The sequence below is a fragment of the Choloepus didactylus genome, chromosome 24 (genome assembly GCF_015220235.1).
Source record: "Choloepus didactylus isolate mChoDid1 chromosome 24, mChoDid1.pri, whole genome shotgun sequence".
Lineage (NCBI taxonomy): Eukaryota > Metazoa > Chordata > Mammalia > Pilosa > Megalonychidae > Choloepus > Choloepus didactylus.
In genome coordinates, this window is record NC_051330.1 from 25,628,741 (window position 1) to 25,700,829 (window position 72,089).

Genomic DNA, 72,089 nt, shown 5'->3' on the forward strand with positions numbered 1-72,089 from the left:
CTGACAGAGGTTTTCCAGACACCACTGGCCATCCTCCAGTAAAGGTACCTAATTGTTGATGTGTTACCTTGAACACTTTATGGCCTTAAGACTGTGACTGTGTAACCAAATAAACCCCATTTTATAAGAGCCAATCCATCTCTGGTGTTTTGCATTCTGGCAGCATTCGCAAACTAGAACACATCATGTTCAAAGGAAGCTTGATAAGACTGTGCAGCTTTCTGAGTAGAAACTATGGAGGTGACAAGAAAATGGTATGACATATTTAAGATACTGAAAGGGAAAGACTGTCAATCAACAATTCGATATCCAGCAAAACTCTCCTTCAAAAATGAGGGAGAGTTTAAATACTTTCAGACAAACAGATACTGAGAGAGTTTGTGAACAAGATACCTGCACTAAAAAAAATACTAAAGGGAGCACTACAGGCAGACAGGAAAATACGAGAGAGAGGTTTGGAGAAAAACATAGAAATGAAGACTGTCAGTAAAGGCAGAAAGAGTGAAGGAAAATGAAAAGAAAAATGATATGAAATGTAAAATCCAAAAGATAAAATGGTAGACAGTAGATTTTACACTGAGTGAAATTAGACAGAAACAAAAGGAAGGACACTGTATGGTCTCACAAATAAGGACTAGCATTGATGAGCAAAATTTGAGAGTTGAGAACACAGGCTATTAGGAGATACAGGATAGAGACTGGGCATTTGATGCTGAAGGAGTACAGAAAGTTCAACAGGATTGATTGTATAGATCCAGAAATGGAATTGACAGCATAATAGTGTGTGATGGTAACACATTGAAAGAACTCTGAACAAAATGAGTTCAAGGACATCTGAAAGATGAAGACTAAGGGCTGGTTTGATTCCATAAAGAAAGAAGATAAAGGCTTGGATTGTATAACTTGGTGAAAGCTACAGTGGTCAAGATGGTGACTAAATGTACAAATATAAGAAAGTTTTTAAATGAGGGACAAGAGAATGTCAACATTGCAAGGTGTTGAAAATTGGATGATACAGGGGAAAATACAGTCAATGCAGACTAGAGTCCATAGTTGATGGTAACATTGTAAAATGCTTCCATTAATTGTAACAAGGCAATATACCAAAAACAAATGTCTATAAGAGGGAAATACAAGGGAGTGATATGGGATTCTTGGTGGTGGTGTTGTCTGACCTTTGAATGATATTTTATTTTTCTTCTATCTTTTCTTATTCTTCATTTTTTTCTAATTTTCTTCTTTGTGTAACAGATGGAAATATCCTCATATAGATTGTGGTAGTGATTGAAAATCATTGATTGTTTACTTATGGTATATTGTATGTTGTGGGAATAAAACTGTTGAAAATGAACAGAGGGATACATCTGCTGGAGAAAATGTGGAGAGAGGAATATACCTGTTCCCTGTTGGAAGAGAGGTAGAATGATGCAGCCAAGCTGTAGGGCAGAGTGGTGGTTCCACAAGAAAGTATAGGATTGCCATATTGTCCTCCAACTCCATTACTGGGTATATACCATGGTAGAAGTGAGAGCAGGGATATGAGTGGACATGCAAACTAGTGTTCATGGCAGACATATTCATGATTTGCAATGGATGTAGGTGGCCTAATAGTACATTGGCTGATAAACAGAATGGTGAACTGTGGTATATACATATACTGGAATACTGAGTGACTGCAAGAAGAAATGAATTTGTGAGGTATGCTCCTAGGTGACTGGACTTTGAGGACAGTATGTTGAGTGAAATAAGCCAGAATCAAAAAAACAAACATTATAACACCTCACTTGTATGGACTAAGTATAATGTGCAAACTCTGAGAATTTAATCCGAGTACATAAGTTATCAGAGGAATGCTTATGGTAAACATTCTTGATTGTAGGCTATTACAGCAGTCACATCTTTTCATGAGTTGTAATGGTTATCTCTAAATTCTGAGATGCTGAGCTGGTCAGTCCCTGTAACTTTGTGTATCTGTGTGACACCTGAGACTCAGAGCCAGAATTCAGCAGCTATGTATGTCAGCATTACCCTGTACCACAAATGTTAAAACAGCTGAAAAAGATCAGATTTCAATTAGAGTTGTGAATGAAATGGACTTGATTAGAACAAAGGGAATCCAGACTAAAGGGGAAAAGATAACATATTGACTGTGTTTTAAATCCTCAATTTCTGTGTGAGACTAAAGAAGAGATGCATATTTGGTGCAAAATCTATACTTTCTGTAGCACAGTATATAATTTAATTTGTATGGTCAATTTTATCAAACATAATAATTACACAGAACCTTGAATAGACAGTGAGATCTGGTTGGTTTGTACAGGGTAGTATGTAACCCCAATACATCCCTGAGTAATTTGGGCAGAGAATAAAAGTATTTGCAGAGACCCCTTGAGGGCCTGGAAAAAAAATGTGGAAACTTTATGCTTCCCCACCTGGGGAATTATGGATATTCTCACAAGCACTGTGGACTACTATTGTAGTAGACCAAGTCCTTGATCTTGGGGCTTGCCCTTATGTAGCTTGTTACTGCAAAGGAGAGGCAAAGTCTACTTATATTTTCCCCTAAGTGTAACCACCAGAGTATTTCTTTTGTTGCTCAGATGTGGCCTGTCTCTCTCTAAGCCCAGTCAGCTAGTAAACTCACACCCTCCTATGTGGGACATGACTCCCAGGGTTGCAAATCTCCCTGGCAATGTGGGATATGACTCCTGGGGATGAGTAATGACCTGGCATCATGGGATTGGGAAAACCTTCCTGACCAAAAGAGGGAACAGAAATTAAACAGAATAAAATTTCAGTGGCTGGGAGATCTCAAATGGAGCCAAGTAGTCATTCTGGTGGTTATTCTTATGCAATATGTGGATAGCCCTTTTTTAGTTTTCAGTGTACTCAAGTATCTAGAAGGAAATACCTGAAACTGTTGAACTTCAATCCAGTATCCCTGATTCTTGAAGATGGTCATATAAGTACATAGCTTATATGGTTTGACTGTGTCATTGTGAAAACCTTGTAGCTCACACTCCCTTTATCCAGTGTATGGACAAATGAGTAGAAAAAGTGGGAAAAAATAAATGAATAATTGGGGAAAAGGAGTATGAAATGCTTTGGGTGTTTTTAATTTTTTTAATTTTTATCCTTATTCTTATTTTTTGGAGTAATGAAAATGTTCAAAAAATGGATTGTGGTGATGAATGCACAGCTATGTGTTGATACTATGAACAATTTATTGTACACTATGGAAGAGTGTATGGTATGTGAATATACCTCAATAAAATTGTATTAAATATTAGGGTGAGGTTAAAATATTTTCAGACAGACACTGAGAGTGTTTGTGAATAAGACACCTGCTCTACAAGAAAGGGAGCACTATATGCAGATAGGAAAAGACAGGAGAGAGAGGTTAAGAGAAGAAAAGAAACTTAGAACAAGTTATCTCCTTCCAATATACAAAGGAGGGAGAGTCAAAGAGTATACATTTCCATTGTCATAGGGAGACACTGGGAGGAAAGCTGGAGTCAGAAGACCCAAAGAGTTCTTAAAACCTGCTTGGAATACTTCATTTGTTTTCCAGGTTGAAATGATGTTTTATCAACAGGGCTTGACAGAGAAGCAGCTTCACACTCTCCAAGGGTTTACTCAGTGTCTCTGCTCTCTCCAGCACTGAGGGATGATGGCTTCAATATCTCCAAGCATTGGGGATATGCCATTCTCTCAGTTCCAACCACTTCAAGAGTCAGGATGACAGCCAAACTCCAGACCCCACCCTTCTTAGGATCAGTGGGCAGCTGGACTCCACCATCTCTGAGGCACTGGTTTATCCTGCTCAGAACATTGGGATGGCAGTCAGACTCTCCCCAATCTCTAAGGAATGTGCTCCACTGTCTCTGAAGCCTGGGGCAGAAGTAAAATTCTTGAACAGTGGGGCAGAAGGACCACCCTCTGCAAACATTTGGACAAATTCACCCTTTTCATGACCATGGGTTGGTCCACTCTCTTGACCCAAGATTTCTGGGCTCTAGACCTTGGCTTACATGGTTCTGTCTTTGAAGTAATTTTTCCTCCCATCTGTTCCTTTTCCACCCTTTTAAGTCCAGGCTGTCAGTGGTTCCATTCATACAAAACTCACAAAAATCTCAGTTTCACATGCAGCACATTGGGGTCCCACCGTCAGACAATAGGAATTTCCAAAAAGCCTTTCTGGATAATTGCATTTCCAATACTGACTCATACTGGTTCAATGTTTGATTAAAACCTTAAATGGGGCACTATCTTCTGGGGACTCATTTTCTGAAAGCTCAAAATTTTCCAAAATATGAAATTCTGGTTTATTTGTACCCAAGAGCTCAGTTTTCTTATTCTGTTCCTCTCACATTTTACTATAAGCAGCAAGGATAAGCCAGTCTGCACTTTCCACATTTAATTTGGAAATCTTTGTAGCTCATCACTTTCAAATTCTGCCTTCCATCCAACATCAGGACTCAAATCTTCCAATTTCTCTGCCACTTTAACACAAGGGTCACCTTTCTTCCAGTTTGCAGTGACACATTCATCATTTCTATCTAATTCCTCATCAAATGTACCTGTAGCTTCCATATTCTACCAACACTGTCTTCAAAACAATATAGGCTTTTTCTAGAAAACATCTCACAATTCTTCCATAATCTTCCCCTTATCCATTTATAAAGCCATTTGAGTATTACTGGTATTTGAAAACTCAGCACCCCACTCCTGGTACCAAAATCTGTTTCAGTTTGCTAAAGCTGCCAGAATAACATATATCCAAAATGTGTTGGCTTTTGCGATGGAAATTTATTAGCTTACAAATTGACAGTTCTAAGGTCATGAAAATTTCCAAATTAAGGTGTCAAGAGGATGATACCTTCTCTGAAGAAAGGCTGCTGGTATCTAGGACACCTCTGCCACATGGGAAGTCACATGGCTGGTATCTGCTTATCTGTCTCTCCTGGTATTCATTACTTTAAGCTTCTGGATTTAGTGGCTTCCTCCCTCAGGTCCTCCAGGAGTTTTGTCACTGTAAGCTTCTGAGCTTTTTCTGTCATTTTTCCTCATATGCCAGTAAAAGGATTAAGACTCACCTTGAATGGGGTGGGTAAGATCTGAATTGAAATAACCTAACCAAAAGATCCCAAACAGCAACAGGTGTGCATCCACAGGAATAGATTAAAAGAACATGCCATGTTGGGGAAAAATGCAATCAATACAAAGTAGAGACTATAGTTAACAGTAACATTGTAGTATGCTTCCATTAATTGTAACAAAGGCAACATTTCAAAGCTATATTTCTATGAGACAGGAATATAAGGGAGGGCTATGGGATTCTTGGTGGTGTATATATTTAATAGAATATTGAGTGGCACTAAGAAGGAAGGAAATTGTGATGTATGTGATTAGGTAATTGGACCTTGAGGAGAGTATATTGGGTGAAATAAGCCAGAAATGAAATGACAAATATTATATCACCTCACTAATACTTACTAACTATAGTGTGCAAACTCTGAAAATTGAACCTGAGAGCATAGGCTATCCAGGGAAGGATTATTGTAAAGGTTACTATATTGTAAGCTCTTACAGCACTTACATCTATTCCTGAGTTGTAACTGCTATTTACAAATTCTGAGCTGCTGAATTCTTTGTTTATAACCTGGTCAGTCCCTGGAACTTTGAGTATCTGTGTGACACCTGAGAATCAGAGCCAGAGTTTGCCAGCTGTGAATGTCAGCATTCCCCCCATACAGCAACTGTTGAAGAAGATGAAAAAGAGGTCAGAATTCAATTAGAGGTATGGAAAAAATGAACTTGGTTAGGATTAAGGTAAATCAGACTAAAGGTTAAAGGATGATACTGACTGTGTTTTAAAACTTCAACTGCTGTGTTAGACCAAAGAAAGAGATGTTGATTTGGTGAAAAATCTTTATTTTCTGTAGCACACTATATAATTTAACTTGTATGGTAAGTTCATTCAAATACTATAATTACATGGAACCTTGAACAAGGAATGAGATATGCTTGGTTTGTACAGGTTAGTGTGAAGCCACTGTACATCCCAGAGTAATTTGGGCAGAGAATATAAAAGTATTTGCAAAGCCCCCTTGAGGCACTGGGGGAAAATATTGAACTTCCCCACCTGGGGAACCTGATATTCTTTCAATCATTGGGTACTACCTACTTAGTAGGCTGAGCCCAAGATTTTGGGGCTTGCCCTTATGAAACTTGTTACTGTAAAGGAGAGGCTTAGCCTACTTATAATTGTGACTAAGAGTCATCCCCAGATAACCTCTTTTGTTGCTCAGATTTGGCTTCTCTCTCTATGCCAACACTGTGGGTGGACTCTGTGCCATCTCCCCTATATGGGACATGACTTTCTGGGGCATAAGTCTCCCTGGCAATGTGAGACATGATTCCCAGGGATAAGCTTGTTCCTGGCATCATGGGATTGAGAAAGCATTCTTGACCAAAATAGGGAAGGGAAATGAAATGAAATAAAATTTCAGTGGCTGAGAGATTTCAAATGGAGTCAAAATGTCATTCTGTAGGCTATTTTTGTGCATTATATAGATATCCCTTTTTAGTTTCTAACGAATTAGAATAGCTAGAAAGAAATACCTGAAATGTTTGAACTGCAATCTAGTGGCCTTGATTCTTGAAGATGATTATATAATTATATAGTTTATATGATGTGACTCTGTGGTTGTGGAACCTTGTGGCTCACACTCCTTCATCCAGTGTGTGGACAGATGACAAGAAAAATTGAGACAAAATGTAAATGAATAATAGGGGGTATGAAAGTATAGGAGGTTTTGTGTGTTCTTTTCCACTTTCATTTTTCTTTTTATTCTCATTTTTATTTTATTGTTTTCAAGTAATGAAAATGTACAAAAATTGATTGTGGTGATAAATGCACAACTCTATGATGACACTTTGTACACCTGATCGTACCCTTTGGATGATTTATAGTATGTGAATATATCTCAATAAAATTGCAGGGACAAGAACATGGCCACCTCTGGGGTACATAACAGCTTAAAAACAAAGCAAACACTAAGTTAAATATGTTAATCACAATTATATTAAAGAAAGCTTCATTTCAAGAGTGTTTAGTAATCCAAGATAAATGCTGGTGTGAGTGAACTATTCATTTCACTCAGTTTCCAATACTAAGTAACTTAAGTGGGTCACAACATTCTAAGGAAAATTTTCACTAAAAAAGGGTTTGGTTAGGGAAGATTGGTGAAAAGAAATGAGGTAAATATACTTTTCAATCAGTATCCAAAACTGAGTTACACATCTTCACAGATTTCTAAGAGAAAGTTTCCCTGAAGCAATGTTAGTACATGAAAATAAGTGCATAGAAGTGAAGGAAAGCTATGTTACACTTATTTGCTAAAATTAAGTAACATAAGTGATTCAAAGTTTTCCAAAAAAATTTCACTAAAAATGCATAGTTAATCAAGGTAGATGCGAAAATTGAGTGAAACTTATCCATGAATCAGTGTCCAAGACTGGGTTACATCTGTGATTCACAGCTAAAAGAAAATTTCATTGGAACAATATTTGCAGCTCAAGGTAAGTGCATAGAAATGAGTGAAGCATGAATTTCACTTAGTTTACCAAATTAAGTAACATAAATTATTCCCAGATTTCTTACAAAAAGTTTCATTTAAGCACTGTTTAGGAAGTGAAGATAAATGAGTAGAAGTGAGAGAAACATTTGTTTCACTCAGTTTATGAAGCTAAATTACATGTGTTTCACCACTTTACAATGAAAGCTTCATTTAAAAAGTTTTTAGTAAATCAAGATAAGTACACAGAAGTGAGTGAAACGTGTGCCGCTAATTTTCTAAAACTAGGTTTCATATATAATTCATATGTTACTGTGAGAAAGTTGCATTTAAACAGTGTTTGGAAAGTTAAGATAAATGGATAGAATGATGAAACTTGTTACACTTAGGTTCTATAACTAAGTTACATATGCAATTCTCATCTCTCAAAGAGAAATTTTCAAATTAACAGTGTAAAATAACTCAATATATCTGCAAACAAGTGACTGAAATGTGGATTTCACTCAGTTTCTGAAACTAAGTATCCTATGTGATGTACAGTTCTGAAAGAGAAAGTTTCATTTAAACAGTGTTTAGTAAATCAACATAAGTCCAAAAAGAGAGCAATATTCATTTCACTCAGGAATTTAAACTAATTTATGTAGGTATTCACAGTTTTTTAAAATAAAGTTTCATCAAAACTCAAGATAAATTTCATCAAAACTCAAGATAAGTGCATAGTATTGACTGAAATATGCATTTCACTCAGGTTCAGTAACTAAGTTACATATGTGATTCACTGCCTTTGATGAGGGTTAACAATGTGTAGTCCAGAAGCTAAGTTTTATATTAAATTGAAAGCTTTCACTGAGAAACTTTGATTTAAAAATTTTAGTAAGTCAATAAAAAATCATACAAGTGAGTGAAACTTGTGTTTCAGTCAATTTCCAAAATCAAATTTGACTCACATCTTTCTAAGGGAAAATTTCATTTGAAGAGTGTATAGTAAGTTATGATAAGTGCATAGAAATGAGCAAATCATTTGTTTCACTCAGCTCCAAAACTAAATGGCATATGTGAGTCACTGCTTTCTCAGAGAAAAGTTCATTTAAACAGTATTTAACAAGTGAAGATAAGTGCATGGATATAGTATAATGTGTTTCACTCAGTTATCTTAACTCCATTACATATGTGATTCCCAGCTAAATAAGAAAGCTCCATTGAACCAGTCTTTACTGAGTGTATGTAGGTGCAACCACATACAGACTCTTTCTTTAAACCACATAAACTCTTTCTTTAAAACCCCAATGTCTCATGATTGATCACTGAGGACATCACGAAGTTTAAATGGGTTTTTCTGTCACCAAAACAACTATTAAACATTCAGGAACTGTCTCAAATGACTACTGTGAAACTCCAGAGGCCAGTACAACAGTGTACAGCATCCAGGGAAGAGCAGAAGGAAGAGGCAAATAAATCATAGTAAAGATAGCAAATTACTCTCCCAATGTGGTGGTTATTGGTGTGTCCATACCCCACTCTTGTGGCAGGGCACTGTAGAGTTCAGCTGCTGGCTAACTGCTGGTGACAGAAAATGACAATAAAAATCCTCTTCATCAAGAACAGGGATGGGAGTCATATCATCAACATGGTGATGTAAACAGCTGCTGAAATTCTCTCCCCAGAGTATCAATGAACAAAAAAAGGACAATTCTGAATCGTTCAGAACTCTGGAGGAAGATATATAATTAAGAGGACTCTAAAAAATGCCAAATTGAAGATAGAGATAAATATCAGTTAGGAAAATCCTGTCCTGGACTGGCCAGTGCTCTCCCTGTCCCCTCACTTGGTCTCACACAGCTTAGGAAGGGCACAGAAATAGCAGCTTAGGTCCTTTCCACTTGGGACACAGAATATAAATTCTTTCACAGCAGTGAGGAAGAGTCCAACTGTCTGGAGACCCAGGGGACAGGGGAAGACATTTCAAGGCCCAGATCAGTGAGAGACAAAGAATCTGAGAAAACATGGACAGAAATTATTTTTCCATCCCTGGGTCCAAAAGCCCTTTCCCTGCCCCTGAGGGAAACAGCAACCAGTGGCCAGATCATTCCCTGTGGGATTGCTGAAAACTGGAAGAGCTGGGTGATTCCTCTCTCACAAATAAAGGAAGAATACTGCCCCACATTGAGCCAGATTTTGGCTGGCAAAATCAGGGCACAGAAAACCCAGTTTCCGCCCACCCAGTCAAAGGCAGCCTGGACTCAGGCAAACTGCTTCTGAGGATGATTAAGTTACCAAACAGGAACATCTACTGGGCAGACCAGAGAGTGCAAGGGAATTAAAGGGCTCTTCATAGACTATCCAGATGGTATTTCTGTCCCACTGGAGTTGGTCTAGGCCCCCTGCATGGGAACCCACCCCTGTTATGGCTTGGAAATATGGCAAAATAACTCTTAAAGCAATGCCATAAAACAAACCCACATCTTGCTGGCTGGTGAAAAATAGAGTACCATTGAGAGCTAGCAGAGTTTTTACCCACACACAGATTCTGGCTGATGTGCCCTGTGCTGACTCCCATCCATGAGGCAGTCTTCTGTGGGGGCCTGATTTGGGGGTGAGATCAGAGGGCAGTGTGACAACTGGCTGGTAACACAAAGAACAGATAAAGAACAAAGCCAACCAACAAGAAAACCCTAGGCAAAAGAGAGAAACAGACATCCAGAATAATCAAAGAAAGCTTATCAGATTAGAAGAGACTATGGCAAAAACTCATGACTCATAAGGCCAGGAAGAATGAAGATATGGCCCATACGAATGAACAAACTAACACCTCATCTGAGATACAGGAGTTGAAACAACTGAAGATGTTCAAACAAATATTCTAAATAAAATCCATGAGGTGAAAGAGAACAAGGCAAAAGACACAAAGGATATAAAGAAGAAAAAGGGTGTCCACACAAAAGAATTTGAAAGCTTGAAAAAACAAATGGCAGAAACTATGACAAAGGAAAGTCACAACAGAGTGATGAAAAACCCAAGGGAGACATAATAGCAGAGTTGAAAAAGCAGAACTCAGGATATGTGAACTAGAAGACAGGACATCAGAAGACCTACATACTAAAAACATATGGGTAAAATATTGGCAAAATAAGAGCAGGGTCTCAGGGAAAGAATGACAACATGAAGCACATGAATATACATGTTATGGGTGCCCCCAAAGGAGAAGAGAAGAGAAAAGTGGCAGAAAGTATAATGGGGGAAATAATTAAAATTTTCAAACTCTTATAAAAGGCATAAAATTAGAAGTCAAAGAAGCACAGCATACCCCAAACAGAATACATCAAAGCAGACTATTGCAAGAGACTTACTAATCAGAAAATCAAGTGTCAAAGACAAAGAACTCTGAGAACAGGAAGATAAAAGCAATCCGTCACATATAAGGGAAGCTTGATAAGACTAAGTGCATATCTCTCATCAGAAACCATGGAGGTAAGAAGGCAGTGGCATAATATATTTAAGATCCTGAGATAGAAAAAATGCCAACCAAGAATTCTATATCTGGCCAAACTCTTCTTCAAATATGAGGGATAGTTTAAAATACTTACAGATAAACAGACACAGAGAGAGTTCATGATTTGCTCTACAGGAAATAGTAAAGGGACCTCTACAGATAGGAAAAAAGCAAGAGAGAGCTTTGGAGAAGAGTGTGCAAATGAACAGTATCAGTAAGTGTAACTAATAGGGTAAAAACAGAGAATTACTTAAGATATGAGAAAGATAACATACAAAAGACAAAATGGTTGAAGAAAGTAGTGCCTTTACAATAATCCCATTAAATAATAATGGATTAAACCAATGGAATTGAATTGAGAGTTTAGAGGTGGACCCTCTTATCTATAGACAGTTGATCTTTGGTAAGGCAGTCAAGTTGATTCAACTGGGACAGGGCAACCTCTTCAACAAATGATTCTTGGAGAACTGGATATCTGTATCCAAAAGAATGAAAGAGGATTCCCTATCTCACACCTCATAAAAAACTAACTCAAAATATATCAAATACTTAAAATATGAGCTAAGACCATAAAACTTTTGGAAGAAAATGTAAGGAAATAATTAAAGATCTTGCAGTAGGAGGTGGTTTCCTAGACCTTACATCCAAAGTGAAAGTAATGAAAGAAAAAATATATAAATGGTATCTCCTCAATTTTGATTATTTTCTGCATCAAAAAACTTTGTCAGGAAAGTAAAAAGGCAGCTGATGCAATGGAAGACAATATTTGGAAACAATATATCAGATAAGGGTTTATATTCAGATTGTATAAAGAGATACTAAAACTCAACAAGGAAAAGGCAAAGAACCCAATTAAAAATAGGCAAAAGACAGGGCAGACACTTTTTCAAAGAGGAAATACAAATGGATCAAAAACATATGAAAAGATTCTCAACTTCACTAGCCATATGAGATGCAATCTCACAAATACTAGAATGGCCATTATCAAAAAAGAAAACTACAAGGGTTGGACAGGATGTGGAGAAATAGGTATACTCATTCGCATTTTTTAATTGAGATTGTTCACATACCATACAACTGTCTAAAGATCCAAAGTGTACAATCAATTGCCCCTGGTACCATCATACAGATGTGCATCCATTACCAAAATTAAATATTTATTCAATTTTTAGAACATTTTCATTACTCCAGAAAATAAATAAAGACAGAAAAGGAAACTCAAATCCTCCCACATCCCTAACCAACACCCTCCATTATTGACTCATAGTATTGGTGTAGTGTATTTGTTATGGTTAATGAAAGAACATTGAAATAGTAACTTAGTATATAGTTTGCAATAGATATATTTTTCCCTATATGTCCCTCTATTATTAACTTCTAGTTACAGTGTCATACATTTGTTCTGGTTCATGAAAGAGATTTCTAATACTTGTACAGTTATTCATGGACATTGCCAACCACAAGGTTCACTGTTTTATACATGTCTAGCTTTTAACCTCCAACTTTTCTTCTAGTGATATATGTGACCCTGAGCTTCCCCTTTCCACCACATTCATGCACCATTCGGCACTGTTAGTTTTTATCACGACATGCTACCATCATCTCTGTCCATTTTCAAACATTTAAGTTCAACCTAGTTGAACATTCTACTCATAATAAGCAACTGCTCCCCATTCTTTAGCCTCATTCTATATCCTGGTAACTTATATTTTGTGTCTATCAGTTTACATATTATAATTAGTTCATATCAGTGATACCCTGCAATATTTGTCCTTATGTGTCTGACTTATTTCCCCCAATATAGTGCCCTTAAGGCTTCTTCATCAACCCATTTTATAAGACAGTTTTGTTCACACACCATACATTCCATCCAGAGTAAACAATCGATGGTTCCCTGTATAGTCACATATTTATATATTCACCATCATCACCACTATTTATATAAGGACATCTCCATTTTTTCCACAAAGCAGGAGGAAGAACCAAAGAAGGTAGAGAGACAAAAGAAAAAGAAAAAAGAAAGAGGAAAAACCCGTAACAGCTGGGAATCAACAAAAGAAAAGATAGTATTAAACTAAAGCAGAAGAAAGAGTCAGATAACATTACCAATGCCAAGAGTCCCATACCCCTCCCTTATGTCTCCCTCTTATATGCATTTAGCTTTGGTATATTGCCTTTGTTACATTAAAGGAAGCATAATATAATGTCTCTGTTAACTATAGTTTCTAGTTTGCATTGAGTGAATCTTTTCCCCAATACCATCTTATTTTTAACAACTTCCAAGGTTGGCATTCATTTGCTTTCCCTTATGTAAAAACATATTTATACATATTATCACAATTGTTGAGCACTGTAGGTTTCATTGAGTTACACAGTCCCAGTCTTTATCTTTCCTCTTTCCTTCTGGGGTCCCTTATGCTCCTAACCTTTCTCTTTCAACCATACTCACAGTCATCTTTGTTCAATGTACTTACATTGCTGTGCTACCATCACCTAAAATTGTTTTCCAAATCTCTCACTTCTGTCTTTTCCTATCTGTCTGTAGTGCTCCCTTTAGTATTTCCTATAGTGGAGGTATCTTGTTCACAAACTCTGTCATTGTCTGTTTGTCAGAAAATATTTTAAATTCTCCCTCATATTTGAAGAACAGTTTTGCCAGGTATGGGATTCTTGGTTGGCAGTTTTTCTCTTTCAGTATCTTAAATATATCACAACACTTCCCTTTTATGTCCATGGTTTCTGCTGAAAAATCCACACATAATCTTTTCAAACTTCCTTTGTATATGATGGATGACTTCTCTCTTGCTACTTTCAGGATTCTCTATTTTTCTTTGATGTTTGAAAATCTGATTAAGTGTCTTGGCATAGGCCCCAGATCTGTTCACTTCGGGGTATGCTGCATTTCTTGGATCTGTAATTTTGTGTCTTTCATAAGAGATGGGAAATTTTCTTTGATTATTTCCTCTAATATTGCTTTTGTACCTATTCCCTTCTCTTCTCCCTCTTGGACACCCATGACACATACATTCAAGATTTTCATGTTGTCATTCAGTTCCCTGAGATGTTGCTTATATTTTTCCATTCATTTCCCTATGTGTTCTTCCATGTGTAGGATTTCAAGTATCTTGTTCTCCAGTTCCTGAGTGTTTCCTTCTGCCTCTTGAGATCTGCTGTTCTATGTTTCCATTTTGTCTTTCATTTCTTGTGTTGTGTCTTTCATTTCCATAGATTCTGCCAGTTGTTTTCTTTTTTGAACTTTCAATTTCCACCTTATGTACATCCAGTGTTTTCATTATAAGCTTTATCTCTTTCGCCATATCTTCCCTATACTTTTGAATTGATTTAGCATTAGTTGTTTCAATTCCTGTATCTCAGTTGAAGTGTAAGTTTGTTCCTTTGACTGGGCCATACCTTCATTTTTCTTAAGGTAAGTTGTAGTTTTCTGTTGTATAAGCATCTGGTTTCCTTGGGTACATCAATCAGGTTTTCCCAGAACAGAAATGGCTCAGGTCCCAGAAGGAGGAAATATCCAGCACCAGGTTTTCCTGAGGGAGTGTCTTAGATGACCAACACACTCTGTGAGATCTGAAGATGCTGTGCTTTTCCTAACCTGCCCAGCAGATGGCACCTGTAAGCCTGTCACTCCCAACTCATGTAAGGAGTTGTGATCCCCCTAATTCTCAGCTTAAGGTGTTTCTGGTTTGATTGTTTTCTCCCAGGCCCTGGGGTCTGGTTCTGAATGGAAGGCAGGTAGTAGAATTAGGCACCAGTTCTTTCCTCTTAGGGAACATACACACCCTAGGGAATATTCATTTGCATTTAAATTGGCTCTTTTTCTCTCTGATTCTGCTATCTCTGCCCTTGTCTTGGTCAGAGTGCCGTGAATTAAAAATGGCTGAGTCTTTCTCCACTGAGCTCCTCAGGTTGAGAGAGAAAAAAGGGATCATAAGTCCCCTTTCAAGGTGAGTCCATGGCACCCAGTATCACCCATCAGCCAGATATAGCATCCAGTCTTCTGGACTCCCCCTCCCAAGATAGAGAAGTCCTCTGGTTCTACAAGGTCAGTTACCACTAAAAGCCTCTGTCTGCTTATTGGGGATTTGCAGCTTGCACTGAGCTGTCCATGTTTGCATTTAAAGTCCCAGTTAGAGCTGGCCTGAGTTATATATGTTTGTTCAGAGAGTGCTGCTCTTTATCACAGTGAGGCTTTGAAGTTGGTATTGAATTGGGGGAGGGGACTCTCAGTTCATGTCTGCAGTTTCTACTCATAGATTCCATGCTCTGTTCTCAGGCATTCCTCCTGTACTGGTTTGCATATATTATGTCCCCCAGAAAAAGCCATGTTTTTTGATGCAGTCCTGTATGGGCAGATGTATTAGTGCTGATTACATTGTAGTTCCTTGATTGAGTGTTTCCATGGAGATGTGACCCACCCAACCATAGGTGATGTCTCTAATTGGATAATTTCCATGGAGTTGCGGCCCCACCCATTCCGGCCTTGATTCATTTACTAGAGCACTATATATGCTCAGACAGAAGAAGCAAGCTTGCTACAGACAAGAGGGACACTTTGAAGAATGCATGGAAGCTGAGAGAGGAGCTGAAGTTTACAGAGACATTTTGGAGACAGCCTTTGAAAGCAGAGTTTTGCTCCAGAGAAGCTAAGAGATGATAGATGCCCCAAGAGCAGCTGAGAGTGTCATTTTGGAGAGAAGCTGAGGCCTAGAGAGGAATGTCCTGGGAGAAAGCCATTTTGAAACCAGAACTCCAGAACAGATGCCAGCCACGTGCCTTCCTAGCTAACAGAGGTTTTCCAGACACCATTGGCCATCCTCCAGTGAAGGTACCCAATTCTTGAAGCATTAGCTTGGATGTAAAGTGGCCTGAAGGCTGTGACTGTGTAACCAAATAAACTCCCTTTTATAAAAGCCAATCAGTTTCTGGTGTTTTGCATTCCAGCAGCATTAGCAAACTAGAACAGATTTTGGTACCAGGAGTGAGGTGCTGCTGAGATTGCAAATACCAAACATGTTGGAACAGATTTTTAAATGGATAATGGAAAGATTCTGGAAGAATTGTGAGGAGCTTGATAGAAAAGGTCTAAACTGCTTTGAAGAGACTGTGGAAATATGGACTCTAAAGATACTTCAGATGAGGATTTGAGCAGACATGGTGAATGTGTTGTTGCAAACTGGAAGAAAAGTGATCTTTGTTTTAAAGTGGCGGAGAATTTGGCAAAATTTAGTCCTGGTGCTGGGTGTCAGGCAGAATTTGAAAGCAATGACCTGGAATATTTAGTTGATGAGATCTCCAAGCAAAATATAGAAGTGGCCTGGCTTTTACTTCCAGCTTATACTAAAATTCAAGAGGACAGAGATAAGCTGAGAAATGAACCCTTGGTTTCAAAGAGACCAGAAATTAATGGCCTGAAAAACTCTGGGTTTCCAGGGAGTGGAACACCAGAAGCTACAGCCCAATGTGAGGATGTATTCAAACATGGAACCCAGCCACCATTTCAGTACAAGCCAAGATTGGAGAAGGAGTTAAGCAGAAAGGATTTGTGGAAAGTCCTATTTTCTGATGTCTTTGACCCCTGTGTGCTTCATGTGAAGCCTACAGAATTTTTCTGAGCTCCTTGTAGGCAGAGCCACTGTCAGTTGTGACTGGAGGAGACAGACAGGGGACAAATTGAAGAAAACATTTCTTCAAAGACAGAGCCATGGAGGTTGAGGTCTGGAGTCAAGAGGTCTCAGGCTGGGAGAACAGAGTGGCCCACATGCATGGAAAGAGTGAGTTTGTCCAGGAGGTCGAGGGTGGGCCTGTGACCTCAATGTTCAAGAAATGTGTTGCCACCTCAGGCCTCAAAGAGAGTAGAGCACATTCCCAGGGAACTATGGAGAGCCTGACCACCACCCCACTGTTCTGAAGAGGTTGAGCATGTGCCCTGGAGATGGAAGAGAATCCAGGTGCTGTCCCAATGTTTGAGGATGGTGGGGCTGAGAAGGTGGTCTCCCCAATGTGTGGATATGTTGCATCACTCACCCCAGCATTTGGAGAGGAAAGGGCTGCTGCAAAGGCCCTTAGGAAGGGTTAGACTCCCACTTTCTCAAGCCCCAAGGATACAACATCATTCTGTTAATGACTCTCAGACTTTGAAATCTAATGGAGTTTGCCCTGTGGGTTTTAGGAACTGTTTTGGTCCCATAAACCCTGATTTCCTTACTGTTTCTCCTCATTGCAATGGGAATGTTTACTGTATGACTGTCTCTTCTTTGTATATTGGAACGAGATAACTTGTTCTAAGTTTCACAGGTACAGAGCCTGAGGGGAATTTAGCTTTTGGACAGATCATGCCTGTAACTGATTTTGATGGGATCTTGTACTTAAAGATTGTTACTGAAATGATTTAAGTTTCTGTGATATTGTGATGGGATGAATGTATTTTGTGCATGGAAAATCATGTTTTTTCTGGGGTCCAGGTGGTGGAATGTAGCAGTTTGTATATATTATGTCCCCCAGAAAAAGCCATGTTCTTTGATGCAGTCTTGTGTGGGCAGATGTGATAGTGTTGGTTACATTGTAATTCTTTTATTGTTTCCATGGAGATGTGACCAACACAACCATAGGTGATGTCTCTAATTGGATAATTTCCATGGAATTGTGGCCCCACCCATTCCCCATGGGCCTTGATTCATTTACTAGAGCACTATATATGCTCAGACAGAAGAAGCAAGCTTGCTACAGCCAAGAGGGACACTTTGAAGAATGCATGGAAGCTGAGAGAGGAGCTGAAGCTTAGAGAGACATTTTGGAGACAGCCTTTGAAAGCAGAGTTTTGCTCCAGAGAAGCTAAGGGGAGATAAATGCCCCAAGAGCAACTGAGAATGACATTTTGGAGAAAAGTTGAGGCCTAGAGAGGAATGTCCTGGGAGGAAGCCATTTTGAAACCAGAATTCTGGAGAAGATGCCAGCCACATGCCTTCCCAGCTAACAGAGGTTTTCCAGACACCATTAGCCATCCTCCAGTGAAGGTACCCAATTCTTGAAGCATTACCTTGGACACTTTATGGCCTTAAAACTGTAACTGTGTAACCAAATAAACCCCCCTTTATAAGAACCAATCCATTTCTGGTGTTTTGCATTCCAGCAGCATTAGCAAACTCAAACACCTCCCAATCCAAGTTGGTGCATAATGTGTGGACAGTCATGGTTGTCCCCCAGCAGTTATTCCAGATAATTTGCTAGTTGTTCCTGGTTATTTATTAGTTGCTCCAGTGGTACTAACTTCCATTCCTCTCTATGCCACCATCTTCTTCCATCTCTCACACTCATTCACTTTTGATGGGGATTTAGAATACTGCAACATCCCTGGGAGACAGTTTGGTGGTTCATCAGGAAGCTAAGTAGAGAATTGACATATGATCTAGCAATCCCATTATTAGGCATATACCCAGAGGAATTGAGAGCAGGGAACTGAGAGGACATTTACACACTGATGTTTATAATGGCATTATTCAAGATTACCAAGAGATAGAAACTGCCCAGATGTCCTTCAATGGATGAATGGATAAGCAAACTGTGGTATATACAGAGAATGGAATATTATGCTTCTAAAGCAGTAAATTCATGAAGCATACAAGAATGTGGATGAACCTTGAGGACATTATTTTGAGCAACATAAGGCATTAACTAAAGAACGAATACTGTATGGTTTCACTAATATGAACAAACTATAATTAGCAAACGCTGAGAGTTAATCTTGGGGACACAGGTTATCAGGACATAGAAAGAGTATAGTGTTTGGACACTTGATGCTGAAGGAGTACAGAACTTTTGACAGGATTGATTATAAAGATCCACAAATGTGATGACTGCACAAAATTGTAAGTATAATGAACAAAGCTGAGTGTGAGTATGGTTGAAAGAGGAAAGCTAGTGACATGTGTGACACCAGAAGGAAAGATAGAGGATTAAAACTAGGATGTAGAACATAGCAAAACCTAGAGTGAACAATCATGGTTATTTAGTGTACATGAATAAGAAAAATTTGACTTGAGGGAGAACAATTTAATGTCATCATTGCGACATGTTAAAAATGAAACTTACTGTTGAAGATTTGGAGAAAGAGAGAGATTTCTGCTTTGAAAAACTAAGAAATATTGAATTGATTTGTCAGGAGAATGAGGGTGAAATGATCCTGTATTGCTGAGGATTATGGCCATTCTCTATGCCATAGATGAAGGCAATGTGGTACCTGATGAAGGGGGCCCACAGGAGGAACAAGAAGATTATTAACAACCTGGACCAGCAGAACAACATCTGAATTCTTCACTCCAAATAATGGAACAAAGAGGCTGACCCTGGGACTCACTGTGTGGTTGCTGGAAATGCTGACTGCTGCAGAAGCTGTTTTTATGTAATACATTGAAGTGAAGACCTCAGTAGAGAAATGGAAAGACTAAATTGAATTTTAAGCTAATGTGAAATCTTGGCAAAGAATGTTTTGATACATAAATGCCTTAAAAGTATTTAAAAGATGCTTAAAAATAAAAAAATTAAAAAATGGGATGAGCACTCAAGTGTTCCACTTTGAAATGTAACATGACTTAGGGAGTCTCCTGCTGTCCTCAATGGTGCAGGTAAAACTAGTCTCTGTGGGTTTCCAGAATGCCAAGGAATTCCTGGAGGTGAAACTCTCTGAGGTCAGCAAAGAAGTTGGGATATCTAAAATGAAGCCTTAGAAACTCTACAGTTTATAAGAAGAGAACATCTCTTAAATATACCAAGACATGCTGGTACATGTCAATCAGTCAAGAAGTGTACAGCACTGGAACTTCTTGAGAAGGAGCATACTCAGGGCTTCATAGTTACCTTCTGTTCAGCACTAGGTAATATTCTTGGGGGTGGAGTATGCTTAAAAAAACAACAGAAATCTGTTTTGCACATGGTGTTGGAAAAGCACCATTATATATGCAATTGGTAGTAGATGTACAGATACCAGAATATTTTGGAGGAGTGGCAGGTGAAGCAGTTTTTATTGATACAGAGGGAAGTTTTATGGTTGATAGAGTGGTAGACCTTGCTACCACCTGCATTCAGCACCTTCATCTTATAGCAGGAACACACAAAGGAGAGGAGCACCAGAAATCTTTGGAGGACTTCACTCTTGAAAATGTTCTTTCTCATATTTATTATTTCATTGTCATGATTACACAGAACTTTTGGCACAAGTTTGTCTCCTTCCAGACTTCCTTTCAGAACACTCAAAGATTCAATTAGTGATAGTGGATGGTATTGTTTTGCCTTTTTATCATCACCTAGGTGACCTGTCACTTCATACTTGGTTACTAAATGGCTTAGCCCAGCAAATGATCAGTCTTGCAAATAGCCACAGATTAGCTGTAATTTTATCCAATCAGATGACAACAAATTTGATAGAAATCTGGCCTCACTGGTTCCTGCTTTAGGGGAGATTTGGGGATATGCTGCTACAATACATTTAATCTTTCACTGGGACTGAAGGCAGATGTTGGCAACATTGTATAAATCACCAAGCCAGAAGGAGTCCACAGCACTGTTTCAAATCACATCTCAGGGATTTTATAGATGCTCTTGCTGCTACTCCATGTTCATTGCCAGCAGAAGCTTCCTTAGTTCCTGGAAATGGTCACAAAAATCAGAATAAGAAGAGTAATCCAAAGACTAATTCTCAAGTATACAAATGTATTGATGTCTTGGGATTCAATGTGCATCACTAGTAGACTCGTTACTTTTGAATATAAACACATACTATGGCATGAATGAATCAGAAATATACTGTGGTGAATGGGAAAAATAATTAAGGAATATGATTCTCTGAAAAAATTCTTTTAAAGCACTCCTACGATTATATTTTGCTCTGTTTTCATTTTCTGTAGCATTTAGTAGAGATGATATCAGTATTGTGTTTCACCAATATGGAAAGCTGATCTCATGTGCCAATCTGAATTTATCACCCAGAGTGTCCCCTGTCCCGGCCCGTGGGACGATCAACCGAGGCTCCAGCTCCTGCGAGGGAAGAATGGTATGGGACAAGAGACACGAGGAACAAGAAGAAGACAGGTTTCTGATCAAGCTGCAAAACTTTATTGAAGAGGCAGGGTATATATACCCTAAGGTAGAGGGAGTGGCTAGTACCAACGGGTGGCGGCCTAGGATTGGTGGCTGCAAAGGTGGGTGGCGGTCTAGGATTGGCTGCTGCTGTTGCTAGGGCGGATGGCAGATGTAAGGCTAGCACAGGATTGGTGGCTACTGTTGCTGGGGTAGAAGGCAGGTATTAAAGCTAGCACTCTAGGCGCTAATCTTAGGCACGAACGGCTATCGCTTCCGTAGAAGGCTGAGGGCAACTTAAGCCGCTATTGCATCAGCCTAGTGGTCATGTTGCATATCTCCGGCATCGCTGAGGGTGGATTTTATACATGCTACCTTAATCGTCCCCAACAGTCCCCTGCCTTTCTTGGACAATTATCAAAAACCTTTTGTTCGCTATTTTAAATATAACTTTGATAACTCTTAAAATTGCAGATTTTATTGTTTTAAAGAAGATGTAGCACCATGAATCAATATATCATTATGTACTAGAGAAGATATAAATCTAAACTGACCAAACTGATTTTAGTAAACTCTATCCTAAAATCTAAGCTATTTGTTTAATTTTATATGTTGTGTTATAATTTTACAGGAAGGACTTCGAAGGTATTATCTAAACTAGAAATTGCCTAGAACGTATATCTTCCAGAACAGGTTGATAAACCCATTATTTTTTTCTATATTTCTGAAGCCTGGTATGATCCATTCTAGAATGCTATTTCTTTTGAATAACCTTGACCCAATTTAAAAAGATTAAAAGTTTTCATTCTTAAGTGTTTTCAAAATCATCTAAAGTTATGACTTACAGAACACTTGGTTGTTCTTGGTACTCTCAATTCATTAACAAAATTTACTTTGATTCCCAGTAGAAGAAAATTATCTAAATAATGGAATGTTTTATACTGTGACAGTCACATTTTCTAGATTTTAGTGACAATTGATATTTACTGTGCTAGAATGTACATCAAATTTATGAAATTTATTCAACATAACTATTCTGCAATTGACTACATAGAACAACAATAATTAACCAGGGCTTTGAGAGTGAAAGTGTGCACAGCTAACAATTAATGCCAGGACAATGGGCATAACCTAGAATTGCCCAAGACAGATCAGAGTTATAGCCATACTAATTATATAAGACTAATTTCAAAGGACTACTTTAGTGTAGGACAACTGATTGTAACCATCTTACTTTTGAAGAATTTAAAGCATGTATTATTACATTGCTGCTGTAATTAAAATGTTACCTATTTTATACTCTATCTACTCCAATCATAAAATCAAGAGACGTGAGGGGGTTGTAAGTAATAAATATGTGTTACCAGGCATCAGATAATGTAGAATCTCTTTTTAAAACATCATAATACACTACCTTAGAAGAATTATAGGGCTCTGAATGTAGCCAAAACCAAGTGCATTTCTTCTTCTTTGCAACTTTTTTAAAAATAAAATTTTATATCATAAAAAAGGGATGGTATATGGAAAAATACAATGAATGCAAACTATGTTCTATGGTTAATAGTAACCTTGTAGTATTCTTTCACTAATTGAAAGAAGGCAATTTACCAAATCTAAGTTTAAATTAGAGGGAGAATTAAGAGAGGGATATGAGATTCTTCTTGTTTATCTTTTTTCTTTTCTCTTCTTTCTTTGTGGAAGAAATGGAAATTTCTCCTATAGGTTGTTGTTGTGAAACCATAACTTTGTAATTATACTGGGAACCATTGATTGTACACTTAGGATGGATTGCATAGTGTGTGAATAAAACTGCTTAAGGATAAACAAATGAATACAAGTGTTGAAGAAGATGTGAAGAGAGATATATTCTCACTCACTTTTGGGTAAGCAAAATGGTGCAGCCCCTCTGAAAGGCAGTGTAGCTTTTCACAGGAGAATAAGTATAGGGTTACCATGTGATCCTGCAACCCCATTATTAGACAAAGACTTCAAAGAACCAAAAGCAGGGACATGAATAGGCATTTGCACACTGACATTTATAGTTCTATTATTCATGATTTTCAATGGAAAGAGGTGGCCTAAGGCTACATTGACTGATGAATGAAAGGGCAAATCTTCATGTATACATACGATAGAACAACTGAGTGACTACAGGAAAGAATGAAGTCATGTGGTATGCAACTATGTTAATGAAACTTGAAGATATTTGTTGAGTGAAATAAGCCAGAAATGAAAGAACAAATAATATATGGTCTCAGTAGTATAACCTGACTATAATGAGCAAACACTGAGAATTGAATTCTACTGTACAGGTTATCATGGGATAGAAAGTAGGCAGTTATTGGGCAATCAATGATTAATGAGTACAGAATGCTCAAATAAGGCTCATCATAAAGGTCCATAGATTGTAATCTCTTACAGCAGTAATATTTATTCCTGAGTTTTAACTTTTACTTTTAAATTCTGAGATGCCTTGCTCTTTGTGTACAAACTTGTAGTTCCCTGAAAAATTGAGTATCTTTGTGACACCTGAGACCAGAGTTGAATTCTGTAGAACTGAAAGTCAGCATTATTCCATACACCAACTCTTAAGAAGCTGAATAAAAGATCAGACTTCAATTAGAGATATGAATGAAATGGACCTGGTTATTACTAATGTAAATCAGCATACAGAATAAAGGATGGTATTGCCTGTATTTTAAAACTTCAACTTCTGTGTAAGACCAAAGCAAAAGATGTTCATTTGCTCCAAAATTTAAAATTTCTCTGTCATGCTATCTAATTTAACCTGTCTGGTCAGTTTATTTAAAACAACCTAAATACATGGAACCTAGAATAAAGAATAAGATCCTATTATTCTGAACAGGTTAATGTAATACCTGAAACATTTCAGAGCATATTTGGCAGAAAAAAAAAATATTTGAAAAGTCTACTTCAGAGACTGGGGGAAATATGGAACTATTAAACTTCCTCATCTGGGTAATTCCTGATATTCTCTCATGTACTAGGGACTCACAATTAAATTAGCCAAGTGCTCAATCTTGAGGCTTGCCCTTATGAAGCTTAGTTTTGCAATGGTGAATCTAAGCTTGCATGTAATTTTGCCTAAGGTACATGCCTAGAGAACCTCTTTTGTTGCTCAAATGTGGCCATTCTCTTTAAGACAACTCTGCAAATAAACTCACTATATTAACCCCAAACAGGGACACAGCTCCCAGGAGTGTAATTCTCCCTGGCAATGTGTGACATGACTCCCAGTGTAAGCCTGGCCTTGGCATCATGGGATTGAGAATGCCTTCTTGACCAAAATGGGGAAAAGAAATTGAACATATTATAGTTTAAGTGAAATCTCTGTTGAAAGGGATTTGAAATAGAGTCAAAAGGTCATTCTGGAGGTTATTCTTATGCAAGATTTAGCCAGATATTGCAGACTACCACAGTATACCAAGCACCAACCAACAATATTCCCGAAAACACTGGACTCTAAATCTCTATAAAAGTTTTACTTAGTAAGTTTGTTTTTTCAGAAGCTTCAGGCCTCCAGAATGATCCTATGTCATACAAGCCTTCAAAACCAGAGGTACCAGTCTCTCCATGGTCATCATCTTATTTTGTTCATCTTCCCCATAGAGGTCAACACATCTTTCCAGCACCAAGAGGTTAAAATGGTAATTGCCTGGATGTCCATAATGATTGAGAAAAAGATCAAATGAGAGTGAGGAGGTTTCACTGAGAAATTAGGATTTAACAAATGACTGTGACTACTGACTCATTATATAGATATTTTCTTTTAGTGTCCAGTGTTTTAGAAGAGCCAGAAGGAAATACCTGAAGATGTTGAACTGTAATCCAGTTGCCTTGATCTTTGATAATGATTGTATAACCATATAGCAAACAGAAGTCAGTTGACTGTGTTTGTATGGATCTACTTCTGTATGTTTTGTTCCGTTCCACTTATCTATATATCTATCTCTGACAATACTACACTGTCTTAGTTTACCTAACTCTATTGAAAGTCTTTAAGTTGGTTAGAGTGGAGTATTAGTTGTCAATAAGAGGGAGGGGTAAGGGGTATGGGATGGTTGAGGGGGTCTTGTTTTTTCTATTTATTTCTTTTCCTGGAGTAATGCAGATGTCCTAAAGTGATCATGTTGATGAATACACAAATATGTGATGATACTGTGAACCATTGATTTTATACTTTGAATAGATTGTATGGTGTGTGATTATATATCAATATAATTTTGTTTAAAAAAGAACAGGGACTGTATCATGGCTGATCAGTGTTTGCAGCATTTGATTAGCAAAATTATATCACTATGGTCCTAACACTAATGGCAGCTATTATTTCACTCAGACAAATGTAGCTGAAGCCAAAGTTTCAACACACCAGGACAAAGATGACAGCAGCCATTTTTTGATCCCACTTTGGATAAATGAGCTGATAGCCATTGCTTCCAGTATCAGTGGATGGGACAGTGTGGAGGAGATTAAGGATACAGCATTTCATTAGGGTTGTTGGGGACAGTTAGCTGAAGTGCTGCATTTGTTGGGCAGGCCAAGAAAGCTCAGTTTTGGGGACCCACCAGAGAAGGTCTTGGGTCCATTAATGATCCCTTCCCCAGGGTACTTTGGAGCCAGTCTGTTCTCCATTTCTGGGTCTTATGAACTGTTGTGGTGGGGAAAGACTGACATGAAAGTGTCCATTCCTGGGTGTCCCTCCTACCTGAATTTGCCCTCCTGGCAAAAGCACCTTGAGAAAACTTAAGGAGAATAAAAACCACAGAGGTGGACAGTCTGGGACAAAGGTGGGACAGAGTCAAACCCTCAGAAGACAGACATCTGACTCCTGGGAAACAGAGGTGACAGCCATGCTCCATAATTGGGGGAACTCAAAAGCAACTAACAAGCAAAATCCTAGGACAAGATATAGGCCCAGAAAGACAGGGAATACTTTACACACTTTATTCACTTTGGAAAGACCTCCCTGATAGTGCTGAACCTCAAGAATATCTCTGCCTATCACCAGCTGGTTAAAAAACTGAGAAACAGACATCTCAGGGAATATATCATAGAATGTTAACAGTGTATTGGACACTGTACACGAGAAGAATGTAAGACAAACAAAGAAACAAGAAATGATAGCCCAGCCAAGGAAGAGGATAAAAATCCAGAAAGCACCAATGAGGAAGGAAAGAATGTGAGTATACCAAATAATGTATTTTAAAAATGGTCTTGAAAATACTCAAGAAGATGAAGGAAAATACATAGGAAGAACTAAAAGATATCAGGAAAACAACAAATGAGCAATATGAGATTCTAAGTAATGAGATAGAAATTTCTCATTTCTATGTTCTTGTCTGAACTGAAATGAAAAACTCAAGAACTGAACTGAAATGAAAAACTCCCAGGATACTTTCAAGAGGAGATTGAAGCTGGCAGAAGAAAGAATAAGTGAACATAAAGATAAGACACTTGAAATGAATCAGGCTGAGGACCAAAAACAAAAAGGAAATAGTACAAGTGAAAATCACCTAAAATACATCTTGGGGACAATCATGCATGCCAATATATGTATTATAGGAGTCCCAGAAGGAAAAGAAATAGAAAAAAGGGAGAAGTAATAGTCAAAGAAATAATGGCAGGCAACTTACCAAATTTACAAAAGAGAGGAATGTGCACATCCAAGAAGGCAAGAGAATGCCAAATAGGATAAATATGAAGAAAAATACACCCCATAATATGGTGATCACACTATCAAATGAAAAGGGCAATGAAAGAGCTCTGTAAGCTGCAAAAGAAAAGCAAAGTTACACACAAGGGATTCCCAATTATACTGAGTCCCAATTTCTCATTAGGAGATAAGAAGATGGTGGGTTGAAATAAATTGCTGAAAGAACAAATTCCAGTTAAGAATTTTATGTCTGGTGAGAGTCTCTTTCAAAAATGAGGTGGAGATTAAGACATTTGCACATAATCAAAGCTGAGGGAGTTCATCAGTAGACCTTCCCCACAAGCAATGCTTGTGGGTGCCCATCCCCCACTCTTCACTGAAAGGACATACACTACACAGAATTTCAAAGTGACATAAGGAAATTAAGACCTGTAGTAAAGGGAAACATTTGGGTAATTATACATTCCATTATTATATTTTATTGTTTGGTATGGAAATAGACTTCATACATGCTATGAGTGTGAGAATGCAAATGCATAAAAAGTAATGATAAACCTATGATTTTAACATACAATAATCAAAGACATATGTTGTACCAAGTATAAAAAATTGTTGTGGATAAAGGTGCATAGGAAATGTATATGTGCGTGCTATTGAACATAAGTTGGTATCGAAGACAATGTGATTGTTCTTTATTTAGGATGTTATATTTTAACCCCATTGTAACCACAAGGAAAATAAATGAAAATTATATCCAGATAGATAAGAGAAGTCACTCAGTATGGTACAAAACAAAAAGCAAATATAAAAGTAGGCATTAACAGAAGTGAGGGACAAAAGTGGTATAAAACTTACAAGGGGTAAATAGCAGAATGACTGAAAACAGTCTTGCATTATCAGTAGTGATATTAAATGTAAACAGATTAAACTTTCCAGTCAAAAGGCAGAGATTTGCAGAATGGATAAGAAAGCATGCCCCAAATATATGCATTCTGCAGGAGACTTACCTTAAATGCAAAGATACAAGTTGGCAGATGGTGAAAGCATGCAAGTAGGAACCAAAAGAGAACTGGAATGGCTATACTAATAATGGATAAAACAGACTTTAAGTCAAAAAAAGTTATTAGAGACTACGATGGCCATTATACACTGACAGAGGGGACAATTCAATAGGTAGATGTAACAATTTGCATATATATATTCACCTGAGAGCAGAGCTCCAAAATATATGAAGCAAATACTAGCAGATTTAAAGAGAGAAATTGTTATATATTAATACTGAGGTGTTAACATACCACTCTCAATAATGGATAGAATATTTAATTAGACTATTGCTAAGGAAGTACAGGACTTTAATGATAGGCTGAATCAACTATACCTAAAAGACATCAAACAGAAACTGAATACACATTCTACTTTTGTGCTTATGGACAATTCTCCAGAACAGACTATATGTTGTTTCACAAAGCAAGTCTGAATACATTCAGAAATTTTGAAATCACACAATATATATTTTCCAACCACAAAGAATGAAGCTAGAAATCAATAAAAAGAGAGAAATGGAAAATTCACAAACATTTGGAAATTAAGAAAATCTTAAGTAATGGCTTAAGGAGGAAATCACAAGCCAAATTAGGAAATAACTTCAGGTGAATGAAAATAAAACACAATACAAAAACTTATTGGATGCAGTGAAGAAAGGGCTGAGAGGGAAATTTATAGCTCTAAGTGTTTACATTAAAAAGCAAAAAGATTTCAAATCATACGAGTAACCTCAAAACTGGAAGAACAATAGAAAGAAGAGCAAGAAAAACCAAAAAGGAGCATAAGAAAGGAAATAAAGATTGGAGCAGAGATAAATGGAATAGAGAACAAAACAAACAATAGAATCAACAAAACCAAAAGTTAATTCTTTGAAAGCATTAATAAAATTGACAAACCTTTAGCTAGACAGACCAAGAAAAATACAGAGGGCACAAATAAGGATAATCAGAAACGAAAATAGGGACACTACTGCCAAACACGCTGAAATAAAAATGACTATAAGAGGATATGGATAGAGGGAAGATGGCAGTTAAGGAGAGATAGGGAAAAAAGTCCCCATGAAAAACAGTAGATAAAAGACAGAAAGTGCTCCAGAATACCAGTTCCAGCAATGCACTGGCTGGACAAGATCTGCTAAATCCAAAGTGACTGTGCACTTGGTGAAACTGAGTCTGCATTCAGAAACAGGCTAGTGAGGCTGCTGAAGAACCAGCAGCCAAGGTCGGTAGAAAGTGGGGAGGTGGTGGTGGTGTTTGGAGACAGATTAGATAAAAAACCCAAAAAGCAGCTGCAGATCCAGCAGCAAGAGCGATGCATTCGAGCATGATGGGAATCCCTTCCACACCCTGAGCACCCACCTCAGTATTTGGCATGGACAATATCCTTTCACATACATGCAGCTAATTCTCCCAGAGCTAAGAAGGTGGAGGTCCACTGAAGGGGAAATTTACCATGCCCTGTACAGCCATCTCTTCAGCAGGCTGGGGATGGCCATGCTGTGTTTCCCTTGGGGACTGCACTCACTTGTGACATTGCACAGTATTCCCTCAGTGGAGGCCCTTGGAGGGCATGGCTTGGAGGCAGAATCTGCACAGAAGTCACAAGGGCACTATAGCAATACCAGGAAATTGTGGGTCTGCAGTAGAGACAGACTGTGGGGAGACTAAGCCAAAATCCTGGACTCATGCAACAGCCTTAAGTTACCAGGAACACTTGGGAGATTTGATTATTAAAGCTGCGCTCTGCCCTAACCACTCAGACACACCCCCCACATTCAGGGTGGGCAACAAATACACATGGAAATTTTGTGCACTGATTGGACCCACAAGATTCAGACCCCCACTCATGACATAGACAAAGTGGGGGAGAACAGGCTTGAGGGTAATAGGTGGTTTGTGTTCTCCACCTTTTGGTTAGACAGAGAAAGTGCACTTCAAAAAACTGTAGCTCTGATGAGTTAGAGATAATTTTGCAAATAAGACTGCATATGCTAAAAGAACCCTATCAAGATAAGAAAATGTCAAGAGGCCTAAAAGAACATAAAATTAAAAGCATATGAAGAAACCAGAAGATATGGATAATGCAAACAAAAACACCCAAATCAAAAGATTAGAGGAGCAATTAATCAGGGACTAATGACAAACAATGAGATGATGGTACATCATATAAAGAACATGAAGAAGACCCTAGAGGAGCATAAAGAAGAATTTGCAAGAGTAAATAAAAAGTAGACAATCTTATGGAAATAAAAGAAACACTTTCAAAATAAAAAGATTCTGGATACTCACAGTACTAGATTAAAGGAAGCTGAGGAGAGAATCACTGAGATTGAAGATGGAAGAATGAAAAGTGAAAAAGCAAAAGAAAGAATGGGGAAAAATTGAAAAAGTCAAAAGGGATCTCGATCTCAGGGATATGATGGACAATATAAAACACACAAATATAAGAATCATTGGTATTTCTGAAGGGGAAGAGAAGGCTAAAGGCTAGGAAGAGTATTCAAAGAAATTGTTGGGAAAAACTTCCCAAACCTTGTAAACAACACAAATACACAAATCATAGATGGCCAATGAACTCCAAACAGAAAAAATTCAAATGAACCAACTCTGAGACATATTCTGATCAGATGGTCAAATGCTAAAGAGAAGGAACAAGTTCTGAAAGCAGCAAGAGAGAAGCAATTCACTACATACAAGGTAAATAGCTTAACATTAAGCACTGACTACTCAGCAGCCACCATGGAACTGAGAAGGCAGTGGTATGACATATTGAAAATTCTGAAAGAGAAAAATTGCCAACCAAGAATTCTTTATCCAGCATAGCTGCCCTTAATATTTAAGGGAGAGCTTAAATTTTTCACAAATACTAAGAGAATTTGCTAACAAGAGACATGACCTACTTGAGATACTAAATGGTGTCCTACTGACATAGAAACAAAGAAATGAGACATAAGTATGTAGAAAAGTTCAGAACTAAAGAGATTTAGTAAGGGTAAGTTAAAGGATATTAAGAGAGAGAGGAGAAAATATATCTGATGAACATAAACCAAAGGATAGGATGGCTGATTCAAGAAATGCCTTCACAGCAATAACATTGATTGTAAGTGGATTAAACTTCCCTATTAAAAGATGTAGATTGGCAGAATGGATTAAAAATATGGACCATCAATATGTTGCTAACAGGAGATACTTCTAAGACATGGGGACACAAAGAAATTGAAAGTGAAATGATGGAAAATATATTTCATGCAAGCTACAGCCAAAAGAAAGCAGAAGTAGCTATATTAACCTCAGATAAAATAGACTTTACATGCAAAGATGAAGAAGACAGCTACACACTTATAAAAGGACAATTCAACAAGAAGAAATAACAATCACAAATGCTTATGCAACCAATGAAGGTGCCCCCAAAATACATGAGACAAACATTGGCAAAACTAAAGGAAGTGATAGATGTGTCCACAATAATTGTGGGAGAATTCAATACATCACACTCTCCTATAGATAGATCAATGAGACAGAATACAATAAGGAAATTGAAAACCTAAACAATCCAATAAATAAATTTGAATTAACAGAAATATATAGAACATTACATCCCAAATATTACATCTCTACTGCTCATGGAACTTTCTCCAGAACAGATCATATACTGGGCCATAAAACAAGCCCAAATAAAAAAAAAAAAAAAAAAAAATTGAAGTCATTCTAAAAACATTCACTGATCACAATAGAATACAACTAGAAATCAATAACCATCAGATACTTAGAAAATTCACAAATAACTGGAGGTGAAACAACACACACCTAAACAATCAGTGGGTGAAAGAAGAAATAACAGAACTTGCTATATAGAGAGAGAAGAATGGAAATGGGAACACAACATATCAAAAAGCTATGGGGTGCTCGCTTCGGCAGCACATATACTAAAATTGGAACGATACAGAGAAGATTAGCATGGCCCCTGCGCAAGGATGACACGCAAATTCGTGAAGCGTTCCATATTTTTGAGGGAAAAATATGGCAAACATAATCCAAAGGATAAGATGGCCGATTCAAGAAATGCCTTCACGGTTTTAACGTTGAATGTAAATGGATTAAACTCCCCAATTAAAAGATATAGATTCGCAGAATGGATCAAAAAAAAATGAACCATCAATATGTTGCATACAAGAGACTCATCTTAGACACAGGGACACAAAGAAACTGAAAGTGAAAGGATGGAAAAAAATATTTCATGCAAGCTACAGCCAAAAGAAAGCAGGTGTAGCAATATTAATCTCAGATAAAATAGACTTCAAATGCAGGGATGTTTTGAGAGACAAAGAAGGCCACTACATACTAATAAAAGGGGCAATTCAGCAAGAAGAAATAACAATCGTAAATGTCTATGCACCCAATCAAGGTGCCACAAAATACATGAGAGAAGCATTGGCAAAACTAAAGGAAGCAATTGATGTTTCCACAATAATTGTGGGAGACTTCAACACATCACTCTCTCCTATAGATAGATCAACCAGACAGAAGACCAATAAGGAAATTGAAAACCTAAACAATCTGATAAATGAATTAGATTTAACAGACATCTACAGGACATTACATCCCAAATCAACAGGATACACATACTTTTCTAGTGCTCACGGAACTTTCTCCAGAATAGATCATATGCTGGGACATAAAACAAGCCTCAATAAATTTAAAAAGATTGAAATTATTCAAAGCACATTCTCTGACCACAATGGAATACAATTAGAAGTCAATAACCATCAGAGACTTAGAAAATTCACAAATACCTGGAGGTTAAACAACACACTCCTAAACAATCAGTGGGTTAAAGAAGAAATAGCAAGAGAAATTGCTAAATATATAGAGACGAATGAAAATGAGAACACAACATACCAAAACCTATGGGATGCAGCAAAAGCAGTGCTAAGGGGGAAATTTATAGCACTAAATGCATATATTAAAAAGGAAGAAAGAGCCAAAATCAAAGAACTAATGGATCAACTGAAGAAGCTAGAAAATGAACAGCAAACCAATCCTAAACCAAGTACAAGAAAAGAAATAACAAGGATTAAAGCAGAAATAAATGACATAGAGAACAAAAAAACAATAGAAAGGATAAATATCACCAAAAGTTGGTTCTTTGAGAAGATCAACAAGATTGACAAGCCCCTAGCTAGACTGACAAAATCAAAAAGAGAGAAGACCCATATACACAAACTAATGAATGAAAAAGGTGACATAACTGCAGATCCTGAAGAAATTAAAAAAATTATAAGAGGATATTATGAACAACTGTATGGCAACAAACTGGATAATGTAGAAGAAATGAACAATTTCCTGGAAACATATGAACAACCTAGACTGACCAGGGAAGAAATAGAAGACCTCAACCAACCCATCACAAGCAAAGAGATCCAATCAGTCATCAAAAATCTTCCCACAAATAAATGCCCAGGGCCAGATGGCTTCACAGGGGAATTCTACCAAACTTTCCAGAAAGAACTGACACCAATCTTACTCAAACTCTTTCAAAACATTGAAAAAAATGGAACACTACCTAACTCATTTTATGAAGCTAACATCAATCTAATACCCAAACCAGGCAAAGATGCTACAAAAAAGGAAAACTACCGGCCAATCTCCCTAATGAATATAGATGCAAAAATCCTCAACAAAATACTTGCAAATCGAATCCAAAGACACATTAAAAAAATCATACACCATGACCAAGTGGGGTTCATTCCAGGCATGCAAGGATGGTTCAACATAAGAAAAACAATCAATGTATTACAACACATTAAAAACTCGAAAGGGAAAAATCAATTGATCATCTCAATAGATGCTGAAAAAGCATTTGACAAAATCCAACATCCGTTTTTGATAAAAACACTTCAAAAGGTAGGAATTGAAGGAAACTTCCTCAACATGATAAAGAGCATAAATGAAAAACCCACAGCCAGCATAGTACTCAATGGTGAGAGACTGAAAGCCTTCCCTCTAAGATCAGGAACAAGACAAGGATGCCCGCTGTCACCACTGTTATTCAACATTGTGCTGGAAGTGCTAGCCAGGGCAATCCGGCAAGACAAAGAAATAAAAGGCATCCAAATTGGAAAAGAAGAAGTAAAACTGTCATTGTTTGCAGATGATATGATCTTATATCTAGAAAACCCTGAGAAATCAACGATACACCTACTAGAGCTAATAAACAAATTTAGCAAAGTAGCGGGATACAAGATTAATGCACATAAGTCAGTAATGTTTCTATATGCTAGAAATGAACAAACTGAAGAGACACTCAAGAAAAAGATACCATTTTCAATAGCAACTAAAAAAATCAAGTACCTAGGAATAAACTTAACCAAAGATGTAAAAGACCTATACAAAGAAAACTACATAACTCTACTAAAAGAAATAGAAGGGGACCTTAAAAGATGGAAAAATATTCCATGTTCATGGATAGGAAGGCTAAATGTCATTAAGATGTCAATTCTACCCAAACTCATCTACAGATTCAATGCAATCCCAATCAAAATTCCAACAACCTACTTTGCAGACTTGGAAAAGCTAGTTATCAAATTTATTTGGAAAGGGAAGATGCCTCGAATTGCTAAAGACACTTTAAAAAAGAAAAACGAAGTGGGAGGACTTACACTCCCTGACTTTGAAGCTTATTATAAAGCCACAGTTACCAAAACAGCATGGTACTGGCACAAAGATAGACATATAGATCAATGGAATCGAATTGAGAATTCAGAGATAGACCCTCAGATCTATGGCCGACTGATCTTTGATAAGGCCCCCAAAGTCACCGAACTGAGCCATAATGGTCTTTTCAACAAATGGGGCTGGGAGAGTTGGATATCCATATCCAAAAGAATGAAAGAGGACCCCTACCTCACCCCCTACACAAAAATTAACTCAAAATGGACCAAAGATCTCAATATAAAAGAAAGTACCATTAAACTCCTAGAAGATAATGTAGGAAAACATCTTCAAGACCTTGTATTAGGAGGCTACTTCCTAGACTTTACACCCAAAGCACAAGCAACAAAAGAGAAAATAGATAAATGGGAACTCCTCAAGCTTAGAAGTTTCTGCACCTCAAAGGAATTTCTCAAAAAGGTAAAGAGGCAGCCAACTCAATGGGAAAAAATTTTTGGAAACCATGTATCTGACAAAAGACTGATATCTTGCATATACAAAGAAATCCTACAACTCAATGACAATAGTACAGACAGCCCAATTATAAAATGGGCAAAAGATATGAAAAGACAGTTCTCTGAAGAGGAAATACAAATGGCCAAGAAACACATGAAAAAATGTTCAGCTTCACTAGCTATTAGAGAGATGCAAATTAAGACCACAATGAGATACCATCTAAAACCGGTTAGAATGGCTGCCATTAAACAAACAGGAAACTACAAATGCTGGAGGGGATGTGGAGAAATTGGAACTCTTATTCATTGTTGGTGGGACTGTATAATGGTTCAGCCACTCTGGAAGTCAGTCTGGCAGTTCCTTAGAAAACTAGAGATAGAGCTACCATTCGATCCAGCGATTGCACTTCTCGGGATATACCCGGAAGATCGGAAAGCAGTGACACGAACAGATATCTGCACGCCAATGTTCATAGCAGCATTATTCACAATTGCCAAGAGATGGAAACAACCCAAATGTCCATCAACAGATGAGTGGATAAATAAAATGTGGTATATACACACGATGGAATACTACGCGGCAGTAAGAAGGAACGATCTGGTGAAACATATGACAACATGGATGAACCTTGAAGACATAATGCTGAGCGAAATAAGCCAGGCACAAAAAGAGAAATATTATATGCTACCACTAATGTGAACTTTGAAAAATGTAAAACAAATGGTTTATAATGTAGAATGTAGGGGAACTAGCAGTAGAGAGCAATTAAGGAAGGGGGAACAATAATCCAAGAAGAACAGATAAGCTATTTAACGTTCTGGGGATGCCCAGAAATGACTATGGTCTGTTAATTTCTGATGGATGTAGTAGGAACAAGTTCACTGAAATGTTGCTATAGTATGTAACATTCTTGGGGTAAAGTAGGAACATGTTGGAAGTTAAGCAGTTATCTTAGGTTAGTTGTCTTTTTCTTACTCCCTTGTTATGGTCTCTTTGAAATGTTCTTTTATTGTATGTTTGTTTTCTTTTTAACTTTTTTTTTCCATACAGTTGATTTGAAAAAAGAAGGGAAAGTTAAAAAAAAAAAAAAAAGAAAAAAGACAAACAAGGAAAAAAAAAAAAAAAAGATGTAGTGCCCCCTTGAGGAGCCTGTGGAGAATGCAGGGGTATTCGCCTACCCCACCTCCATGGTTGCTAACATGACCACAGACATAGGGGACTGGTGGTTTGATGGGTTGAGCCCTCTACCATAAGTTTTACCCTTGGGAAGACGGTTGCTGCAAAGGAGAGGCTAGGCCTCCCTGTATTTGTGCCTAAGAGTCTCCTCCTGAATGCCTCTTTGTTGCTCAGATGTGGCCCTCTCTCTCTGGCTAAGCCAACTTGAAAGGTGAAATCACTGCCCTCCCCCCTACGTGGGATCAGACACCCAGGGAAGTGAATCTCCCTGGCAACGTGGAATATGACTCCCGGGGAGGAATGTAGACCCGGCATCATGGGATGGAGAACATCTTCTTGACCAAAAGGGGGATGTGAAAGGAAATGAAATAAGCTTCAGTGGCAGAGAGATTCCAAAACGAGCCGAGAGATCACTCTGGTGGGCACTCTTACGCACACTTTAGACAACCTTTTTTAGGTTCTAAAGAATTGGGGTAGCTGGTGGTGGATACCTGAAACTATTAAACTACAACCCAGAACCCATGAATCTCGAAGACAGTTGTATAAAAATGTAGCTTATGAGGGGTGACAGTGGGATTGGGAATGCCATAAGGACCAAACTCCACTTTGTCTAGTTTATGGATCGATGTGTAGAAAAGTAGGGGAGGCAAACAAACAGACAAAGGTACCTAGTGTTCTTTTTTACTTCAATTGCTCTTTTTCACTCTAATTATTATTCTTGTTATTTTTGTGTGTGTGCTAATGAAGGTGTCAGGGATTGATTTAGGTGATGAATGTACAACTATGTAATGGTACTGTAAACAATCGAAAGTACAATTTGTTTTGTATGACTGCGTGGTATGTGAATATATCTCAATAAAATGATGATAAAAAAAAAAAAAAAAAAAAGCTATGGGATGCAGCAAAGGCAGTAATGAGGGGGAAATTTATAGCTCTAAATGAATATATTATAAAGGAAGAAAGAGAGAAAATCGAAGAACTAATGGAGCAACTGAAGCTATAAAATGCACAGCAAACTAACCCTAAACCAACTAGAAGAAAAGAACTAACAAGGATGACAGCAGAAATAAATGACACAGAGAATAAAAAAACAATAGAGAGAATAAATACCACCAAAAGTTTGTTCCTTGAGAAGATCAACAAGACTGACAAGCCCCTAGCTAGACTGACAAAATCTAAGAGAGAAGATCCAAATTAACAAAATAATGAATGAAAGTGGTAACATTACTGTGGATCCTGAAGAAATTTAAAAAAAAAAATATGAGAGGATACTATGAACAACTGTATGCCAACAAACTAGATAATGTAGAGGAAATGGAGAATTAGCTGGAAACACATGAACAATGCAGACTGACAAGAGAAGAAATAGATCTCAACAAACCAATCACAAGCAGAGATCCAATCAGTCATCAAAAACTTCCCAAAAATAAATGCCCAGGGCCAGATGACTTCACAGGGGAATTCTATCAAACTTTCCAAAAATGACTGAACCAATCTTGCTTAAACTCTTTCAGAACATTGAGGAAAATGGAACACTACCTAACACATTTTATGAAGCTAACATCACTCTAATACAAAAACCAGGTAAAGCTGCTACAAGAAAGGAAAACTACAGGCCAATCTCCCTAATGAATATAGATGCAAAAATTTTCAACAAAATGCTTGCAAATTGAATCCAAAGAAACTTTTAAAAAAATCATACACCATGACCAAGTGGGGTTCATTCCAGGCATGCAAGGATAGTTCAGCATAAGAAAATCCATCAATATACTATAACACATTAACAAATCAAAAGGGAAAAATTAAATGATCATCTCAATTGATGCAGAAAAGAATTTGACAAAATCCAGCATCCTTTTTTGATAAAAATATTTCAAAAGGTAGTAATTTAAGGAAACTTCCTCAATATAATAAAGGGCATATATGAAATACACACAGCCAGCATATAGTACTAAATGGCAAGAGACAGAATGCCTTCTGTCTAAGATCACAAATGAGACAAGGATGACCTCTGTCATCACTGTTATTCAACATTGTGCTAGAAGTGCTAGCCAGGGCAATCCAGCAAAACAAAGAAATAAAAGGCATCCAAATTCAAAATGAAGAAGTAAAGCTGTCATTATTTGAAGATGATATGATGTTACATCTGGAAAACCCTGAGAAATCAATGACACAGCTACTAGAGCTAATAAAAATATTTAACAAAGTAGCAGGATACAAGATTAATGCACATAAGTCAGTAATGTTCCTATGCACTAGAAACAACCAAACTGAAGAGCCACTCAAGGAAAAGATACCAGTTTCAATAACAACTAAACAAATCAAGTACCTAGGAAAAAACCTAACCAAAAATGTAAAAGACCTATACAAAGAAAACTACATCACTTTACTAAAAGAAATAGAAAGGGACCTAAAAATATGGAAAATACTCATTGTTCAAGGATAGAAAGGCTAAATGTCATTAAGATATCAATTCTACTCAAACTCATCTACAGATTCAATGCAAACCCTATTAAAATTCCAACAACCTACTTTGCAGACTAGGAAAAAGCTAGTTATCAAATTTATTTGTTAAGAGAAGATGCCTCTAATTGCTAAAAACTTTCTAAGAAAGAAAAACAAAGTGGGAGGACTTACAAGCTTTGAAGCTTATTGTAAATCAATAGTAGTCAAAACTGCATGTTACTGGCACAAAGATAGATGTATTGATCAACAGAACCAAGCTGAGAATTTGGAGATAGACCCCTAGATCAATGGTTGACTGATCTTTGATAAGTCTCCCCAGACCCCTGAACTGGGACATAACAGACTTTTAAACAAATGGGGCAGGGAGAGTTGGATATCCATTCCCAAAAGAATGAGAGGACTCCTACCTCACCCCATACACAAAAGTTAACTCAAGTGGATTAAAGACCTCAACATGAGACAGTACCATAAAACTCCTAGAAGATAATTTATGAAAGTATCTTCAAGAACTTGTATTAGGTGGTCACTACCTAGACCTTACACACAAAGCACAAGCAATCTTAGAAAAAATAGATAAATGGGAACTCGTCAAACTAAAATTTTCTGTACCTCAAAAGAATTTGTCAATAAGGTGAAGAGGCAGCCACCTCAATGAGAAAAATATTTGGAAACCATGTATCTGATAAAAGACTGATATCTTGCATATATAAAGAAATCCTACAACTCGATGACAATAGCACAGACACCACAATTATGAAATTGGCAAAAGATGTGAAAAAGTTATCTGAAGAGGAAATACAAATGGCCGAAAAACACATGAAAAATTACTCAGCTTCACCAGCTATTAGGAAGAAGCAAATTAAAACCACAGTGAGATATCATCTCATACCAATTAGATTGGCTGCAATTAAACAAAGAGTTAATTACAAATGCTGGAGAGGATGTGGAGAAATTGGAACTCATTCATTGTTGGTGGGACTGTATAATGGTACAGCCACTCTGGAAGACAGCCTGGCATTTACTTAGAAAACTAGATATAGATTTATCCTTTGATCCAGCAATCACATCTGTTTATACCAGATCTGAAAGCAGTGACATGAACACATTTGTTAGAAAGAAGGACAAAAATTGGCTGAAAGTGAAAGATTGGAAAAAGATATTTCATGTGAAGAGCAACCAGAAAAAAGTAGGAGTAGCTATATTAACATCAGACAAAGTAGACTTCAAAAGTAAAACAATTAAAAGAGACAAAGAAGGACTCTATATATTAATAAAAGGGTCAATTCATCAAGAAAAACTAATAATCATAAATCTTTATGCACCAAGCTAGAGTGCCCCAAAATTCATGAGGCAAATACTGAGGACACTGAAAGGAGAAGTAGATAACTCCACAACAGTAGTTGGAACAGTTGGAGAATTCAATACACCACTCTCATCAATGGATAGAACATCTGGACAGAGGATCAACAAGGAAATTGAGATATTGAATTGTATGATAAATGAACTTGACTTGACAGACATTTATAGAACACTACACCCCAAAAGAATAGGATACACATTTTTTCCAAGTGCTCATGGAATGTTCTCTAGGATACACCACATGCTGGGTCACAGAGCAAGTCTCAATAAATTTAAAAATGCTGATATTATAAACAACACTATCTCAGATAATAATGGAATGAAGGTGGAAATAAATAACAGGAAGAAGATTGTAAAATTCACAAATATATGGAGACTAAATAACACACTCTTAGAAAACCAGTGGGTAAAGGAAGAAATTACAAGAGAAATTAGTAAATACCTCGAGGAAATGAGAATGAGAACACAACATACCAAAACCTGTGGGATGCAGCAAAGGCAGTGCTGAAAGGGAAATTTTTTGCCATAAATGCTTATATTAAAAGAGAAGAGAGAGCAAAAATTGGGGAATTAAATGTTCACCTGGAGGAACTACAGAAAGTACACAAATAAACCCCAAAGTGAAGAGAAGGAAATAAATAACAAAGATTAAAGCAGAAATAAATGAAACAAAACAGGAAAACAATAGAGAGAATCAACAAAACCAGAAGCTGGTTCTTCAAAAAAATCAACAAAATTGATGGATCCTTGGCTAGGCCAAAAAAAAGAGAGAGAGAGAGAGAGAGAGAGAGAGAGAGAGAGAGAGTGAGAGAGAGAGAGAGAGAGAGAAAGGGCAGGCAAATGCAAATAAATGCAATCAGAAATGGGAAAGGAAACATAACTACTGACCCTGCAGAAATAAAGGAGATAATGAAAAGATTCTGTGAACAACTATATTCCAATAAACTGGACAACTTAATCAAAATGGACAACATTTACTAGAAAAGCATAAACAACCAACACTGATCTGAGAAGAAGTAGACTGCCTCAAAAAATCAATCACAAATAAAAAGATTGGGTCAGTTATGAAAAAGCTCCCCCCAAAAGTAAAGCCAAGCACCAGATGGTTTCACATGTAAATTCTATCAAGCATCCAAGAAAGAATTAATAACAATCCTGATCAATCTCTTCAAAAAATATTGAAGAGGAGAGAAAGCTACCTAATTCATTCCATGAAGTCAACATCACCCTAATACAAAAATCAGACAAAGATACTACAAGAAGAAAATTATAGACCAATCTTTTTAATGAATATAGATTCAAAAATCCTCAAAGAAATACTCACAAATAGAATCCAGCAGAATACTAAAACAATTACACACCATGACCAAGTGGGGTTTATTGCAAATATGTAAGGCTAGTTCAAAACAAGAAAATCAATTAATGTAACATACCACATCAATAAATCAAAGCAAAAGAACCACATGATCATCTCAATCGATGCAGAAAATGCATTTGACAAAATTCAACATCCTTTCTTGATGAAAACAATTCAAAGGACAGGTATAGAAGGGAACTTTCTCAATATGATAAAGGCAGTATATCAAAAACCCACAGCTAACATTATACTCAATGGAGAGAAATTGAAAGCTTTCCCTCCAAATTCCGGCACAAGACAGGAATGTCCACTGTCATCATTGCTATTCCCCATTGTGCTGGAAGTTCTAGCTAGAGCAATTAAGCAACAAAAAGAAGTAAAAGACATCCAAATTGTAGAGGAAGAAGTAAAATTTTCACTGTTTGCTAATGACATGACTTGATATGTAGAAAATCCAGAAAAATCTACTGCAAAGCTATTAGAGCTAATCAATGAATGCAGCAAGGTGGCAGGCTACAAGATCAACATGCAAAAATCTGTAGTGTTCTTATACACAAGTAATGTGCAACAAGAGGAAGAAATAAAGAAAAATTCCATTTACAACAGTCACAAAAAGAATCAAGTATTCAGGAATAAACTTAACAAAGGCCACAAAAGAACTACACAAAGAAAACTACAAGCAACTGCTAAGAGAAATTGAACAGGACCTAAAAAAATGGAAGAACATACTATGTTCATGGATTGGAAGACTAAATATAATTAAGATGTCAACTCTAGCTAAACTGATTTAAAGTTTCAATGCAATACCAATTAAAATCCCAACAGCTTATCTTGCACAAATAGACAAACCAATAACCAAATTTATTTGGAAGAGCAAAGTGCCCTGAATAGCCAAAAATATCTTGAGAAAGAGGAACAAACTGTGAGGTCTCACACTACCTGACTTTGAAGCATGTTACAAAGCTACAGTTCTCAAAACAGCAAGGTAGTGGCATAAGGACAGAGTTACTACAAATGGAATCTAATTGAGTGCTCAGAAGTAGACTTTGGCATCTATGGACAATTGATCTTTGATAAGTCTCTTGAGCCAAAGCAACTGTGACAGAGTAGCCTCTTCAATAAATGGTGTTTGGAGAACTGGATATCCATTTCCAAAAGAATGAAGGAGGACTCCTACCTCACACCTTATACAAAAATTAACTCCAAGTGGATCAAAGTCCTAAACAAAGGCACTAAAACCATAAGAATCTTAGAAGAAAATATAAGGAAGTATCTTAAAGATCTTTTGATAGGAGGTGGTTTCCTAGACCTTACACCCAAAGTATGAGCAACCAAAGAACAAGTTGACAGGTGGGATCTCCTCAAAATCAAACACTTTTCTACATCAAAGGACTTTGTTAAAAAAGTAAAAAGGCAGCATACACAATGGGAGACAATATTTGGAAAGCACATATCAGATAAGGGTTTAATGTCCTGAATATATAAGGCAATCCTACGTGGAGGCGAGGAGGCTCAAAGGGACACAGATGGGGCTTAAGTGAAAAAAAAAGGAAATATGGAATGTAAGATTTGTATCAAGGTTGAATTTCTTGAACTTCTTAGTTGTGTTTAATGGGATTGCATAAAAGAATGTTCTTGTTCATGGGAAATGTATATGTGAATTATATTGTTTTTTCAAGGATGTGTGCAGTTTCCTCTCATATGTTCAGAAGACAGAGCAGTAGATGATGGGTGATAGGGAGAGAGAGAGGGAGGGAGAGAGGGAGGGAGGGAAAGAAAAAAGAAATGGTTTTACAGAATGTTAAAGGTGGTGGATTGGGGGATTGGGGGAGGGGGTCAGGGTATGCTGGAGTTCTATGTATAGGGTTTGCATGGTTTTTGCAACTGTTCCTGTAAGTTTGAATTTATCTCAAAATAAAATTTCTTATTAAAAAAATAATAAAAGGACCTTGCTAGAAAAATAAAATGCATGAAAACATGAAAAATAAAATAAAATAAAATAAAATAAAATAAAATAAAATAAAATAAAATAAAATAAAATAAAGCAATCCTACAACTCAACAATAGAAAGACAAACAACCCAATTAAAAAATGGGCAAATGACATGGCAACACACTTTTCTGAAGAGGAAATACAAGCGGCTGAAAAACATGAAAAAATGCTGAACTTCACTGGATATTAGGGAAATGCAAATCAAAACCACAATGAGATATCATCTCTCACCTACCAGAATGGCCATTATCCAAAAAACAGAAAACTACAAGTGCTGGAGAGGATGTGGAGAAAGAGGCACACTTATTCATTGTTGGTGGGAATGTAGAATGGTGCAACCACTCTGGAAGACAGTGTGGAGTTTCCTCAGGAAGCTAAGTATAGGTCAACCATATGACCCAGCTATTCTATTGCTAGATATATACTCAAAGGAAGTGCAACTTAAGACACAAATGGACATTTGTAAACTGATGTTTGTTGTGTCATTATCCATGATTGCCAAGAGAAGGAAGCAGCCCAAATGTCCATCAATGGATGAGTGGGTAAACAAACTGTGGTATATACATATGATGGAATATTATACAGCTGTAAGCTGGAACAAACACATGGAACATATAATAACATGGATGAATCTTGAAGACATTATGTTGAGTGAAGTTAGCCAGAAACAAAATAACAAATACTCTATGGTCTCTCTAATAGGAACTAACATTAGTGAGCAAACTTTGAAAGTTAAATCTGATAACACAGGCTACCAGGAGATAGAAAGAGGGTAGAGATAAGGCATTTGATGGTGAAGGACTACAGAATGTTCAGCAGGATTGATTATATAGATCCAGAAATAGATATCATAATACTGTGTGATGGTAGCATAATATTGTAATTACACCAAAGATGTCTGTGAGTAAGGCTGAAAGAAGTGGGATAGGGGAATGTAGGACACTAGCAGTAAGATAGATGATGAAGACTGGAACTGTGTAACATGGCAGAAACTAGAGTGGCCAATGACTGTTACTAAATGTACAAATATAAAAATATTCTCACATGTGGGAGAACAAATGAATGTCATCCATGCACAGTGTTGAAAAAAGGATGGTACTTGGGAAAAACATATAATCAAAGGAAACTGGAGTCTATGGTCAACAGTAACATTGTAATATGGTTCCATTAAATGTAACAAAAGCAATATACCACAGTTAAATCTGTATGAGAGGAGGATATAAAGGAGGGATATGGGATTCTTGGTAGTGGTGCTTTCTGTCCTTACTAATATATTGTATTGTATGACACTTTATTTTTCTTATTATTATCTTTTTTATTATTCACCAAAAAAAAGTTTTCATAGTAATCAATATGTTCAAGTGCTGTCTGTGGTGATAATTGTACAAATATATGATGATACTATGAACAACTGATTACACACTGTGGACAATTGTGTGTTATGTGACTATATCTCCATAAAATTGTAGGAAAAATATACATAGGTGTTAAAGTGCTGGAGAAAACATGGAGAGAGGGTGTATCTACTATTGATGAGGAGGCAGAATGGTGTAGCCTTTCTGCAGGTCACTCTGGTGGTTCCACAAGGAACTAAGTATGTGGGGTCCATAAGTTCTTGCAACCTCATTATGGGGTATGTACTTGGAAGTTCTGAGAGCGGAGACATGGACATTTGCACATTGGTATTTATGGAGGCAGTATTTGTGATGTGCAGTGGGTGAGGTGGCCTAAGGGTACATTAACTGAAGAACAGAATGGTGAATTGTGGTGTATGCATGCAATGGAATATTGAGCAACTACAAGAAGGGGTGAAGCTGTAAGACATGCAGTGAGGTGAGTGGATCCTGTAGACAGCATTTTGAAGTATGCCAGAAAAAAAGGCAAACACTATAATGCCTCACCAATATGGACTAACTACAATAAGTAAACTCAGAATTGCATCTTAGAGCACAGCCTAACAGGGAAATGATTATTGTAACAGTCCCTAGATTATAAGGTCTTACAGCAGTCAAATCTATTCCTGAATTGTAATGGTTATCTCCAAAGTCTAGGTATATAATCTGATTGGTGTCTGGAATGTTGGGTATTTGTGTGACACCTGAAACTCAGAGCTAGAGCTCAGGAGATATGAATGTCAGTATTAGCACATACAGCAACTGTTAAAAAAAAAAAAGCTGAAAAAGAACCCAGAGTTCAATTAGAGATATGAATGAAGAAGATCTGGTTAAGACTATGGCAAATTGGGCCAAGGGTAGAGGTTGAAACTGTGTGTTAAAACTTCAACTTCCATGTGAGACCAAAAGAAGAAATGTTTACTTGGTTGTAGGATCTATATTTTCTAAACAATATAACTTCTAACAGTCAGTTTTTTCAAACACCACAATTATATGGAACTTTGAATAGGAAGTGAGATATGGTAGGTCTGTATAGGTTAGAGTGAAATAGCAACATATCCCAAAGTAATTTGGGCTGAGAATAAAAACATATGTTCAGGGCCCCCTGAGTAGCTGAGGGAGGATGTGGAAATGTTCGACTTCTTCACCTGGATTGTTGCTGATGTTCTCACAAACACTGAGAATCGACAGCTTGACATGCTGAGCTGTCTTGAGGCTTGCCCCTATGAAGCTTGTTACTGCAAAGGAGAGGCTAAACCTGCTTATAATTGTGCCTGAGTGTTTCCCCCTGAGTGCCTCTTTTTTGCTCAGAGGTGGCCCTTTCTCTCTAAGTAAGCCACCTTGGCTAGTGATCTCACTGCTTCCCTCCATGTGGGAACTGTTTCCCAGGCATGCAAATCTCTCTGGCAACACAGGATATGACTCCTGGGGATGAATCTGGACGTGGCATGATGGGATCCAGTATATCTTTTTGACCAAAAGTGGGATGTGAAATGAAACAAAATAAAGCTTCAGTGGCTGAGAGATTTCAAATGGAGTTGAGAGGTCACTCTGGTGGACATCCTTACACACTATATAGATAACATTTCTTAGGCTTTAATGTACTGGAATAGCTAGAAGTAAATACCTGAAACTACCAAACTCCAACCCAGCAGTCTGGACTCCTGAAGACAATTATATAATAATGTAGATTACAAGGGCTGACAGTGTGATTGTGAAAACCTTGTGGATAGCACTTCCTTTTTCCAGTGTATGGATGGATGAGTAGATAAATGAGGACAAAAACTAAATGAAAAATAGGGTGGGATGGGGGATGATTTGGGTGCTCCTTTTTATTTTTATTTTTATTCTTAATCTGATTCTTTCTGGTAAAAGGAAAATGTTCAAAAACAGATTGGTTTGGTGAATGTACAAGTATATGATGGTACTGTGAACAGTTGATTGTACACCATGGATGATTGTATGGCATGTGGATATATCTCAATAAAACTGAATTTAAAAAACTTACCTGTAGCAAATACAACAAAATGTTAACAATTGTTAAAGCCAAATGTTAAGTACACAAGTATCTGTTATTTTAATTTCCATAACTTCATGTTTGCAATATTTCATAATACAAAATACTTCTAGCACATAAAAAAGCAGATTAGGGATATAAAGAAGATATGGTGTGACCATAAAGAAAATTTCACAAGCTTGGAAAAAAATGGCAGAACATATGGGAAAGAAAGGCAAAATAAAAGAGATGAAAAAAACAATGGAGATATACAGCAGCAGATTTGAAGAGGGAGTAGGAAGGATTCATGAACTGGAGGACAAGACATCTGAAATCCTTCACACAAAAGGACAGATAGGGAAAACAATGGATAAATATGAGGAGCATCTCAGGGAACTGAATGACAATATGAAGTGCTTGAATATGTTTCATGGGTCTCCCAGAAGAAGAGAAGGGAAAAAGGGCAGAAACAATAATGGAGGAAATAAGCACTGAAATTTTCCCATCTCTTATGAAAGATATAAAATTACAGATCCAAGAATCACAGTGTACCCCAAATAGAATAGATCCAAATTGACCTACTCCATGACATTTAATGATCAGATTATCAAATGTGAAAGGCAAAGAGAGAATTCTGAAAGCCACAAGATAAAAACAATCCATCACATAAGATGGAAGCTCAGTAAGAATACATGCAGATTTCTCAGTAGAAACCATGGAGGCAAGAAGGCAGTGGTGTGATATATTTAATATACTGAAAGAAAAAAACTGCTAACCAAGAATTCTATAAGCAGCGAAACTGTCCTTAAAAAATGAGGGAGTGTTTAATGTATCTCCAGACAAAAATACACTGGGTGAATTTGTGAACAAGGAATTAGTGAAAGGGAATGCTACAGGCAGATAGGAAAAATTGGAGAGTTTCAGAGAAGAGTGTAGAAATGAAGACTATCAGTAAGGATAAAAAGGGAGAGAAAAAACTAAAATAAAATAATATTAGACATATAAATCCAAAAGACAAATTGGTGGACAGTAGACATTACATTAAGTGAAATTAGCCAGAAACAATAGAACAGATACTGTGTTGTCTCATTTATATGAACTAATATTAATGAGCAAACCTTGAAAGTTAAAGTTGAGAACACAGTTTATCCGGACAGTAGAGATAAGGCATCTGATGCTGAAGGAGTACAGAATGTTCAACAGGATTGATTGTATAGTTTCAGAAATAAATAGCAAAATACTGTGTGACGGTAGCACAGTATTGTAAGTACTCTGAACAACGATGACTGTGAGTCTGGGTGAAAGAGGAAGGCTATGGACATGTATGATACCAGAAAGAAAGAAAGGATAAAGACTAGGAGTGTAAAACTTAGTGACTCCTAGAGTGGTCAATGATGTTAATTAAGTGTACTAATATAAGAATGTTTTTACATTACAGAGAACAAACGAAATATCAACATTGCAAGGTGTTGAAAACTGGATAGTATATGGCAAAAATATTATCAATTCAAACTAGAGTCTGTAGTTAAGAGTAGCATTATCATATGCTTGCATGAATTGTAACAAAGTCACTATACCAAAGCTAAATGTCTATAAGGAGAGATACAAGGGAGTGGTATAGGATTCTTGGTGTTTTTTGTTGTTGTATGACCTTTTCATATTTTAGTTTTTTAACTTTATCCAAAAATTTAAAAAAAACATTTCAAACAAAAACAAAGGAATATGAAAAACAACCTAAATAACTACATTGCTTCCATGTCCTACTATAGCCCAAGAAAATTAACAAAGCATAAACATACCTGAGCATTCCCATAATATTAAGATTACCCCCAATAGCTTATCTGTTCTTATTATATTACTGTTCCACCTTCACTAGCTGATGTCTATCTCTAGGTCTCCTACATTCTACAACATAAAGTATTTAACATTTTTTCACTGAGTTCACATTAGTGGTAACACACAATTTCTCTCTTTTTGTGTTGGGCTAATTTCACTCAGTATTATGTCTTCAAGGTTCATCCATGTTGTCATATGTTCCACAACCTCATTCCTTCTAACTGCCATCATGTGTCTATACCACATTTTGTTTATCCACTCATCTGTTGAAGGACATTTGGATTGTTTCCATTTCTTGGCAATTGTGAATAATGCAGCTATGAACATCAGTGTGCAAATATCTGTTCATGTCACTGCTTTCAGATCTTCTGGGTATATACCAAGAAGTGAAATTGCTGGGTCAAAGGGTAACTTGATATCTTGTTTTCTGAGGAACTGCCAGACTGTTCTCCAGAGTGGCTGTACCATTATATAGCCCCACCAGCAATGAATAAGAGTTCCAAATTCTCCACATCCTCTCCAACACTTGTATTTTCCCATTTGTTTAATGGCAGCCATTCTTATCGGTGTGAGATGATATATCATTGTGGTCTTGATATGCATCTCCCTAACAGGTAGTGAAGATGAATATTTTTTCATGTGTTCTTAGCCATTTGTATTTCCTCTTCAGAGAAATTTCTTTTCATATCTTTGCCCATTTTATTATTGGGTTGTTTGTACTATTATCATTAAGTTGTAGGATTTCTGTATATATGCAAGAGATCAGTCTTTTATCAAATACATGGTCTCCAAATATTTTTCACATTGAGTTGGCTGCCTCTTCCCCTTCTTGACAAATTCCTCTGAGGTACAGAAGCTTTTAATTTTGATGAGTTCCCATTTATCTATTTTTTCTTTCATTGCTTGTGCTTTGGGTGTAGGGTCTCAGAAGCAACCTCCTAATAAAAGGGCTTCAAGATGTTTCCCTACATTATCTTCTAGGAGTTTTATGGTACTGTCTCATATTAAGGTGTTTGACCCACTTTAAGTTGATTTTTGTGTAGGGTGTGAAATAGGTGTCCTATTTCATTTTTTGGATACGGCTGTCAAGTTCTCCCGGCCCCATATGTTGAAGAGACTGTGTCCCAGTTCAGTGTGTTTGGGGACCTTATAAATATCAGTTGGCCATAGATCTGGGGTTCTATTTCTGGGTTCTCAAGTTGATTCCATTAATCAATATGTCTATCTTTGTGCCAAAACCATGCTGTTTTGACTACAGTAGCTTTATAGTGTAAGTCCTCCCACCTTGATTTTTTTTAGGAATATTTTTAGCAATTTGAAGCATCTTGTCCTTCCAAATAAATTTTATAACTAGCTTTTCCAAGTCTGCAAAGTAGGTTATTGGAATTTTGATTGGAATTGCATTGTATCTGTAGATGTGTTTGGGTAGAATTGATATGTTAATGGCATTTAGCCTTCCTCTCCATGAATATGGAATAGTTTCCCATCTTTTCAGGTCCCCTTCTATGTCTTTTAGTAAGTTATGTAGTTTTCTATATATAGGTCTTTTTCATCCTTGGTTAAGTTTATTCCTAGGTACTTGATTTTTTAAGTTGCTACTGAGAAAGGGATTTTTTACTTGAGTGTCTCTTCAGTTAGGTCATTTCTAGTGTATAGGAATGTTACTGACTTATGTGCATTAATCTTGTATCCTACTAGTTTGCTACAAGGAGGAAATATTCATGCCATCATAGTCCCCATTTCTGAAACTAGTCACATGGTCACAGTTCATATTTATCATCGCCTTCTTTCACTACCCATTCCATGTTCCCTTTACCTCAGCAAGCACTTCAGCTGGCCATGTTTCTTTGCCTAGTGGGCAAACTGTCATCAATTTCTTAGGGTTTTCCAGATATAAAATCATATAATCTGCAAATAATGACAGTTTTAATTCTTCCTTTTGAATTCGGATGCTTTTTATTTCTTTGTCTTGCCAGATTGCTCTAGTTAGCACATCTAGCACACTGTTGAATAACAGTGGTGACAATGGGCACCTTTGTCTCATTCCTTATCTTAAAGGGAAGTCTTTCAGCCTCTTGCCATTGAGTACTATGCTGGCTGTAGGATTTTCATATATGCCCTTTATCATACTGAGGAAGTATCCTTCAGTTCCTTCTTTTTGAATTGTTTTTACCAAAAAAAGAATGATGGATTTTCTCAAATGTTTTTTCAGCATCCACTGACATGATCATTTGATTTTTCCCTTTTGATTTGTTAATGTGTTGCATTACTGCATTAGTTAGGGATTTACAGGGAAACAGAATCAACAAGATATATCTGTAAATACAACCTTTTATAAAAATGTCTCACACAACTTTAGGGATGCATGAGTCCAAATTCCATAGGTCAGCAGCAAACTGGCAACTTTGATGAAGGTGTTAGATGAACTCCTTGGGCAGTGATCTGGCAACTTCAATGAAGGTGATCAATGAACTCCTCAGGAAATGCTTCCTTGGCTAGCTGAAAAAGAAGTGGAAGACCTGCTATCCTCTTCCTTAAAAGTCTTCAACTTATTAGTGTGTTAACCAGCCACAAATGTATTTGTAGTAATTGTTAGGACAGTGCTTGCTTGAGCAGACACCTTGGCACCATCACCTGGCTAAATCGACACATAAACCTAACCATCACAGTCCACACCTTGTCAACTTGGCAGTTATACATATCACTTTAAGCCATACTTTATCTCTAAGTAAAGCACAATAACAGACATATGTATTGCCTAACAATACTCAGCTATCCTGCATAGAACTGGAAATGCACTAAATCTTTCAAGAATAGGGTGAAGTACTTTGGTGACACTGACTATTTACCTTGATTTCCTTTAACTTAAATACTGCAAAATGAACAACACAGCTTATATCATATGATAAGGGGATAAGATAGAGAAGAAAACAAAGATATTTTCTTTATGGACAAATAAAAACAAATTCATACAAAACAAGGAGGAAATATTCATGACTTCATAGTTCCCATTTCTGAAACTAGTCATGTTGTCATAGTTCACATATATCACTACTTTCTTCCACTACCTATTCTGTTACCTTTACCCTCAGCAAGCATTCAGCTGGCCATGGTTGTTTGCCTGGTGGAGTGACCCAAAACATCATTCCTGATGTTTCTAGGCAATTGGTAGTGCTGCCTGTATTGGGTTTATTGCAGTTTTCCATTGACAATAATCACAGGGCATGATAGTACTAAGAGACACCCTAGGGGATCTTCTGTATTTCAGGAAAACTCTTCTTTTTCATGTAGTTGCAGTGCTATTTTCCCCTTGATAGTCAGGATCACTCATCCCATCCAGTATAATAATCCTCTTTGTTGCCTGTTGATTCAGATGCATGAGAAGCCCAAAGTGGCCAGGTAGCAGTCTTAACTTCCAGTTGGATGGAATTATTATTGTGTCTCCTGTTGGAAGCACTCCTTTTGAAACCAAGACTTGCAGACCAGCAGTGCTTAAGGTTGCAGGGACAGGAAGCAAAAATTTTCCTAGTGGATCACTAGGGGTGATAGTGTGTGGTGTCACTCCTATTACCACCCCTTGTTTCCTGGACATGTGAATCATGTCAGCCCCATAGAGTGGATGCTGATTCAGAGCCTACACAACCTCCTGGAGGTCACTGATCCAGCCCTTGCAAGGTATTGCCACCTAGTTGGCACTGTAATTAATTTTTCAATAGGCTACTCCAACATTCTATCAACCCAGCTGCATCTGAATGATGGGGAACATGGTAAGAGTAGAGAATTCCATGAGGATGTGCCCATTCCCTTGATTCATTTGCTATGAGGTGGGTTACTTGGTCTGAAGCAATGCTGTGTGGAATATTATGATGATGGATTAGGCATTCCATAAGTATATGGATGGTAGTTTTGGAGGAAGCATTGCATCCAGGGAAGGCAAACCATATCCAGACTATGTGTCTCTTCCAGTAAGAACAAATTGCTGCCCCTTCCATTAAGGAAGTGGTCAAACATAATCAACCTGCCACCAGGTAGGAGGCTGACCACCTCAGTGTATGTTGCCATATTAGGGAATGATTGTGGGTCTCTGCTGCTGGCAGATTGGGCACTCAGCAGTGGCTGTGGCCTGGTTGGCCTTAGTGACTGGAAGTCCTTGTTGCTGAGCCCATGCATAACTTCCATCCCTCCCATCAAGACATCTTTGTTCAGGAGCCTATTGGATAATGACAGGAGAGGATGGAGAAAGAGGCTGACTGGTATCCACAGAATGGGTCATCTTATCTACTTGATTATTAAAATATTAATGTGCTGCAGACAGCCTCTGGTGAAAATTCACATGGGACACAAATATCTTCATGATTTTTGCCCACTCTGAAAGGTCTATACACATACCTCTTCCCCAGACATCTGTCACCAATTTTGCAATCATTTTTCTTCCAATCCCTCACTATCCAGCTAAACCATTAGCAACAGCCCATGAATCAGTATACAAATGCACCTCTGGACAGTTCTCCTTCTGAGGAAGATGAACACCCATGTGCACTGATCGAAGTTCTGCCTCCCTTGGAGGATTTTCCCTCATGACTGTCCTTCAGGGACATCCCAGAAAGGGGCTGCAGTGCTAAGCTGTCCACTTTTGGGTGGTGCCTGCATATCATGATGAGCCAACTGTAAACCTGGGCTGAGATATTTCTTTCTCAGTCAACTGAGTGAAAGGAACTCTCCAAGAGGCCATAGCTGTGGGCTGGGAAAGAAAAGGTAAAGTGGAAGGAGTTTGACCTATGTCATATATACCATTTCCATTTTATGATGGAGTAAATCTGTGCATGCCCAAATTTGTGGCTTGGTGGGTCAGACAATACCCAGCTTATAAGTAACTCAGGTTTCAAGATAATTGGTGGCACATGGTTAAGTGTCCTGTCTCTACTAGGGCCCAATAGCAGGCCAAAAGCTGTTTCTCAAATGGAGAGCAATTATCTGCAGGGGATGGAAAGGATTTACTCCCAAATCCTAGGGGCCTGCATTGTGATTCTCCTAAAGGAGTCTGCTGAAGGCTCCAGTCAGCATCTCTATTTGCCACTAACACCTCAGAACCATTGGATCTGCTGGATCACATGGTCAAAGTGGCAGAGAAGCTTGCACAGCAGCCTTGACCTATTGCAGAGCTTCATTTTGTTCCCATCCCCACTCAAAACTAGAAGGTCTTCTGGTCACAGGGTAAATGGGCCAGAGTAGCACACCCATATGAGGGATCTGTTGTCTCCAAAATCCAGAGGCCAAATAGGTGTTGTGTCTCTTTATAGGTCATAAGAGGGGGACAGATGCAACAGCTTTTCTTTCACCTTAGAAGGGATATCTTGACATGTCCACCACTGGACACCTAGAAATTTTACTGAGGTGGAAGGGTCCTGTATTTTTGGTGGATTTATCTCCCATCCTCTGACATGCAAATATCTTACAAAAAAATCTATAGTAGTTGCTACTTCTTGCTCACTAGGTCCAATCAACATGATATCAATATAATGGAGCAGTGTGATGTCTTCTGGCAGAGAGAAACAATCACAATCCCTCCAGACAATATTGTGACATAGGGCTGGAGAGTTGATATACCCCTGAGATAGCATAGTGAACATATACTGCTGGCCTTGCCAGCTGAATGCAAACTGTTTCTGGTGGTCCTTACTAACAGCTAATGAGATAAAAGCATTTTCCAGGTCAATAGCTATATACCAGGTACCAGGGGATGTGTTGATTTGCTCAAACAATGATACCATATCAGGAATAGCAGATGCAATTGGAGTCACCACCTACTTAAGTTTATGATAATCCACAGTAACCCTGCAAAACCCATCTGTTTTCTGCACAGGACAAATAGGAGACTTGAATGAGGATGTGGTGGGAATCACCACTCCTGCATCCTTCAAGTCCTTAAGAGTGGCATTAATCTCTGCAATCCCGCCAGGGATGTGGTATTGTTCTGGTTTATGATTTTGTTAGGCAGGGGCAGTTCTAATCACTTCCACTTGACCTTTCCCACCATAATAGCCCTCACTCCACAAGTCAGGGAACCAATGTGAGGATTCTGCCAGTTGCTGAGTATGTCTATTCCAATTATGCATTCTGGAACTGGGCAAATAACCACAGAGTGAGTCCAGGGACACACTGAACCAACTGAGAGACAGATCTGAGGTAATACTCCATGGATCACTTGCTCTCCATAAGCCACAACACTGAATGATGGTCCAGAGTGATGTTTTGGGTCTCCTGGAATTAATGTCACTTCTGAAGCAGTGTTTAAAAATCCTGAAATATGTGATCATTTCCTTTTCCCCAATGCAGTTACCCTGTTAAAAGTTTGTAGGTACCCCTGGGGAAGGCTTGGAGGAAGACTATCAGTATAAATATTTTGCAGTGTAATAGGGTCCTTCCCCAAGTATACCCTGCCTTCCCCTCATTCAAGCAGCTTTGGATCTGTAAACTCTCTCAAGACTGGGAATTGATTAATGGGCTGTAACTCTCTGTTTTTGTAATTCAAGTTAGACTTTTGTTCAGTTGACCTAGAATTCTGCTTATGCAGCTCAAAGAAGAATTTAGTAGACTGCTCATCTATTTTATTTCTAGGTACTCCATGATCTATTAACCAACACCACAAGTCTCTGCATGTCAGATTATTTTGACTGCTGCTTTAAACCTGTTTTCCATTATGTTAGCCATGCACACTTTGTCTTTGGCCATTAGCTCCTGCCTCTTGGCTTCTGCTGTCTTGGGATCCAATTATCCCCATTATATTTAAGGATTCCAGCTCAGTGACAGCAGTTCCCACAGTAATATCTGACCTACAGAGAAGACTACAGAGCTCTTCAGGGATGATGGAACTAGCCTCACACATTTATTCCTCACAGTCCTTGTAAAAGGTGTGTCCTCTGGAAATTCCAGGGGTGTGAGCAGTACTCCCATGATAAATCCACTCTAACATTCCAATTACTCTAATCCTTTGAATGCGCTCTTCTACATTATACCAGGGCATTTCTGGCATTTTGATCTCAGGTAATGTTGGTCACCTTTTGATCCATGTTTCATCACACCACCCAAACAATTAATGCTCTTTATAACCCCTCAAGCTACAACATTGAATGCAGAATCTCTGCCTAGTGGGCCCATATCAACAAATTCTGCCTGATCCAACTTTATATTCCCTCCACCATTATCCCACACCCTTAATATCCATTCCTGTACATATTCCCATGATTTCTGCCTATATAAATTGGAAAACTCATGCACTTCTTTTGTAGTATAGCATACTTCCTCATGTGTCACACTGTATCTCTCCCTTCAAGGCCTATTAGGACTTTAGTCTAGTTATAGGACTTGAAGCAAAGACTGGTGGTGGGGGTGAGTCATGTAAAGGATTAGAAGTATTCCTCAAGCCATTTGCCTCAGGACATTCCATTGCAGTTTCATCTCATGTAAAAGTATTATGCTCTCTGGACTGATGAGTGAGGGCTACTTCTTCAGGGGAGGAGATTACAGGTCTATCAGGCACTGAAGGGTTAATCCTTTTAGTGGATGTTTGATTGCAGACTCGTCAAGGCAGGCTGAAGGTTGGAAAGCTCTTTCTTCAGTGCAAGCTGGAGGTTGGGTAGCTGTCTCCTCAGGGAAGACTGGAGATGGGGAGCTGTTTCCTCTGGGCAGACTATTACAGGTATATTTAACAAACACTCAGCAGAATCCAGGGTTCCAATGTCCTCACTGCCATTATTATCAATACATATTTCCTGATTCCAAGTTTCAGGATCCCATTCTTTTCTGATCAATGCCTTTACTTTAACAGCAGACACCCAGAAAATCATCCCAGAGAACCTCTTTTGTTGCTGAGATGTGACCTCTGTCTTCAAGCCAGCTTGGTGGGTAAACACACTGGTCTACCCTACCCCTATGTGGAACATGACTCTCAGGGGTGTAAATCTCTCTGGCAATGTGGAACGTGAATCCCAGGGATAAGCCTGGACCCAGCATTATAGTATTGAGAAAGAATTCTTGATTAAAATGGAGAAGAGAAATGAAACAATATAAAGCTTCAGTGGCTGAAAGATTTAAAATGGAGTCAAGAGGTCATTCTGGAGGTTACTCTTATGCATTATATAGATATCTCTTTTTAGTTTTTAGTTTATAAGAATAGCTAGAAGGAAATATCTGAAACTTGAACTGAAACCCAGGAGCCTTGATTCTTGAAGATGATTGTATAACTATATAGCTTATGTGGTGTGAATATGTGATTGTGAAAACTTTATGGCTCACACTCACCTTACCCACTGTATGGACAAATGAGTTAAAAATGGAAATAATTTTGAATGAATATTATGGGGAGTAGGAGCATGGGATGTTTTGCATATTCTTTTTTTAATTTTACTTTTATTCTGAATTTTATTTTTTGGAGTAATTAATACATTCAAAAATTGTGGTGATGAATGCACAACTCTATGATAATACTGGGAACAATTGTACACTTTGGATTATTGTATGGTATGTGAATATATTTCAATAATATTGCATTATACAGAGGCTGTTATGAACAAATACATGCATATATAGTAGATAACCTAGATGAAATGGAAAAATCCTCAGAAACACACAAACTACCTACACTGAGTGAAGAAGTAGACAATTTCAACAAACCAATTACTAGTAAAGAGATTGAATTATTAATAAAAAACCTCATGACAAAGAAAAGCCTAGGGCCAGATAGCTTTTCATAAGAATTATACCAAAAATTCTAAGAAGACAACTCCAATTTTACTGAAATGCTCCCAAGAAGTTGAAGAGAAGGGACAACTACCTAGTTCATTCTGAGACGTCAACATCACCCTCATACAAAAGCCAGATAAAGATATCTAGAACTAAATCTAACCAATTATGTAAAGGACTTGTACACAGAAAACCTAAAAACATTATTATGAGACATTCAAAAATATCTAAATAAATGGAATGACACTGAATGTTCATGGATTGGAGGACTACCTATCATTACATTGTCAATCCAACCCAAAGCAATTTATAGATTCAATGCAATCCCTATCAAAATTCCAAAAGCCACCTTTACACAAATGGAAAGGCCAATCATCAATTTTAAATGGAAGAGTAAGTGACCAAGAATAGCTAAATCCAGGTAGAACAAAAATCACATAAAATGTATTGATCATTTATCTGATGATCCTTTGTCTAAATGGTTTACCTCATTGAACTGGCCATGGTGCCACTTGCTAATAGGCTTATTATCTCTGTTTACCAGTATATTAATACTATGTTACTTATTATGTTGCTGTTGTAAATTATGAGTGCAATGTCTGTCCTATGGTCAATGTGGTCAGTGCAAGCTGTTATGTGGGGGTGGATTGTGGCAGCCTCTGGCCTGAGCAAAAGAGGCCTGTGGAACTTGTCACACAGCAGTCTGTATGATTTGGGCAGATAATGTTTAACCTCTCATCTTTGTAAGCCAATGAAGAGAAAATGGTAAATTAACCTTAAAATGTAACTTTAGAACATGAAACTGGAAGTAAGTGGGAGGTGAGAAACTCTTGGTCTCACAAAAGAGCAAGATGTAAATGTATCCCAGACCTCCCACCATCAAATGTTAATCTAGTTTACCTGCTTCCTAGATCCCAAATGTTATCATTCTTGTGGTTACCTGCAAAGCCCCATTCTAAGATCCTCCTCTCTTTCCTGCATTGACTCCTCTTCCCCCATGTCACAGAACCCTGTTCCAGCATCTATGCTTTCCCACCCTTAGGAATGTCTTTGTCTTAAACTCTTATAACCTGCCCAGCCACTTCTTTAGGCACAGGGTCAACTTATCTGTGAATGTGGTACTTGCCCAGCATGAGAGAGCCATCATGGCCTCAACACAACTTCTCACCCTGTAAGCAAGCCCTGAATAAAAGTTCATGTATCAGAAAATGCCTGGTGTCTTCTTTAGCCTCTGGACTGGCAAAGACCTCATAGGCCATGACAGGTGGTGCCTGAGGAAGATGCAAGCTCTGAGGGTACACTGGATCCCCAGGAGGCTGCACAGGTTTTGTTGGCTGTGTTGGATACTGACCTTTAATGTACATCGTGGCTGTGGTTCTGGTTCTGATCAGTATCATGGACAGTTATTTTTTGTCCTCTTTCTGTTTGGAGTCACTTCTGTGTCACATGATCCATGTCACATGCTTCATCTACTTGCATCACCTGATACCTGTGTGCCACTGCTCTCAGAAACCCCACCCCCATTTTCACAGGTTTTAAAGAGAAAGTTTGAGTAGTGTTCAATGAGTCAAGACAAGTGCCCAGAAGTGAGCAAAAATGTGTTTATTTCAGTTTCAAAAACTAAGTTTTATATATATATAAATATATATACATATATATATATATGATTTACAGCTTTCCAAAAGAAAGTTTGATCAAAACAATGTTTGGTAAGTGAAATCCTGTACATAGGACTGAAATATGTAATTCACTCAGCCACAAAACCTAAGTGGCATATATGAATCACAGCATTCTGAGAGCAAGTTTCATTTAAACATTTTATGCACATATGTTGGCTTGCTAAACACTATTTACATGACACTTCCCTTAGAAAGCTGTGAATAACCTAATTTACTTAGTTTTTAATGTGATAGAAATTGATATTTCACTCCCTCCATGTAGTAATCATTGCTGCCTAGACACATTTTACAGGAAACTCTTAGAAATCTGTGAATCACTTCTAATATAATTTCAGAAACTGAGGGAATAAACATTCATTCACTGCTATGCACTTATCTTGGTTTGCTAAACACTTTACATGAAACATTCTCTTGTAAAGCAGTGAATCAAGGATGTTACCTTATTTCAGAAACTGAGTGAAATACATTACAGTCACTTTTATGCACTTATTATGGCCAAAAAAATCTCTGTTTAGATGAAATTTTCTCAGAAATCCAAGGATCACCTATTTTACCTACTTTGGGAAACTGAGTGACACACATTTTACTCATTTCTATGCCCTCGTCTTGGCTTGCTATGACACTGTGCATATAACCTTTTGTTAGAAAGCTGTGGATAACCTTCATGACATAGTTTTAGAAAACACAATCAATGCATGTTTCACTCAATTTTATGTGCTTGTAGCACCTTGCTATGCCCTCTTTACATGAAACTTTGTCTTGGCAAGCTGTGAATCTTATATGTTACTTAGTTTCACAAGCTGAGTTAAATGAAAGATTTATTCACATCCTTGCACTAGTCTTGGCTTGTTGAACACTCTTTATACTCACCTTTTTGGGGAAACTGTGTATCACCTATCATACTTAGTTTGGGAAACAGTGAAATACATGTATTACTTACCCTGGGTTTCCAAACACTTTTTATATGAAACAGGCTCATAGAATCCTGTGAGTCACCTATAAAACTTAACTTCAAAAACTGAGTGAAATGTATGTTTCACCAATTTCTTTGCACAATTTTGTCTTACTAAAATCCCTCTTATATGAATATTTCTCTTAGAAAGATGTGAATCATCTATGTTACTTACTTCAGAAATTGAGTGAAATTCATGTTTTATTTCCATGTATTCACTTGTCTTGATGAACTGAGCACTCTTTATGAAACTTTGTCTTAGGAATTAATCACATACTCTACTTATTTTCAGAAAATGATTGAAATGTATATTTTTCTCACTTTAACACATATGCTGGATTTCCAAACATTGTTCACATGAAAGAATCTCTTAGATTTGGTCTAAATCACTCTATTTAGTGTCATAATGGAGTGAAATGATTGTTTCACTCACTTCTATGCACTTTCCTTGGCTTTCTATAAACAGTTTGTATGATAATTTCAATCAGAATGCTGTGAAACACCTATGTTATATAGTTTTAGTAACTCAGTGAAACCCATGATTCACTCATTTCTTTGCTCTTATCTGGGCTTGCTAAGCATTCTTTATGTGAGAATTTCTCTTAGAAATATGTAAACCACCTACATTGTTTAATTTTGGAACCTGAGTGAAGTAAATGATTCCTACTATGCACTTGGCTTGCTAAACAGTCTTTAGGTGAAATTTAATCTTAGAAAGCTGTGAATCACCTATTGTACCTAGTTTGGGAAACAGAATGAAAAGCCTAATTCATTTACTTCTTAGAACTAATCTTGGCTTTCAAATTACTCCTGACAAGAATCTCTGTCATATAAATCGGTGAGCCACTTATGTTATTCAGTTTGGAAAACTGTGAAATGCATGTTTCACTCACTTCTATGAACCTGTGATGGTTTAATAAACAATGTTGACATGAAAATTTCTCTTTGACAACTATGAATAAACTATGTTAATTTCAGAATATGTGTGAAATGCATGTATCACTCACATTTATGAGCATTTATGTCTTATTTATCACCCTTTACATTAAAATTTCTTTTAGAAAGCTGTAAATCATCTATATTAATTAGTTTTGGAAACTGAGTGAAGCCCATCTTTCACTTCTATGCACCTAAATTGGCCTATGAAACTCTGTTTAGATGAAACTTTCCTCTAGAAAGATGTGAACATTTATGTTACATAGTTTCAGAAACTGGTTGTAATACAGGTTTCACACATTTCTACATACTTCTTTTGGCTTACTAAATACTGTTTACATGAAACTTTTTCTTTGATTCTGTGATTCACCTATGCTACTTAGTGTTTGTTGTAAAGAGGAAAATGCATATTTCCCTTACACCCACACACTTACCATGACAACCTTCACATGAAATTCTCTCTTAGAAAACTTTGAGTCACCTATATTGCTTATTTTCATAAACTGAATGAAATGAATTTTTCACTCACTTTTGTGTACCTGTAATGCTTAATATAAAGGAAACTTTCTGTTGGCAAGCTTTGACTCATCTACGTTGCTTAGTTTCAGAAATTAAGTGAACATGTTTCAAACACTTCTGCACATATCTTTTATTGCTAAATACTCTTAATGAAACTTTCTCTCTTGAAATACCTTGTATCATCTATGTTACTTTGTATAGGAAACTGAGTGAAATCACATTTCATTTTCTTCTATTCACTTATCTTTCCTTCCTGACCACTCTTTATATGAAATTTCTCTTAGAATTCTGTGAATCACCTATGTCACCTAGTTTTGGAAAGAGTGAAAACATTTTAAACTCACTTTTATGCACTTATCTTGGCTTTCAAAAACATACCATACATGAATATTTCTTTTAAAGAGCTGTGAATCACCTCTGTTATTTAGTTTCACATAGTGAATTAAGTGCATGTTTCACTCACACTTAAGCACTTATCTGGCTTACTTTGCACTGTTCAGATAGAATTCCCTCTAAGAAAGCTGTGAGTTACCTATATTAGTTTCAGAATTGAGTGAAATGCGTAATTTGCTCACCTCAATAAACTTATCTTGGATTTCTAAACAATGTTTACATGACACTTTGTCTCAGATAGCTGTAAATTACTTATGCTGTCTTACTATTTACTACTTAAATAAAAATTTTTCAGACAACTTTGAATTACCCATCTTACTTAGTTTCAAAAACTGAATAAATAGCATGTTATTAAGGCCAGTGTTAAGATTAGGGTTAGTACTAATTTTCCAGCCAGAGCTAGGGATAGGGTTACAGTCAGGGTTAATTACAGTAATATGGCTAGGTTCAGTGTAAGGGTTAGGGTTAGGGTTAGGGTTAGGGTTAGAGTGAGGCTTAGGTTTATGGTTAGTGCTAGGTCTCTGTTTAGTGTTTTGGCTAAGATTAGGAATAGCAGTGCAGTTAGGGTAAGGGCTAAGACTAGGTAAAAATATAGGATTTGAGTAAAGGTTAATGTTAGGATTAATGCTAGAGCTATGTATAGGGTTGGGATAGGGATAGGGTTTGGGTTAGGTCTAGTGTTAAGGATAAGGTTATGGCCCAGTTTTGTGAAAGGGTTCAGTTAAGGTGAGCATTAGCTTTATGGTTAGTGTTAGGAATAGAGTCTGGTTCAGGGCCAGGATTAGAATTAGGGTTAGGGTTATACGTAGGGATAGTGCTAGGGTTATTTTTATTGTGAAAATTAGGGTTAAGTTAGGTTAATTGCAATTACAGTTTGGGTTCAGGCTGTGGCTATGTATGAGTGTAAGATTAGAGTTCAAGTTAAGTCAGAAGCTAGGATTATGGTTAGGTTGGTTAGATTAGGGCTGACATTAGGATTAGAGTTATTGCTAATGCTATTGTAGGCTTTTGGGGCCGGACTAATACTCAGATTATGGCCAGTTTTAGGTTTAGGGTCAGGGTAAAATTTAAAGCTAGGATTATGGTTTATTTGGGTTTTGGTTAGGTCAAGAGCTAGGGTTCTTCTTAGGGTTACAGTTAGGTTTAGGGTTAGGTCTGGGTTAGGATTAGATTTAAGGTTAAGTTTAGTGCTAGGGTCACAGTTTGGCTTAGGTTTTGTGTTAGTGTTGGGGCTAGGATTAAGTTATCACTTAATTTGGCTTGTTAAAAATTGTTTATGTGAAATTTTTTCTTGGACACAATGAACTACCCATGTTATTTCATGCTGGAGACTGAGCAAAATATGTTTTGCTAATTTTTGTTTACTTGTATAGGGTTGCACTTTACATATAACTTTATCTTAGAATGCTCTGAATTCTCTGTTACTTTGTTTCAGAAACTGAATGAAAGGCATGATTTACTCACTTCCATGCACTTATCTTGAGTTTCTAAGCTTTTTGCTTTTCATAAAACCTTCTCTTAGAAACGTGTGAATCATGTACATCACTTAATTTTGGAAACTAAGTGAAATGCCTGTTTCACTCATTTCCATGCACATATTTTGGTTTCCTTAACACTGTTAATATGACACTTTCTCTTACAAAACAGTGAATCACCCATGTTAGCTTCAGAATCAGAGTGAAACACATGCTTCACTCCTGTGTGCATTAGTTAGGGTTCTCTAGGGAAACAGAACCAACAATAGATATCTATAAACATAAGATTTGATAAAGGTGTCTCATGCAACTGTGGGTGTGCACAAGTCCAAATTCTGTAGGGCAGAATGTATGAGTCCAAATTCCATAGGGCAGGCAGTGAAATGGCAACAATGAAGAAGATGTTTGATGATTTCCTCAGGAAACTTTTTGCTGGCTAGCAGCAGCAGAAGTGAAGGTCCTCTCTCTCCATTAAAAGTCTTCAACTGATTTAATTAAATCCAGCTGATTGAATTCTCTCATTGCAGAAGACTGATGTAATCAGTCATAGGTGCAGTCAACTGACTGATGACATAATACACCAGCCTTCTGGTTTATTTACCAGCCACAGATGTTCTTGCTGTAATGGCTAAGCCAGTGCTTGCCTGACCAGACACCTGGACACCATCACCTGGCCAAGTTGACACATGAACCTAACCATCACACTAGGCTTGCACTTTACATGTAACTTCCTCTGAGAAAGCTCTGAATCATCTATATCACTGAGTTTCAGAAACTGAGTGAAGCACTTTTATGTGCTTATCTACTTTACTCAACACTGCTTATGCAAAATTTTCTCTTAAAAAGCTGTGAATCACTTATGTTACTTAAGTTTGGAAAGGAAGTGGAACCCATGTTTTTTTTCACTTCTATATACACTTATCCTGGCTTACTAATTAATGTTTAAATGAAACTTTCTCATATAGCTATGAGTCACCCATGTTATTAGATGAAATATACTTTGTTAGGGTTAAGGTTAAGGTTAACTCCAGAGCTCAGGTTAGGGTTAGGATTAAGGCTGAGGTTGCTACTAGGATTTTAGTTAGGGTTAGGGTTAGGGTTAGTACTAACTTTATGACCAGGGCTAGAATTAGGTTAGTGTTAGGGCTGGGTTTATGGCATATTCATGTGGAGCTAGGGCTATGTTTAAGACTAGTGTTAGAATTAGCATGAGGGTTCAGCCTAGGGAAAGGGTGAGATTTTGGTCTAGTTTAGGATTTTGGGTAGGGTTAGGCATAGAGTTAGGTCTATATGAAGTGCTAGTTGTAAGATTAGGGTTAAATTAAGGTTATGAGTTAGTATTAAGTCTACAGCTACTTTTAGGTTTGGGTTGGGCTCAGGTTAGGGTTAAGGGTAAGATTTGTGCCAGGTTGAGTATTAGGTTTTGCATTACTTTTAGGGTTAGGTACAGGTCCTGGTTTAAGGTCAGGTTTAGGGTTAAGCTTAGGGTTATGGCTAGAGTTAAGCATATGTATAGGGTTAATGCTAAGATTAGTTTTATGTTTAAGTTTATTGTTATGGATTGGTTAATAGATTTACAGTTATGCTTGGGGTTTGAGTTATGTCTCAGGCTAGATATAGGGTTAGGTCTAAGGCTGTGTTTACCATTAGGGTTTTGGCTGGGTCTCAAATTAGTATTAGGGTTAGGGTTAGGGATAGTGTTAAATTTTGAGCAAGAGTTGAATTATCATTGTTTATGTATGAAATAACATTCATTTAGGTATAGTCTGTGGTTAGGGTTAGTCTTAAGTTTATGGTTACGGTTAGAATGAGGTTTGGGTTAGAGTTAGGAATAAGTTTAGGTTTACACTTACCTTGGCTTGCTAAAAACTCTTTACATGATGAAACTTCCTCATAGAAATTGTGTGCCAACTTTGTTATGTAATATCAGAAACTGAGTGGAATGCATGTTTCACTCACTTCTGTACACTTATCTTTGATATCTAAACACTGTTTGCATGAAACTTTTTCTGTGAAAACTGTGAGTCACCTGTTACTTATTTTCAGAAACTGAATGAAACACCTGTTTCACACATTTCTCTGCATTTGTCTTGGCATGCTTTACACCATTGACAGGGAACTTTCTCAAGAAGAGCTGAGAATCAGCCATGTTAGTTTGGGAATCTCAGTGAAACACATTTCATTCACTTCTCTGCACTTATCTAGGTTTGGAAAATACTTTTTACATATAACTTTCATTCTGAATCATCTATTACTTAGTTTCAAAAACTGAGAGAAGCACCTGCTTCTCTCAATTCTGTGCATTTACCTTGGTTTGGTAGACACTCTTTATATGAAACTTTTCTTACAATTTGTGACTCACTGATATTACATAGTTTCAGAAGCAGTTACATTCATGTTTCACTCATCTAATACACTTGTTTGACTTACTCAACACTTTTTACATGCACCACTCTAGCAGAAAGCTGTGAATCATTTATGCTACTCAGGTTTGGAAACAGAGTGAAGTGCCTGTTTCACTCATTTACTTAACACTGTTTACATGACACTTTCTTTTAGAAAGCTGTGAATCTGCAATATTAAATTTGGAATCTGCATTAAATGAATATTTTTCTTACTACTATGCACTTACTTAGAATCTAAAAACTGCTTACATAAAACCTTTTCTTGGCAAGCTGTAAATCACCTTAGCTACTTAGTGTCTGGAGCTGAGTGTAGTGCATATTCTCTACTTCTAAGCACTTATCCTTACCTAGACACAGATTTGCCTGAAACTTCCTCTTAGAAACCAGTGAACCACCAATGTTGTTTATTTTTGGAAACTTAGTGAAACAGATTTCACTCACTTCTATGCACTTATCTTGGCTTCCTAAAAGCTGTTATATGAAACTATCTTATGGAAAGTTGAGGCTCAATTGTGCTACTTAGTAACAGAAATTCAGTGACACCCATTTTCCACTCAATTCCATGCACTTATCTTGGCTTGATACGTAGTCTTTGTATGAAATTTTTCTTAGAATTCTGTGAATGATCTGTGCTAGTTTATGAAACATAGTAAACTGCATGTTCCATTCACATGTATTTATCTTGTCTAGTTTACTTCTCTTTACATGAAAGTTTATGTTTGAAACCTGTTAATCTGTTACTTACTTTCAGAAACCGAGTAAAAGACTTATTGTCTCTCAACTGAATCCACTTAGAAAGCTATTAATCATGTTAGTTTCAAAAACTGAGTGAAACACATGCTCACTCACTTCAGTTGCACTTATGTTGGCATATTAAACACTTTACATGATACATTCTCTTAGAATGCTAGGAATCATAATTTGACTTAGTTTTGACAACTGAGTGAAATTCAGTTTCACTCACTTCTGTGCTCTTACCTTGGCTTACTGAATGCTGTTTATGTGAAAATTCCCTCAAAATACTTTGAGTAACATTTGCTGTTTATTTTCCAAAACTGAGTTAAATGCCTGTTATTACGGTTAGGGTTTAGGTCTAGGATAAGGACTAGGGTTAGGTTTAGGGTTAGTCCTATATTTGGGCTAATGCTAGGGTTCAGGTCAAGGACAGGGTTTCAGTTAACTGTGTGTTTATGATTAGGACTAGATTTAGGGTTATTACCACTTAGATTGGCATTTTGACCCTCTGTACATGAAACACTCACTTAGCTGTGAATCACCTTTGTTACCTAGTTTAAGAATCTGACTGAAAGGTATTATTTTGCTCACTTCTATGCAGTTAGCTTACTGAGAAGCTTTTTCTTTAATTAGAGTAATTGTGGCTTTACATCATGCATAAAATACAGGGTTTCCTTATGCCAAATATTCTTAACATTGTTAGTGTTGAACATTTGTTACAAATTATGAAAGCACTTTTTCATAATTGTACTAAGTATAGTTCATCATTTACCTTAGTATTCACTTTTTCTGTTGTTCAGTCCCATGGATGTTATTTTTTAATATTTTAGTCTATTAACATATATACAGATTAAAATTCTGTCCTTATAACCTCAATCAAATATATAACATTCTGCTGCTAATTACATTTACAATGTTTGGCTATGGTCACCTTTTAAAGCACTTTTTATTGAGATAAATTTATGTACAATACATTCCATCTAAAATGTACAATCGATGTCTTCTAGTATATTCACAGAGCTGTGCATTCATCAGCGCAATCAATTCTAGTATATTTAAACAACTCCAAAAAGAAAAAATTCCATACCCCTCAGAACTCACCTCTCAATTGCTCTGGCCTTCTCTAGCCCTATATATCCACTAATCATTTTCTGTCAAATCAGACACATTCTTCAACCTCTATACATTTATTTATATTTACATTTTAAATAGGTGGAGTCAAACAACATGTAGTGTTTGTGTCTGGTTTCTTTCACTTAGCATAATATCCTTTTTTTGCAATTGATGGAAGAATATTCATATATTACCATTCACTAGAGTCCATAGATTGCTTTAGGTTTTTTTTTTTTAACAGCTATATGAACCCATTATCTTTATTATGAATTAGGATCCAAAAATTATGCAACATCTTTTAAAATATCAACCATTTTTCATCTTGATGGCATGAAGTTTTGTGGTTTTTTTATTTTTATTTTTATTTTTTGTGCATCTCACAGCAGGGAATAGGTACTCAATTGAGGGAGAAGGTTATGGGAAGCAGAAGGAAAGATGGACATTGTATGACAAAAACTGAAACAGAAAATCATATTCTACCTAATTTTGACTGGTTCTGGATATTCACATATATCAATTGCTCCCTATTTCTGGAAAAGCTTGGTTGTATAATGAATTTATATGACATCCATCCATTCCCAACCTCTTGACTACAATAGTTGAAGTCACTACCTGGGCCCAATAGATATCTATATCTGTAGCAGCTCAATTAAGTAACCTATTGTGCTTCATGGCATTTTTTTTCCTATCTGCATACTTTTTTTTTTAATATTCATTTTATTGTAATATATTCACATACCACGCAGTCATACAAAACAAATCGTACATTCGATTGTTCACGGTACCATTATGTAGTTGCACATTCATCACCAAAATCAATCCCTGACACCCTCATTACCACACACACACAAATAACCAGAATAATAATTAAAGTGAAAAAGAGCAGCTAAAGTGAAAAAGAACACTGGGCTCCCTTGTCTGTTTGTTTGTTTCCTTCCCCCACCTTTCCACTCATCCATCCACAAACTAGACAAAGAGGAGTGTGATCCCCATGGCCACCCCAATCCCACTGTCCCCCCTCATATGCCACATTTTTATAGAGTTGTCTTCAAGATTCATGGGTTCTGGGTTGTAGTTTGATAGTTTCAGGTATCTACCATCAGCTACTCCAATTCATTAGAACCTAAAATAGGTTGTCTATATTGTGCATAAAAGTGCCCAGCAGAGTGATATCTTGGCTCCTTTTGGAATCTTTCTGCCACGGAAGCTTATTTCATTTCCTTTCACATCCCCCTTTTGGTCAAGAAGATGTTCTCCATCCCATGATGCCGGGTCTACATTCCTCCGCAGGAGTCATATTCCACCTTGCCAGGGAGATTCACTCCCCTCGGTGTCTGATCCCATGTAGGGGGGAGGGCAGTGATTTCACCTTTCAAGTTGGCTTAGCTAGAGAGAGGGGGCCACATCTGAGCAACAAAGAGGCATTCGGGAGGAGGCTCTTAGGCACAATTATAGGGAGGCCTAGCCTCTCCTTTGCAGCAACCGTCTTCCCAGGGATAAAACCTTCGGTAGAGGGCTCAACCCATCAAATCACCAGTTTCCTATGTCTGTGGTCATGATAGCAACCATTGAGGTGGGGTAGGAGAATACCCCTGCATTCTCCACAGGCTCCTCAAGGGGGCTCTGCATATTTTTTTCCTTGTTTTCGTTTTTGTTTTTTTTTTTTTGAAATCAACTGTATGAAAAATGAAAAAATTTAAAAAAATTAAAAAAAAACAAAAAATAAAAGAACATTTCAAAGAGACCATAACAAGGGTGTAAGATGAACATTGGTGTGCAAGTGTCTGAGTTCCTGACTTCAGTTCTTCTGAGTATATATATACCTAATAGCAGAATTGCTGCTACTATTGGCAGTTTTATATCTAGCTTCCTGAAGAAACACCAGATCATCTTCCACAACAGCTGTACCATTCTACATTCCTACAAACAGCAAATTTCTATTTCTCCAGATCCTCTCAACACTTGTAGTTTTGTTTTTAATAGTGGCAATTCCAGTAGGTGTCAAATGATATCACATTATAGATTTGATTTGCATTTCCCTTACAGCTAGTAAAGTTGAATATCACTTCATATGCTTTTTACCCAATTGCATATCCTCTTTAGAAAAATGTCTATTCAAGTCTTTTGACTATTTTTAATTTTTTTTTGTCCTTTTATCACTGAATTGTAGGATCTTGTATATCCTAGATATTAAACCCTTATTAGATATGTGGTTTCCAAATATTTGTCCCATTGAATAGGCTGCCTTCCTACCCTTTGGAAAAAATCCTTTGAAACACAGAATTCAGTTTATCTGTTTCTTCTTTCATTGCTTGTGCTTAGGGTGTAAGGTCTAAGAAACCACTTCCTATCACAAAAAATTGAGATTTTTACCTAAATTTTCTTATAGAAGTTTTATGATTCTGGCTTTTATACATAGGTCTTTGATCCATTTTGAGTTAATTTTTGTATAAGATGTGAGATAGTGGTCCTCTTTCATTCTTCTGGATATGGATATCCAATTCTTCCAGCACTATTTTTGAAGAGACTGCTATGTCCAAGTTGGGTGATTTAGCAGAATTGTCAAAAATCAATTGACCATAACTTTGAATAGGAAGTGAGATATGGCAGGTCTGTATAGGTTAGAGTGAAATAGCAACAAATCCCAAAGTAATTTGGGCTGAGAATTAAAATATATATTTGGAGTACCCCTGAGGAGCTGGGGGAGGATGTGGAAGTGTTGGACTTCCTCACCTGGATTGTTGCTGATGTTCTCACAAACACTGGGGACTGATGGCTAGACATGCTAAGCCCTCTGTCTTGGGGCTTGCCCTTATGAAGCTTCTTACTGCAAAGGCTAAACCTGCTTAAAATTGTGCCTAAGAATCTCCCTCTGCATGCCTCTTTGTTGCTCAGATGTGGCCCTCTCTCTCAAAGCCAACTTGGCAGGAGAGCTCACTGCCCTCCCCTCTTTGTGGGACCTGACTCACAGGGGTATAAATCTCCCTGGCAATGCAGGATATGACTTATGTGGATGAATCTGGACTTGGCATCATGGGATTGAGAACATCTCCTTGACCAAAAGGGGGATGTGAAATGAAATGGAATAAATCTTCAGTGACTGAAAGATTTCAAATGGAGTCAAGAGATCACTCTGGTGGACATTCTTATGCACTATATAGATAACACATTTTAGGTTTTAATGTATTGAAATAGCTAGAAGCAAATAACTGCAGCTACCAAAGTCCAACCCAGTAGCCTTGACTCTTGAAGATGATTGTATAACAATGTAGCTTACAAGGGGTGACAGTGTGATTGTGAAAGACTTGTGGATCGCACTACCTTTATGCAGTGTGTGTATGGATGAGTACATAAATGGGGACAAAACTAAATGAAAAATAGGGTGGGATGGGGAGCATGATTTGGGTGTTCTTTTTTATTTTTATTTTTTAATCTTTTTCTGATTCTTTCTGGGATAAGGAAAATGTTCAAAAATAGAGTGGGGTGATGAATGCACAACTATATGTTAGTACTGTAAACAGTTGATTGTACACCATGGATGATTGCATTGTATGTGAATATATCTCAATAAACCTGAATTTAAAATAATCAGTTGTCCATAGATGTGAGGGTCTGTTTCAGATCTCTCAGTTCATTTGTCAATATGTTTATCATTATGCCAATACTATGGTTTGTCTTGTTTTGTTTTTTTACCTCTCCTGCTTTCTAAAAGTCAAGAAGTGTGAGTCCTCCACATTTATTTTTCTTTTTCAACATGTTTTGGCTATTCAGGGCCCCTTACCCTTCTAAATAAATTTGGGAATTGGCTTTTCCAATTCTGCAAAGTGGGCTGTTGGAATTTTGATTAGGAATGTTTTGAATCTGTAAATCAGATTGGGTATAATTGACACACTAACTATATTTAGTCTTCCAATCCACGAACTTGGAATGTTCTTCCATTTATTTAGTTCTTCTTTGATTTCTACTAGCAATGTTTTGTAGTTTTCTGAATACATGTCCTTTACATCCTTGGTTAGGTTTATTCCTAGAAATTTTAGTTGGTATTGTAAATGGATTTCCTTCTCAGATTGCTGATTACTAGTGTGTAGAAATCCAGTCTGTTTTTGAATGTTAATCTTGTATTCACCACTTTGCCAAACTTGTCTATCAGCACTGTTAGATTTGATGTACTTGTTTCAGGAATTTCTAAATATAGGATCAGATCATCTGCAAAGGGTGAAAGCATTACTTCTTCCTTTCTGGTTTGGATGCATTTTATTTCTTTTTCCTGCCTAATTCCTCTAGCTAGAACTTCTAGCACAGTGTTTTATAACAGTTGTCACAGTGGTCATCCCTGTCTTTTTCCAGACCTTAATGGGAAAGCTTTCATTCTTTCACCATTGAGTACAATGTTAGCTGTGTGTTTTTCATTTATAACCTTTATCAAGTTGAGGAAGTTTCCGTATATTCCTATCATTCAGAGAGTTTTTTATTAAGAAAGATGCTGGATTTTGTCAAGTACATTTTGTATCAATCAACATG

General features: G+C 37.2%; 1 non-coding gene and 1 pseudogene across 1 annotated transcript; both read left to right on the forward strand.

The window, feature by feature from the left end:
- The first annotated feature begins 19,637 nt into the window (after positions 1-19,637).
- Positions 19,638-21,204, forward strand: LOC119520123 (annotated as a pseudogene).
- A 10,574-nt stretch (positions 21,205-31,778) lies between these two features.
- LOC119520142 lies at positions 31,779-31,885 on the forward strand. The gene has a single exon (XR_005214135.1). It is a non-coding gene; the product is annotated as a U6 spliceosomal RNA (small nuclear RNA).
- The last annotated feature ends 40,204 nt before the right edge of the window (positions 31,886-72,089 follow it).